General features: G+C 43.5%; 2 protein-coding genes across 7 annotated transcripts; one reads left to right on the top strand and one right to left on the bottom strand.

Moving 5' to 3' along the window:
* Window positions 1-8,500: 8,500 nt before the first annotated feature.
* PIH1D1 (PIH1 domain containing 1) lies at window positions 8,501-22,270 on the bottom strand. 3 transcript variants are annotated; one of them, XM_063301157.1, is made up of 10 exons: window positions 22,184-22,270; window positions 18,192-18,304; window positions 16,700-16,766; window positions 15,259-15,444; window positions 14,420-14,481; window positions 13,508-13,592; window positions 13,231-13,327; window positions 11,645-11,735; window positions 11,376-11,519; window positions 8,501-8,780 (listed from the first exon to the last, which is right to left on the bottom strand). In XM_063301157.1, the coding sequence occupies exons 2-10, from the start codon at window positions 18,276-18,278 to the stop codon at window positions 8,733-8,735; spliced, it is 867 nt and encodes a 288-aa protein (XP_063157227.1). In that variant the 5' UTR covers window positions 18,279-18,304; window positions 22,184-22,270; the 3' UTR covers window positions 8,501-8,732. The 3 variants fall into 3 exon arrangements, with proteins under 3 accessions (XP_063157227.1, XP_063157228.1, XP_063157226.1); XM_063301158.1 differs by having other exon boundaries at window positions 22,100-22,231; XM_063301156.1 differs by lacking the exon at window positions 22,184-22,270 and adding an exon at window positions 21,822-21,880.
* Window positions 22,271-26,548: 4,278 nt separating this feature from the next.
* On the top strand, window positions 26,549-67,497 carry ALDH16A1 (aldehyde dehydrogenase 16 family member A1). Of its 4 annotated transcripts, none has more exons than XM_063301146.1 (18): window positions 26,549-27,589; window positions 28,500-28,885; window positions 32,619-32,730; window positions 34,053-34,179; window positions 35,336-35,514; window positions 37,988-38,065; window positions 39,579-39,763; window positions 41,341-41,493; window positions 42,566-42,763; window positions 44,501-44,599; window positions 47,161-47,297; window positions 47,906-48,011; window positions 48,098-48,267; window positions 50,511-50,681; window positions 56,656-56,860; window positions 59,185-59,370; window positions 64,839-64,964; window positions 67,198-67,497. In XM_063301146.1, the coding sequence occupies exons 1-18, from the start codon at window positions 26,758-26,760 to the stop codon at window positions 67,372-67,374; spliced, it is 3,627 nt and encodes a 1,208-aa protein (XP_063157216.1). In that variant the 5' UTR covers window positions 26,549-26,757; the 3' UTR covers window positions 67,375-67,497. The 4 variants fall into 4 exon arrangements, with proteins under 4 accessions (XP_063157216.1, XP_063157218.1, XP_063157217.1 ...); XM_063301148.1 differs by having other exon boundaries at window positions 26,550-27,589; window positions 32,619-32,721; XM_063301147.1 differs by having other exon boundaries at window positions 26,552-27,589; window positions 50,514-50,681.
* The last annotated feature ends 3,455 nt before the right edge of the window (window positions 67,498-70,952 follow it).

Here is a 70,952-nt window from a genome sequence, read left to right as displayed (position 1 = left end):
GGTGGGGTTTGAATCTGTGCATTTAAAAATGCCAATAGCTGGCCTTGTGTTAAATGAGGCATATACGGGTTTCCTTGCACTGCTGAAGTTCTCTCACTGTATCTTAAAAGACGGATTACCAATCTCTTTGCAAATATATATATGAACTTAACAACAGACCTGCTGGATCAGGGCACGGCCCATTTTAGTCCAGCGTTTTCTTTCTTACAGTGGCCAACCAGATGCTTCTGAAGTGCCTGTAAGCTCGAGATAGAGACACACTCATCTCCCACAATCGCTCCAATCTGCATCTGGTCCTTGGAGGGATACTGCCATCATTCCAAAAGTCACATGGAATCTTCAAGCATGAAGACAAGTTATTCCACATGAGTAACTTGTCTTCCACAAATGTATTCAGTTCCCCTTTAAATCCACCCAAATCAGTGTGTATCACTCCGGCATGTGTGGGATGGATTCCACAGGCTAGTTATGTGCTGTGTGAATAGGTGCTTTCTTTTGTCTACTTTAAATCTTTCAATCAGCTTCACTGGATGATCCCTAGCCCTAGAGTTTTAAAGCAGTGCTTCTCAACCTTTGCCATGTTAAGATCTGTGGATTTCAACTCCCAGAATTCCCCAGCCAGCCTGAGTTGAAGGCCACACATCTTAACATGGCAAAGGTTGAGAAAGACTGTTTTAAAGGATGGAAAACAAGCTCCCTGTCCACTTTTTCCATGATTTTGTACACCTTGATCATGTCCTTCCTCAGTTTTTGTTTTTGCTAAACCAGAAGTCCCAAACTGTAGGAGGGGAACTAATATTGGGGGGTAGGCACAAATTTACAACAGGTTGGCAATTAGATTGTGTGGATTTCAGCATAGTAGGGGATGAGATGCAATAAATTGGGAAGTCACAAAAACATCATGGAAAAAACACAGCCAACTCACTTCAGTATTGCTGCCCAGAAAACTGTATGGAAAAGTCACCAGGAGCTGAACTCAACTTTAGCACGTCTTTATCTTTTAATATAGACTCCTCCAACTAGGTCATAATACCATTTGCTTGCTTGATCTGGTTTATGGTATAAACTCAGAATGAGAGCCAGTTTGGTGTAGTGGTTAAGGCATCAGGCTAGAAACCAGGAGACCATGAATTCTAGTCCTGCACAAAGCCAGTTGGGTGACCTTGGGCCAGTCACTTTCTCTCAGCCCTAGGAAGGAGGCAATGGCAACCCACTTCTGAAAAATCTTGCCAAGAAATCTGCATGCAGACACGATTGAACGGATAAAAAAAAAAAGCTCAGAAACTTTCGTTTTAAATCATGGTTTATGGCTGTGGGGTTTTTTAGCCCAGCTTTAATCAATTGTAATTTATTAAATAAATCAGTATTTTAAAAAGGGGCTTTTTTTTTGAAGTTGAGTGGCCTTAACAAATCTAATAAACAAATAACGCCTTAATCTGCAACCTGAATTTGTAAGCCTAAAATAGGTGTCTTCAGGGCAGTGTGTGCAAGTATGCATGTGTATGCATACATGTCTGTCTATCTATCAGTCAATCAATCAACTCTTAGCATCTGTTGGATCCAGTCCTTTCATCCAAATCAAGACAGCATTGTTCCAGGGCCACAAAGCTCCTCCCCTTTCATACAAGCATGCACCGTCATGATCCCTGTACCAAATGGGTGCAGCTTGCATTGCACTGGTGCATTGCTGCTTTTATCATTTGCCCCACACCCATTTCTGTGGCAGGTGCCAATCCATCCACCCTTTTAAGAAACTTACCTGATGGAAGCAGCAAGCATTCACATATACCAGAGGCTATTTTAAAAATTAGCTGATAGCCTCACTTCTGAAGCTAGCAATCTGATCCTGCGTGCATGTTTGCTGAGACACAATCCCACTTAATCTCCGAGTCAGGCATTAGGTCAGCAGCTCTGCCTCTGTGGAACCCGAGACTCCAGCACAGCCCCGGAGCTGAAAGCATCCGTTCAGGAGACCAAGAGGCAGGCCGAGGCAGCAGGAACGGATCCGAGTTTGTCCTAGCTTGGCTCATTTCTTTGTCTTTCCAGACTCGGGGGACAGACCAGCTGTCAGCTGAGTCACAGGTGGTCAGGAAGCTGGCAGAGGTGGAGGTGGAGTGTGACTTGGGAAGGGAAGGGGGACCCAACAGGATGCAGATGGCGCTCGGTAGGAAGGAAGGAAGGGCTAAGGGGCAGAGCAGCCTTGGGAGCAAGTGGAGAGGAAAAAGAATTTGCTTAGACTCAGGTGAGACAATTCCCTCCACCTTGGGCCTTCGAGCTGCATTGGACCACATTTCCCATGATCCCCAGCATGGCAATTCTCCAATCACGCTATTTCTTTTTTAATCCCACTTTGTTGCTTTGTAGTGGATACAAGAAAGGGAAGGAAGAATTAAATCAGGGCCTTTGCTCCTCGTTGTGTCCGTGTGAGCCTAAAGCCTGCCCTCAGGCATCACAATTTTCGATAACCCTTGTGATATATAGACTATAACTTCATTATTAACAGCAAGGAGAGTATTTATTTCTTGGTCAGCCCGAGCCTCAAATGAAACGATTCAGTTTATTCATGTTGGGGGTGGCCGTGGCCTGAATTCATTTCTAATGGTAAGGGGGTCAGGAGGCCACAACATTTGAGAGTCCTTACACTGAACCCGACATTCTAGTTTATAGCGCAGGGGGTGCTGAGCCAAAAACCAAATGAACTGTGCTGCTCACAGTGAAATGTGAACCATCCCTGGGAAACGGTGAAATGTGGACTTGTGGAAATGCCAAATCCCCAGCATATTTATTCCTCAGGCTCTGCATGACTGGCTCTGTCTAGCAACAGCTCTCCAGCCAACCATGTTGCCCATCACCTGCTACTTGAGCCTTTTCAGTGGCCATCCCTGGCACCGCTGGCAAGCAAAGGTTCCATTCCACCACTACACCCATATCCTCTCCCCTTAATTCTGGATTGGAGTCTTACGTTTCTTGGATTCTCCAAAGAGCAATGGTGCTTGAATGGACTCCCATTGCAGTCTTGTGTCCTAGAACACTGTTTCTCAACTTCAGCACCTTTAAGATGTGTGGACTTCAACTCCCAGAATTCCCCAACCAGCATGGCTGGCTGGGGAATTCTGGGAGTTGAAGTCCACACATCTTAAAGTTGCCGAGGTTGAGTAACACTGCTCTAGAAAATAATTATAATTTACCTTTGTAACCAACCAAACCTGATACTTGAATGAAGAATCCCCCATACTTCATGCTGCCCCCTGCCCTGCACTTAAGCATCTGACAACCCTGGGTAGTTTTGTGGGCCCATAAATGTTTGAAGGGGGCGCCGAACCAAGTCCCACGTCCAGCATCACCTTTACTGCACCCTCCTGCTTCAGAAACCAGCAAGGAGGGTAGAATGAGTGGGAAGTGGTGCAAACAGTGAGCTGTTTCTGAGCAAGGAAATACAACTGGTTGCACAAAGCACAGGCAACAATGCACTTGAATGAACTGACAACACCCTGCTGTCTTGCTGGGAGGGGTGATGCAGGGGTGCCTATGAGTTGAGAATATTTAAATGGAGTCTTTGAGCTGCACCACAGTAGAACTGCTGCAAACCCAAATCATCTTCAAATGTGCATGTCTGTGCATGGGTGTTTCTCTATGTGTTGAAATATTTAACTGTTGTTTGGAGCTTCTGGGCATAATATAGGAGCTACATCCTTGCAGAAATGGACAGAATTAAGGTTTAACTTGCCTGATCTAAGGTTTTAACCTGCCAAATTCCTGAACCATTAGCCTCCCTTGGGCAGGGGGTTGGACTAGAAGACCTCCAAGGTCCCTTCCAACCCTTTGATGCTACAATTGGGTTGGCATTGCCCCCCCCTCCATTAAAGCCCACAGTGGTAAGGACAGAAGCATGAGTAGCTGCATTCTCCTTTCTCACCATGACACGGAGGCAGCCTTTCCAACCTTGTGCCTTCCAGCATGTTGTATTTTGAGCCAGTGTGCTGGAAAGAAGATCAGAGCAAAAGGAGAACCAGCCTATCTGGGAATTGTGGCAGTGGAAGCTCGGCTCAGTCTGGAGACTCCGGGTTGGGGAAGGCCGTGCACAAGAGTCAAGGAACAGATGCCCTTTCTCTTCCTGGAGAGAGAGAAAGTGGTCTAAACCAACCAATCCGGTTTCCTGAACCAGAGAACCTCCACGCCAGCCGTTTGCTCTTTCTCAAGATCCCAGACACTTCACCAAGCAGTAATTAACAAGTATCTCAGCAGGGTAAAGAAAATGCCCCACAACGTGAGATGCAGTGTATGAATTAATAAGATGTAAATGTATTCATAGTGAAAGTAGTGTTGGCAGAAGAGAGCATGGGGGAGAAGGCAGGTCCCTTTTCATTTTTCCAGTGCTAGATCAACATTCCTCCTCTTCCCTCCTCCCACCCTGTTGGCTTTGATGAAAGGATCAGGGTGGGGAGAACAAAGCTATGACAGAAATCTATCCATATTTTTAGCTTGCCCAGGACAATTCTTAGGATGCATTCACACACAACATTGACCCTCCACTGGCTGGGTACACTCAGCGTGATAAACCTTCTCCAACTTGGTCTTCCAGATATGTGAACTATGGACACTCAGAAATCTTGGGCATCATAGCCATGCTGTAATTCTGGATGCCGGCATCCAAACATCTGGGGAAAGCTATAAACTATAAACCATGATTTACTAGCTACAGGGGTTACACTCACCCAATTTTCTGATCTCCTGCAATGGTCAGACAATGCTTCTTAAATCTAGGATTAAACAGAGCTGGGCCTTATTGGAATATTGGAAGCTTCCTTCTATTACGTCGTTATTTATCAGTTTAATCCAGTATTGCTTTGACAAGGTCAGATTTGCATCTAGTCTAGTTTCAGCAATGGCTTTCCAAGGACAAATCTTTTCTAACCTCTCCTTCCCAACCCCTTGGACTGGCCATGCCAAGAATTAAACGTGGGACCTTTTCCTAAGAAGATCTACTGTACAAGAGATCTGTGCTCTTGGGTCTAATTTGCACATGTACATTCACTTGATTGCACTATAGTCATTGCTCTGGTGTTGGGAGAATATATAGACACCGTCTTACTACAGGGACTCAGTCATGTTGTGTCACAGTTCTCAAATGACCAATCATCATCTAGGGGAGGAGCTGTCCCCAGCCTAAATGCAGAAGCATTCTATATCCTGGAATTCATTGTGAAGGCCAGAGGAAAGGGGTGCCTATGAGGGTTACCTCCAAATGTTTTCAGAGCCCTTCAGCTCCCATCAGCTCTACCTGCCATGGCCAATGACAAGAGCCTGTAGGAGATACTGTCCAAAACATCTGAAAGGTAATGCTAGATTGCCTTCCTATCCCATCATGCAAATAAGAATTAGAACTAGCCTTAATTCTCTTCTCCAGTTCTTTGCATTCCTCACACCTCCTTTATCCCCATTCAACTGGAGCCAAGTCTGCTTGAGATGGCCCTGGACCATACCAGTGTGTTTTGAAACCCTAATCTAAGCTTTCCACATAGACACTGCTATGTAGAGATTTCACGCTGAAACCCTTATGCTTAAATAGAGAGCCATTGCAATGAAAAAGCCCTCTACAGAGTTTAATCTTCTGGGCTTGCTCCTCTTCCTAGTAAAAAAGTGGGTAAGGTCCCCCATCTGACTCCCAGCCAAAACCATTGAAAGGAAAAGCAACCCGTAGTAAATTTCAAATCTATCCCATCTCCCTCCAGCAACACGGGACAGAAGAGAGAACAGGTTGTATTAAGGAAAATGAGAGACAGACGGTGTGAAGGGGAGCCGGCGGGGGTGGTAGTGGTGATGGACATGTGTTGATGGAACAGGCTGTACAGAAAGTGGGGAAGAGCATGGATAAAAATGGGAACAGGAGATTTGTGTGTGTGTGTGTGTGTGTAAGTTGGAAAGAAGAGATGGTAGCTGTAAAAGAAGAGGAAGTGAGACGGGGACTCCCAAAGTAATATGCAAACTTTACACATCAAAGGCCAAGGATTCAGGTCCCAGCACATCCAGTTAAAAAGATGCAGGCAACAGACAGCAGAGACAAGCGAAATGGTCCATCTTGATTCAGCTCAAAATTGATTTCCCACTTAGGATTGGCTTGACTTTTCTGTTTTTTTTAAAAGGAAACTAGCACAAACTTGTTATTTTCATGTTAGTCTCCGTTTGTGTATTGCTATTCCTATGGGCCATCTTGCCTAATAATATATTTACAAAAGAATTACCTGGTACCATGCACTCTTGCACATTACCACAAATATGTGCAGTTTTGTATGCATTTCCCCCAAGCACACACATGTTTTGCCTGTATCTTGCATGCAGGAAAAAGCCATAAAATTTGGAGAAGGGGAAATCCAAACAATCAACAGCATTTTAGCTTGTGTATTGGTTCAGAAGTGCCAAATGATGTCAGTTCACATTAACCCACCAATTAAATTCCTCCTCCATTCCTAGAAATCAGGACTGGCCAGCATGGAATGCTGTTTGGGTTAAATGCTGGAACAGATACAGCCAGATTTATGGTCAGAGAAAAGAATTTATCAAAAGTCTTCCATTAATGGATGCCTAAATTCAAACCTCACTCTAAGAGACGATTTGGGGGGTTAGCCACTGTTAGAACCGAAATCTAAAGAATTAGGGCCATTTGAGAAGTTCATCTGCAGCTTTTTGTTTAGAAAGATACACTAATGCAGCTCAGCCCCCTGGGCATCTCAGTTTGCTCTTTAAGGCGAACTTTTGTACCTTATACCCTGGCAACCTCCAATTTTTCTAAAACAGGTAACAAAGGAAGAAAGATGCCATCATTCCCAGCAAGATAGGACATCTATTTTCTTTCTTCCTCCTCTTTCCCCCAAAAGCCAGAACAGTGCAGTGCAGAAATCGGTGACAAAAATCTGCATGAACTGTCAGTGGGAAGAGTCGTAAAAGTCAAGATGGTGTCTATGATAGAAGAATCAAACCCTTTCTTCATCTTTGTATTTTGGCCCCACTCACAGATGTCCCTGTGCATTGCTTCAAATTCATTTGCTTTGAAATCTGCAAATTAGGCAAGGAATTCTTGAAGACAAGATTTCAACTACTGGATCAAGGCCTACATATATAGTTCATGGTTATCACACTTAAAAAAAAATCAAAGTTCCCTATGGTCAAAAGCTCACCTTAGCACACCACACACCACTTTCAGGTTTTGGTGAAAACCAGGACTTTTTTTTTTTTTTTGGTCAACTTGGCAGAAAAGTACTATCTTGCATAAGGGGTGGGAATGGGAGACTTCAATCATGAAGATTTCACAACTGGCTCAGAAATTATTGCACCCATGAAGTGTTGCAAAGTATTTTGGCAGCAATGTATAAAGTCAATTCTGAAAATATCACATCTGCGAACAAGACATTCACACGGGGGTGGAGGAGAAAACACACACCTTCACTTCTGCAAGGACAAGCGGTGGCAGCAGCCACAGAAGAAGGAAGTGTTGCAGGAGAAGGAAGTTGGCATCTTTGTCACAATCAGATCCTCAATTAGCTGATTGAGCCTTCAGGTGAAGAACGCCTTAGTTTCTCTCAGTTCAGAACAAGAAAGAGGACCAGAATTCTCAGCCAACAGGGGAATTGGGGGAATTATAATGCTGACACATCTGGACAATGCCAGAGTGATGAAGGCAAATCTAGAGCTTCAGCAATAGCTCTGCCTTGGAGTTTGGTCAAACAAGAGCGTAAGACTGCTGGCTGGACTTCCAAATATGGTGACAGAGTATCACTTGAGACAAGGGATTGGAGTGCATCACATCAGATTGCTTGTTAGAATACTTTCCCTGAATCCAGATAAAAAATGAAGCAGATGAGAGAGATTGTGGGGTGGCTGTGAAAGGAACGGAGGAGTGAGTCAGCTGTTATCTTAGAAATAACTCAGCCCAGTTAGGGAGAAATCTGGGAAAAGGCAACTCAGAATATTCAGAGAGACTCTGCCTTAGTTAATTCACTATAACTGAGGGTGGGAAACTCCTCTTACGGTTTCCAAGATTCCGTATTTAACCCCGACGAGCATTAAAGATTCCTTATGGAAACTGGTGTAGTTCTTGTTTGCTTGACCTTGTCGAGCTGAGTGGGCATGGCAGCACCCAAGGAAGAAAAGTTCTAGCTTTGGCCATTCTCTGCTTTGCTAATTTTCCAGCCACAACATGGCCTTTAGAAAGGAACCCATTCCGAAGACGGCATGATCGGAGCCGACCGCAACAGCCTTTCTTGCAGGAAACACCTCTCCCTCTGCAACTGAAGCAACCCAGAACAAACAAAAAGGAATTCAACATGGACCATTGGAAGGGCAGATGGGCCCAGCTGCAGTTGAGCTGATTGCAGGAGCGAGAGGGGAGGGTACAGGGATTGCGTGTTACAGGAGGAGGCAAAGTTAAATGGGAAAGAGCGGCAGCTGTTGTGGGTGGGAAGGAAGCTGAAACAAACTGTAGGAGGAAAAATGGAGACTAATCCTGAATCCCATCCAACAAGTTTTACTGTGTGTTTCTTAGGCACACAGAGATGTGTCTTAGAGATGACTGTTCCCAAAGTCCAGCGTCATTCTTTGGAGAAGGAGGTCATTCCTATTTCCCCAGACCGCCATTCTTCGCCCTGATGTTTCTCCCATGGGGCTGAGACATTACGTCCATAATGTACATCCCCAGCCTACGCTGTGATCACTCCTCCAGACTGTCTGTTCGGAGCTCAGGGCAACAGCAATGGGCGTTGGACAGGCATCATGACAGTAAGGATCTGGAAGAGGGAAGAGAAAGGGGAGGGTCATTTGGGGGTTTAAGCACTTCCTGTTCCTGCATCTGACTGGACAGGCAATTTATCAAGGGCCCAAGGAACCTGATAGGACCCAGCCCTACAAGGCCACAAACAAGGAGCAGACCCGCAGCTGGCACTTGCATGATTGCAGACGAGGAATGGGCAATCTCTGGGTGGCTGGGAATACATGCCTTTTTTTAATGGGGAGGGAGAATTGAGGGCCATAAAGGGTGGGGTGAGGATGCATTCCATCCATTATGTAAAGCCTGTTTTATGGCTTACACGAGAGGCTTCATGTCTTCCCACTTCACAATGATGGGAGGGGATTCTATGGGCCACCAAAAGGTGTTTCGGGGCTGCAGACAGCTTAGGCACTTCAGGTTGCCCACCCCTGCTAAGGTCAGACCACAGAATTTGGAATGCTTGGCTGCCCACTGAACACTTCTGTGGTTAGAACCAGGGAACTTCATCTGTTGAGGATACAGAAGAGGCTGAGAAGGCTTCAGAAATCAATGAAGGCCCAGCACTGCAGGCAGGGAGATGGAAGCATGGGACCAGAGAGCCCAAATCTTCTCAAAACAGAGAATGACAGCATAGCTGGGCAGAGGTGAAAATGTGGGCATCTGAAAGGAAAAGCTCCTTTGGAGTGAAGGTCTACTAAGGTGTTATTTCTGAGTAAACTTGCATACTTGAGGAGATACAGGAAAACTGATGGAGGATTACAGCTGCCAAGATGAAGCTTGCCAGCTGGAAGTAACCCAGCCCTGGGAACAATGTTAGATAAATGTATTGGACTCATACTGTTTTCTTGTGCCCTTTGGCAACCGGAACTTTTGCTGCTCACTTCGCTGATTCTGCAAATTTTAGTCTAAACCTCTGATTCCTAAGGGTTTCATAAACAGGGGTGTCTGTGGTGGCAACATTAACAAGTCAAGATGGTGGTTGCAGCTGTGGGATGGAAACCCTGCCCCTTTTACATGCACTGTGGCATCTGATGTGTAAAAATGGGGTGGGGCTTCAATTACACAGTTGCAGCAATTCTGACCTCCCCACACCCCTGGCAGATGCCCCTGTTGATAAAAGGAAGATGTTGGCTTATTTCTGTTCTCTACCTCTTGATTCTTCACCAGAGACAGGAGAGCTTGCAAGAAAGCTTGTGGTGTTCCAGTTCAAGCATCAGACTAAGAAACTGAAGGTTTCAGAATCAGACCTGCCCCCATAATAAGAATTTACATGCAGCAGCCTTCAGCTACAGAAGAGGTGGGCAACTTTTCAATCCCATGGGCTACCTGTGGTGCCATGTTGGGGTCAAATTGATGCTATACATCAGGATCTTGAGGTGGGGAAGGGTCGTCCTAACACTCTTTCTCTAAATCTCTCCTCTGCTGGTAATGGTGGCTTGTTCATCCCTGTTCATCTACAGGCTGATCAGCTGAGTAGTGGGGAAAAGTGGGTGTTGCCCCTGCAAGGTATCCCCATGAAGAGCAGAGACGGGAGGCAATGGTGACATGCATGTGATGTCATTATGCAAATGCTGCAGTTCAAGATGTCCATCGCAAGTATCTCAGTCATGGCATATGCATTATGATGTCATCATGTAGATATTGTCATTTTGGCACCATGGCAGTTTGTCATGGATGCCACTCAGCTCCTGGCAGATCAGCTGGCCACAAACAACACCTGAAGCAATTACAGATCCAAGTGACTCAATCAAGGGCAAAATATTGTGGGCTAAGAAGATGACTAAAAGGGTTCTGAGAGGATAAATCTATCTCAGATGAAGTTTGCATGTACACTCACCCATGATAGCTTAGACGTGATTTTCTTAATTAGCACAAGCAGAAATTGAACCATAAATGAATGACACAGATTGGATTCGCACATTAAGCAAACACGGGGCTGGCTAAGTTGTAGTTCAGTGTGTCTCACAAATAGAGCCACTACATTGGAACATTCCTGTAGCTAGGTAATCAGAAAGAAAGTTCTATAAACTGGCAAGCTCACTCACCTTCATCATCTAGACCAATGTTTCTCACTCTTGGCAACGTGAAGATATGTGGACTTCAACTCCCAGAATTCCCCAGCCAGTATGATGAGTTGAAGTCCACACTTCATCAAGTTGCCAAGGTTGAGAAACACTGATGTAGGCAACTTAGTGTCTATTTTATACACACCTCTCTATTAGCTCTTCCTTTTTCAGAGCTTGTTGAAGGTTCTCTCTCCTTTATTCATGGCGATGATCTCAATGGAAACAAAAATTTTTTTTCAAAATGCTCTCATGCCCTTGCATTTACTTCATTGCTATATGACCAGCACTCTAGCACTTGAAATGAAGGAGATTGGGATTGAGGCTGAGAAACCTCCAAAACTAGGCTCACCTTTCAGTGTGACCAATTTACCATCTATTTCAGAGGAGACAAGGTTATTACACAACTTTGAGATAGGAGGGGAAGTTTAGGAAGAAAAGTTGAACAGATCCAAACTCCTTTCCAGGATTGGAAATCTGGGGGTGGGGAGGTGCTGGTCTGAGAGCAGAGGGTGAAGTTCTCAAAGTCCTGTCCTTGCTTAGTTCCTCACCTTTGTTTCTTTCTGGAACTGAGCCCAGCTTTCCTCAGGGACGATGCTGTAGGGTATGAAGATGTCCAAGTGATAGAGCTCAGGATGTCCCCGTAACACAATTCGGTCCTCTCCAAGGTCCAGCTCAAGATGTCTCACTGAGATCTGCAGTAGTGGCAGTGGGGAGGGGGGGAGAAAAGCACACACAGAAGAATGCAACCAGTCTCAGCACCTGGGCTGGAGTTGGAACAGGTAGGTGCTTTCCCGTAAACCACATGCTATGGAGTTACCATTTCAGGGAGGCAGATTTTTGCCACTAGACGATCTGGGTGACTGGTGGATGGCTCTGCAACTATGGTGAATTCAGGAGCTGTAGCAGAGCTGAGAAATGAGCAAAAGGGACTTAAATTAGATAAGGAGAGCTGTGCCAAAGGCCGATCAAAGCTCATTGGCAAGTACAGAATTTTGTGCGGCAAAACTGCATGGGAAACAAGGGGAGGTGGAACAGGTTAGGTAATAGACAGCATGTCCGCACTCCACACCACAACATTTTACTGCTGGTCCCCTCATTCTGTGCTAAGGGCACTTCGGGGAAAAAGAAAATCCACACACACTACGATCCAACAGCTTAATCTGATCCCATCCTATTTTAGATCATATATGCCCATCCCATCTTTCAAAATATAAGCATCCCAACTGTCTTTCTCAAATAACCTGACCCTTATTCCCAATACAGGTAGTCCTCGTTTAATGACCACAATTTGGACCAGCAACTCAGTTGTTAAGCAAAGTGGTCACTAAGTGAAATTGCACTTCAGCTTTCCTTTGCTTTACAGACCTGTGAAGGTCATAAATGTGAAGGCTGGTTGCAAAGTTACTTTTTCATCACCATTGTAACTGTGAATGGTCACTAAATGAGGACCATCTGTATATATTCTTCTCACAACTCCAACGTACTTCCGTAAAACAGGTGGCATACTGATTTTTCCCTTTGGTTTGGCTACAGAAAGAGATACACAATGTCAGATAAAATCCACTTAGCTTGACAAGAGAGAGATAGAAGGGACTGCACATGAAGTACCTTGACTACTTTGAACTCCCAGTTATTGCATCTGAGGATCCTGTCATCCTCTGATATGGTTTAGGGTGGATCGTTTAGTGTTCCAACCAATTTTTGTATTGCTACAAAAAGGCTAACAAATGAAATCGCAAAATCTCCTTCTGGGACTTTCTTCTCCTTTTGCCAAAGCATCCTGGGGCCAGAATTCTCACCGAGCAGCTTTCTTAAACACCAAGCTAATTCTGACTATTTTCTTCCTAGTTCCTAACAGATCCTTTTGGACATGTTATGCAAAGGCCCAGCTCTCCAGAGAAGTCTGCAATGCTGGGAAAGATGGAAGGAAAGAAGAGAAGAGGAGGACCAGCAGCAAGGTGGAGGGACTCAGTTATAGCAGCACTGAAGGACCAGGCTAGGGACAGTTCATCCTGGAGAAAATCTATCCTTGGGGTCACTAAGAAGCAACACCGACTTGATGGCACACAGTGAATCCATTATTCATAATAGATCTATCCCATCCTTACAGGTATGTGGGCAAGCAGGCAAAGATTCTGCTGTGCCAGTTCCACCACTATCCAGAATTGGCAAAAGTGTGTCTGACCAGAGGGGACACACCTCAGGGTCAAAAGGACAGGAAAAAACTTATTCCAGGAGGTCAAATCCAGTCCTGAACTCATGGCTATGCTAGCTAGAGATCATGGAGATGACATCCAGAACAGCTAGAGAGCACCTTTGAGGGTGGGGGGGGAATGTGTGTGGATCTAACAGTGCAAGAAGGTGGTTTAGCTTAAAGGAGACCCCCCACCCAAAAAAGCGTACCTGGTGTGCATCTCCTGGATAATGGGCTTGGATTTAGTGCGAATATTCTGTTCCGATATGGAGCCCATAAACTTCCTGTTCTTCAGAATCCGCCACTCTAGGAAGGAACGCAAGTAACAGCATCTGCTGGTTGCAGAGACACAAAGCTACAGCCAGGCCCGAAGGGAAGGAAGATCACGGCAACGTTGCCGGAGTCCACTTAAGATTGCTTATTTTCAGGGAACCACTCCACCCACCCAACAAAGGCCCTGCTTGCTACAATTGTTATTTTCCGTACCTTGATTGGTGATGTCCACTTCGTATTTTTCTGACAATCCTTCCATGGCTATCATAAGGAAGAATTCTTTGAGGAATTGATTGCTCTTGATGTTGGCAGGGATGGGAGACAAAATGGAGAAAGCTTAGGCACTTTTTTCTCATGGCTGTGCAAAACAATGGCTTGAGAACTGCTTTCCCCAACAGAATCCCGTGCCTGTAGGGAGCATGCCCAGATGTGAGTGCTGTATGCACAAAACACTACCATTGAGATGAAAAGGCCAGATCACAGATGCGAAAAGCCTATGGCTCAGTGATCAAGTCCATGCTCTCCATGGAGGAAATCCTGGGTTCAATTTCTGGCCACCCATTTAAAAAGCTCTCTAACTATACAATTGAGAACATCAGAATATACCTGCTTCATTCAATAGCAAACAAGGCATATGTCTTATGCACCATACTGACTGGATGTAAAAAAATAACAATGGATAGAAAAGACTCAGGGGCCTGAATTGTATGTAATTCTCATGCATTCCAGTGGTGTGTCAAATTACCCCGCAGTGAAGTCCTAGATTATTTTTGATTTGGAGACTGGGAAGAAAAAGGAATAGTTCAATCAAGTATGATATAAAACAGTGTTCCTCAACCTTGACAACTTTAAGATGTGTAGACTTCAACTCCCAGAATTCCCCAGCCAACCTTGCTGGCTGGGGAATTCTGGGAGTTGAAGTCCACACATCTTAAAGTTATCAAGGTTGAGAAACACTGACATAAAAACTTCAAGGGTACAAAATCTCATCTTTGACTCCATCTGAAGTAATGGATTTAGCCTCCTACTGAGCTGAAAAAGGCAACCAGGTGAGCACGGGAAGGGAAGACTCCTCTCTGGAGTACCCAGATCCCCAGCTCCCATTAAAAAAAACAAAAGACTCACCTCCATCTTATTAAAAAAGTTGCTGTTGATGGTGACTTCGTAGGCTGTGCAACCAGTACCACCTGGAAGGAAGAAGGAAGCATTAGGCTGGTTCCTAATAAGGATGGCTCTTCCTTAGGTCTACAGTGCACATGAAATGGCTGTGTGTTAATAGTTGTTCTTGAAGGGGTACAATCACATGGCATTGTCTCAATGGGAAGGTCCCCACATTAATCCATTCCATGTGAAAAATGTAGAAAAAATGTATATCTGTGTATTTTCAACACTATTTCCACTTCAGTCAGGATGGCTAGGAACGTGTATAATATTTCATTTGTATTCTCTGGCAGATTTTCTGCAGAGTATAGGATGAACACTGAGCGATCCATACAACAACAAAAAGCAGGCAACAGTGTTGTCATTACCAATAGAGTTGGGCAATGAAATGTCTGCAAGCAAACAACCAAGCTCAGACAGCACCAAGGACTCGTGTCGTCACTCTCAGTGATTTCCAATAGCATCTCTGTGAAGTGCCTGAACTGGGAAGCCTGAGAGCAACTCAAGACAGAAGTAATTATGAATGTACTTGTGCTACATGTTAGTGCCATCCCCACTATGGTCAAAGATGGTTTCGTTGCTCCTCAGCCCAGCCAGCCCAGATGACCTGAGGAGCAATTGGTGATTCAATCAGATAGACCTGTGCTTCTCAACCTCAGCAAGTTTAAGATGTGGGGACTTCAGCTCCCAGAATTCCCATGGCTGGCTTGTTGAGGTTGAGAAACATGGAGATAGATAACTACTTCCTAGCTTGTGCAATTCATCTCAGCACCAATCAATTTCCTAATCAGTTGACCACTCACTCTTGTCCATTTCTACATGGGGCTCCCCCAGACTCATGGGGATCCGGAAGGTGGAGGCATTCTCTGACTCAATGAGGCAAGCCAGTTCTTCATTGGTTAGGTCTGGTGGTGAAGGGATGTGCGGGGATCTGCAGACATTGACAAAAATCTTCTCACCGGAACTTGTATGGGTTTTTAGGCAGAACCCTAGGCAGGAAAAAAGGGGGTCAGGTGAAGATGTCACATGTGCAGCAGAACCAGAAGATGACGGCAAAGTCTTTCCTGCAGTTTGGCAGCCCACATTTCTTCCTATCTTAGCATAGGGTTCAAACTTGCAGGAATGGGATGCAGGTGGAAATTGAGCCCATAACACCCCCGCCCCAACTAGTACTACTGAAATAAAGAAAAGCCCCTTTGTGTGCAAACCCAGAATGTTCAGGACAAGTAAAACTCTGTAAACCCCATAGAACTGTGAGAAAAATAAGTTTTCAGATGAATGATCCCATTTAAACCAAACTGAAACATAAAGGAATGTAGCAACAACCTCGGAAGCTCTCTCACACCAGCTTCTGCTAACTTTTATCAGGACATTCTCATAGCAACCCATGAGTCTCTGCATTCAAGAAGTTTGCTGTCTCCCTTCTTCCCACTAAGACAATGGCTTTCTTCAGAGTAGATAAGTAGAGCAGAAAGTAACTTGGGATCTATTGCTTAGGAATATGTATTTATGTACGCTTACATCATTTCCTTTTCTGTAATGTATAAATATCAGTGCATTTCTTTCGTCTGCAGGGGAGGCACCCACCATCTTGGTGAGGACCCCTCTGGTGTGCACTGTTTAATAAATACTGCAGTTCAGCCTTATTTGCTCTGGGTCCTGCGTTTGATTCCACAGAACCTTATAGATCTAGCTTAGCTGAGCAATTTTTATCCTATCCTTCCACCCTGCCTCTGTCTCACCCACAGCAGCATAGCAGCTGAAACTGATATCCATTTTTTCTAGCTTTCCAAGTTTCCCTGCAAAGCTTCTGCTCTTTTGTTGTATTTGAAACTCTTTTTCTCCTTTTGGTACTCAAGTTTTTCTTTTTCTTTCTTTTTATACAGTGCAGCAGAGGAATATCATATAAAGCTATTTTTGCAGTAGTGTTTATCTTTTTTAAAAAATACAACGTAGAATATAAATATTACTCTATTGCCCATAACCTTTTCCATGTCCCCTTTCAGGTCATAACATTCCCTATTATCTCACATCCCCCTTGGAAATAAAGGAGTGATGGAGAAAGAGAGAGAGAGAGAGAAGCAGAGTGTTGGGGAAATGACCAAACACGTGTGACAGGAAAGGTGAAGTTTCTCATTTCCATGTAGGTTTGAGAAATTCTCCCCAATATCATAAGACCTTTTTCACATTCCCTTGTTTCACTTAGCATGTCACCTTTTTCTGCAGTAATTAATTTTTTTTTACCTGGGAGGGGGCGGATGGGCTTGGATTCTGCTGGAGAAGGCACAGAGCTCTGGATATTCTGGGCTGCCTAGGGAGAAAATAGTTGGATGTATTTGTGAATCCTGTGTGTACCACCCTGTCAGCAACCAGACCCATTTATGAATTATTTCTCTTCCTTATGGCTGAAAGAAAACCTATTTCACCTCATTCTCTAGTTGCATGTCTGTCTGATCACTCCTGAAAGGCAGGTTGTGGGGGAAAGAAGACAAAAAGAGAACAAAGCCACTTTAATCTGGAATTTTGGAAAACATAGAACCATAACACTTTTGGTACATGCCATGTGTAGGAAAGCTGTCACTGTGCATCACAATAAACAAGCACAGCCATTGGATGGTGGATTAGCAAGAAGATATCACACAAGTGCTCTGATGGTGTTCCAGACCCTGCCCATCATCACCAGCTGTTTGTAAAACTGCATACGCATTCTGAATTGATAGCCACATCATCCAGGTGAGGGCTAAATAAATAAATAAAGTCAGTACGATAATTAAAATGTATGGCGATTACTACCGAGAAAAATACCCTTAATAATTAGGAATCACATTTAACAGTCAGTTTAGCCACTTAATAACAAGGCAGTGTGTTGTTCCTCTACTTAAAATGCTTTTGTGAAACCCAGCTGCCTCTTGAATAACAACACACATTTACAGGGTCACGAGGACTTTGGGGCTGTGTGTCCCGTACTGCTTATACATGCAATTTTAAATTCTATCAAATTGCAAAGGCTGATTGCACTGAAAGGAAGCCTTGAACAAGAAATGAAGGCATCCTTACGCAAATCATTTGACAAGAGCCACATAGCCCTAGATAACTACACCTGTTGAATTATGAGGCAGCCCTCCCCACCCCAACTTGGCTACCCCATCAAAAGAAGTGGGCAGTTGCAATATTTATGGCTCCCATGACCACTTTTGTAGCCCCCCAATCTCCTCTGACTCAGACTGTTGAAAAGTGATGGTACGGTCTTCCTTTGCAGTGGGAAAGAAATGAAGAATGTCATGCCGGCTATAAAATAGGCACATCATAGCTAAAAAGCAAAGGGCCTCCTAAACTCCCTTCAAAATGCCAGCCTCACCCACTCTGCTGCCTTCAGATCACCCAAAACATCAACTTTAAAAGTCACTGTTTTGATTTAATGTGATTTTTGATTTAATGTGATTTTGATTTAATGTGACCAGAGGGGAAAAATTACTGAATACATATGGAGTGAGTGTATTCAACTGGACAGATTTAATTTATGGGAATATTAATGAAATGTTTTATTAAGTCAAGAGGTTTTCTATTCTAGCATCGACTCCTCCTTTGGCTTGATCCTGCTGCCCTTCTGGATCACAGCCCTCAGCCTGAATTCCTGCTGCAAGCTCACTTTGTTCCCTGTCCCAGGAGTCCTGCTTCTGTTTCCAAAACAACTCAACAACTCAACAACACATGAGAGAAACTGTCCTCAACACACCTGAAGCAGAAGACGACGGAATTCCTCTTCATCTTCTTCTCCTTGTAGCTCCGCTGATAACAGGGACTTATCTGTTACTGATGCCATGTTGGAACTGGTGGGCCCTATAGAGGCTGCAAAATGAAAGCAAGGGTTAAGAACCAAACATTAGAAGAACAAGTGACAGAGACTGACCATAAACCAGACTTTCCTACCTTGGATCTGTCCAGATGTGTTGGACTATTATACCCATAGTAGTGGAAAATTAGGGGTGCTATTACCCAATATCAACTTATATCCCCATACCAAAAAAGGGAAACACTAAAGAATGTTCAAACTATCGAACAGTGGCACTCATTTCACATGCCAGTAAGGTAATGCTCAAGATCCTGCAAGGTAGACTTCAGCAGTTCATGGAGCGAGAATTGCCAGATGTACAAGCTGGGTTTAGAAAAGGCAGAGGAACTAGAGACCAAATTGCCAATATCCGCTGGATAATGGAAAAAGCCAGGGAGTTTCAGAAAAACATCTATTTCTGTTTTATTGACTATTCTAAAGCCTTTGACTGTGTGGACCATAACAAACTGTGGCAAGTTCTTAGTGGTATGGGGATACCAAGTCATCTTGTATGCCTCCTGAAGAATCTGTATAACGACCAAGTAGCAACAGTAAGAACAGACCACGGAACAACAGACTGGTTTAAGATTGGGAAAGGAGTACGGCAGGGCTGTATCCTCTCACCCTACCTATTCAACTTGTACGCAGAACACATCATGCGACAAGCTGGCCTTGAGGAATCCAAGGCTGGAGTTAAAATCTCTGGAAGAAACATTAACAATCTCAGATATGCAGATGATACCACTTTGATGGCTGAAAGCAAAGAGGAACTGAGGAGCCTTATGATGAAGGTGAAAGAAGAAAGTGCAAAAGCTGGTTTGCAGCTAAACCTCAAAAAAACCAAGATTATGGCAACCAGCTTGATTGATAACTGGCAAATAGAGGGAGAAAATGTAGAAGCAGTGAAAGACTTTGTATTCCTAGGTGCGAAGATTACTGCAGATGCTGACTGCAGTCAGGAAATCAGAAGACGCTTAATCCTTGGAAGAAGAGCAATGACAAATCTCGATAAAATAGTTAAGAGCAGAGACATCACACTGACAACAAAGGTCCGCATAGTTAAAGCAATGGTGTTCCCCGTAGTAACATATGGTTGCGAGAGCTGGACCATAAGGAAGGCTGAGCGAAGGAAGATCGATGCTTTTGAACTGTGGTGTTGGAGGAAAATTCTGAGAGTGCCTTGGACTGCAAGAAGATCAAACCAGTCCATCCTCCAGGAAATAAAGCCAGACTGCTCACTTGAGGGAATGATATTAAAGGCCAAACTGAAATACTTTGGCCACATAATGAGAAGACAGGACACCCTGGAGAAGATGCTGATGCTAGGGAGAGTGGAAGGCAAAAGGAAGAGGGGCCGACCAAGGGCAAGATGGATGGATGATATTCTAGAGGTGATGGACTCGTCCCTGAGGAAGCTGGGGGTGTTGACGACCGACAGGAAGCTCTGGCGTGGGCTGGTCCATGAAGTCACGAAGAGTCGGAAGCGACTAAACGAATAAACAACAACATTACCCAATATGCCACCCAGAGGGTGCCAGATTGGGAAAAACTGCATGGAAGCCTTGGGTCAGGAAGGAAACGGCCTAAAAGGCAGAGGCTGATTTTTGAACGAGAGCATTGATTAGTGCCCATGCACATTCCTCAAACCTTTGAAAGATGAATCAGATGAAAGTCTATTACAGCCTTTCTCAACCTTTTGACCCTGGAGGAACCCTTGAAATGTTTTTGCAGGCCTCAGGGAACCGCTGCACATTCAGGCTCAAATATAGACCAGAAGATACAAAATTATTATATTCAGCTCGTGTGTAGGCCTGTATCTGTGCATTAACAGTGTTCCTAAACTAAAAATAAAGAATGAAACTCTTTAATATGAAGTTGCCCGGATTTGAAATAATTTTTAAAATAAATTGTGACCTCCCAGGGAACCTCTAGTGACCTCTTGAGGAACCTAGTGTGCCATAGAACCCTGGTTAAGACACTCTGGTTTATTAGGATGGACTCCCAAAAGCTAATGCTCTTTCATCCTTCCCTTCTCATGAGCTGAGCACCTAGAACACACCCACCATATTTTCTCCATGGAATAGCAGTATAGTAACCAGGCAGTAACGCTGAAAGATCTGACATACATTATGGAGGATAATGAAGAGGTTTAGAATCCCTTCCTTAAAGAATGGAGTCGTTATATATTTTAATTTGTTAAGAGAGCACAAGGCCCTTTGTTACTTCTGCTACTGCAGACTAATACAGCCACCCCATAGCAAAGTTTCCAAAATAATGCTAAAACTGCAGTCGCCTTCCACATGATAAAACCAGAAAAGATCCAGCCACGTCAAACTGACAGACTCCTTCTACCACCCAAACCAAGTTCCAGCTCTTTCTTCTTGGATCCCATTGGCCTTGCTTTTTAACTCCATTATTTGTGGCATCAACATCCCCCTTCCCCCCAAGGAAATCAGAAAAATCAGTTTTCATTCTCCAGTTTTACAATATCCCTGCTGTGTAGACGAGAATAAGCAAACACAACTAGCCAATGATTACCTAGCAACCTAAATAAATAGAAGGAAAACTGTTCATTATAATCCAGCTACACTCCAAGCTTACTTCTATTTGAAATTTCTTCCTTTTGTTGCTACTACTTCTGTTACCACAAACTCCATTTTTACTCCTGCTTTTACCAAGCCCACCTTTAGCCCCAGATTTGTGCTGTGACTAAAGCAGCAAAATCCTACAATCCATGTTAGCAGCCCAAATCTGTCAGGTCCTCTACATCCCTCACTGAGTTTAGTGCAATCAATTTACTTCCCATGGAAATGAATACAAGCAGGTCTCAATTAGTGTGGTTAATAAATCCCACAAAATGGTCACACTATTTGAATAATATTTCTATGGAAAACGGGGTAATTTTTTTTAAAGGTAGATTCTCATTTATCCCCATATAATGTTAAAACAGGGATGAAAAAAAAAGATATTGCACTATATTCATAAGCCCCTAAGTGCTCTTTTAAGATACTTGCACTTTTTTTTACTATTCACAGTAGCCCTAAGTGCTATTGTTAACATTCTGGCTCACATTAATTGTGACCTGGTATCATTTTTTTTAAATATAATTTTTCTTGAGAAAAAAAATTTACATGATTAAAAAGACTATGGAAATGTAAAGAACTGGAAAGAAAGAAAAAGATATGAAAAGGTAAAAGAAAAAATGAGAAACAGTAAAGGTCAAGAAAAGGGAAGAGAAGAAAAAAAGAAAAGAAAAATATCTAAAGAAGCAACTTCTGATCTTCTTTACAGCAGTTATGAACAAAATTATTACCGTTTCTGCCCACCCAAATTATATATCATGGCTCCCTTCTTCCCATAAACAACCTTTTTAATCAGTAAATCCTGAGATCATCATTTTTGTCCATTTTCAGCAAAAAGTCCATAAAGGGTTTCCACTCTTTTATAAAAATGTGACCTGGTATCAATTTATAAATCACACTACTGAAAAGTCAAATTTCACACTACTCAAACTCAACACTAATCGAAACCTACCTGTACTTGACTGCAGTTTACACATTCTGCGTAACTTTTTGTTACATACATGACATGCACCTGCACTCCAAGTACATCATTGCCTTCCAGCCCACATCTAATGGAGAAGCAATTCATAGTTCCATAAATTCTCTTTAAAATGCCTGATTTTTGCTGTATTCTTCGTAGAAATAAGATAAGGGAAAAGAATCTCAATCAGCAACAGCAAATAAAACAAAATAAAATAAAATTCGTCTAGGCTCAGCTTTCTACTGCCACCCTTCCTTACTGAGCAGTACTTAATAGAAAATGTGCCGTACAGAGAATAGTTTCCTTTGTTTTTGAGGTTTCCGGGGTTATTAAACTGATGCACGCTCACTCACACTTCGGTATGGGGCTCCCTGCAACGAATTTCACCCTCTCGGTTCACTGAGAGCCGGGACGGAAATGCGCGCCATCACTCCCCGACAAATTCCCCATCTCTATGCTTCCCGTGTAGCAGAGAGATGCTTTATAGACTTAAAGACGAACATAGATGTAGCAATCTAGAGGAGTGAGTAGCACAGCAATGTCAAGATACAATGCTCCTTGCTTTGGAGGGGATTAATATTTCAATGCCTATGTTCAGCTGGGCATTGCTTTAGGGCTGGAATTTATCTCAATAGTCAATAGCCCTGGCCTCAAATTAAGTGACCAGTGCAGCATTTTAAAGTAATACTGATTTAGAAAACTAATTGCTGAATGTGATACAAAGCAGTGATTTTCAACTTTAAGATGTATGTATGGCTTCAACTCCTGGAACTCCCCAGCATGCTCAACACTGGTCGGCTGGGGATTTCTGGGACCTGAAGTCCACACATCTTAAAGTTGCCAAGGTTGAAAAACGCTGGTATAAAGGATTAGCTAGGAGGAGGATGGATGTTTTGAGATAAGGAACATACTTGGATTGTACACCCTGTTGCAGTTTTGTAAAGTACTGTTTTCTCTGCTCCGAATCTTTTGGTTGATTGGCTGATTATGTGCCATCAAGACATTGTTGACTGTTAGTGACCACATAGGTAGCTTTTCTCCATGATGAACTGTCCCTAACCTGGTCCTTCAGGCCTTCCAGTGGTGCTCTCGTTGCCACTGTAACCGAGTCCATCCACCTTGCTGCTAGTCGTCCTCTTCTTCTCTTTCCTTCCACCTTTCCCAGCATCGGAGCATTCTCCAGGGAGTTAGGTCTTTGCATAACGTGTCCAAAACAGGATAATTGAACCTGTCCAAGTGCTTAGCAGTGAACTCAATTCTCAATTGGGGTGTTGTTGCAAATTATTTCCATTGCTCCCTTCAGAGCACTTCTGAGATTGAGGTAATATTATGATGGTGATTATGGTTAATAACGTAACAGTAATTTGCAATCCCTGTTTTGGTGAGGATTGTAAGTAGCTGGACTACGTGTAATAGTTTTTCATCATTCAGAAATGTAACATTCAGTTTTTTATATACCAAAGAAAACTATGTTAGACTGAAATGCTAGATTTCTCCATTCCTTCAGATGTTTATCTCTCATTTCTATACCATTAGCAAGGGGGAAGGGGAGTGAGTGGTGTCAAAAGTGTCCTGGAAAATGAAATTCTAGGTTGAAAATATTTTTTGCGGGGTGGGGGGGTTGCTTTTATTGTGAGCATAGGTAAAGGTAAAGGTTTCCCTTGACATTAAGTCCAGTTGTGTCCGACTCTAGGGGGCGGTGCTCATCTCCGTTTCAAAGCCGAAGAGCCGGCGTTTGTCCGTAGACACTTCCATGGTCATGACTACACGGAACGCCATTACCTGTCCGCTGAAGCGGTACCTATTAATCTACTCACATTTGCATGTTTTCAAACTGCTAGGTTGACAGGAGCTGGGACTAACAACGGGAGCTCACCCCGTCATGCGGATTCGAACCACCGACCTTCCAATCAGCAAGCTCAGCGGTTTAACCCGTCCCTATTCTGAGCATAAAAGGTAAAGGTAAAGGTTTCCCTTGACGTAAAGTCCAGTCGTGTCCGACTCTAGGGGGCGGTGCTCATCTCCGTTTCAAAGCCTTGGAGCCGGCGTTGTCCATAGGACACTTCCGGGTCATGTGGCCAAGCCATCTGTCACCTGATAAAAGATTTTACATATATAGAACTTAAATACAAATATATTTCATATTCATATATTTTATATTTGGCATTAATATATTAGAAACATCTACACTTTTCTGATGGCTCTGAAACCATGCTATATTTCCTTGAAGAGTTGTGTTGGCCTTCTTATTCTTCCTTTCTAACAGGGCTTGATAGCTGTGCCCATAGAAACAAGATAAGGTATACATTCCAAAGATAGTTTCTCCAGAGGAAATGTAATGTTTAATAATGGTCAAGGAGCCCTAGCAAGGATTGAAGGAAGTCCCTTATATGGAATGATGTTAAGATAGAGTGAAGGAAGGAAATTCCTAATATGGAAGGAGGTTAAGGTGGAGTATGGGTAACTGAGTAAGGGGTGGTATTCTAAAGGAGGAGGAGTTGAATGGAACGCACATAATGTGCTGTAAGGAGGGGATCCTGCATGATCACCCACCTAACAGCTTGCTGTCATTGCTTTTGCTCTTGGGTGAAAAATAAAGAACTTAATTTCATGCAACTGCCTGTTTCTTTGATCCCGACTCTGAAACGAACCTGGTAAGGAAATAAAAAAATTCTAAAACACCAATTTGAGAAAAAAAATGTGTGGTGCTACGCTATGCTAAAGTCCTCACTGATTGTAGAATTACTTTTCTATACCTTTTCTATCTCTATAGTCAGTATCTGTTCCGCCCCCTAGCCTCATGGCTTGTCCCTTCTCTGCAACTATCTGATCTCTATGGCAGTTGGGAGGCCGGAAGTGCCTCTTTAAAGCGGCGGGGATGCTATTTAGTTGGGCGGCTGTTGGGCTTGACTCCTTTTCGCTGTCAGGACGGAGCAGTCAAGGCAGGGGTCTATGGCTAGCTCCTCAGCGACGGAAAGTAGCCGCGGGGCCCCTTCAGTGTACGATCTCTACAGCTCCATGGAGTATGGGCCGGTCCCGGAGGCGATTGAGTCAGCCGAGGTAAGGGGACGGGAGCCTGGAAGGGGGATCCCCTCCCACTCCTGAGCCCCCCCAGGCGGAGAGCGCAGAATCCGGTGGGTGAGAATAAGAGGAGGCGCGTGATCTGGGGGCTCCGAAGGAAGCTAGCTTGGATTCCCGCGCCAAACCACAATGCCGTTCTCACTCAGTGCGCGGGGTGAACGTACTCAACAAGCCGTCGTCAAACCATCGTGGTTTGCAGCGACTAGGAACCGAGTTTTGGAAACGGGGGGTTTCAGAGCGGGGCTGGGGAGACGCTGCTCTGTGCTCTGTGCTGATTCCGCCCCCCAAACACGGTCTCCAGGAGGCACTTTTTTGACCCCGCATTTTAGCTGTTCCTCTCTCCTCCCGAAGTTCGCTCAGTCCTTGACCTTCGCGCCTTTTAGGGCAGCAAACTTTACTGGCTGACCTCCCCGTCCTACCCGGGTAGGGCAGCCTTTACTGACAATCCGGGTTTAGGAAGTGTCACTCCCGCGGGTGCTGGTGGCGGTGCGTTATTTACGCTCTGCGAAAGGCGCAGCACTGCCGGTGGACGCTCGGGCGTGCTTCGCGCCTCCCTCGTAGGACCCGGCCGCGCTTCTGCCTCGGATCGCTCCACCTGGTTTTAACCCACAAAAGTAGCCTCTTCCTTAGCAGAGGAAATGTGTCCGTGTTGAGAAAAACACAGCAATCAAGAGTCTTAGCCCAAGCGTTGGGACCCGCAATAACTTCCGTGTTGTGTTCAGTATTAGGCTGTAAGGCAGAGTTCTCAACCTTGGCAACTTTCAGATGTGTGGACTTCAACTCCCAGAATTCCCCAGCCAGCAAGTCCACACATCTGAAAGTTGCCAAGGTTGAGAAACACTGCTGTAAGGTGTCCTTGGTTTTGTCTGTGCGTGCTTTTGCTGCATCGGAGTAACACGGCTACGTTTTTGGAAACTTCTGCGCGGCCAGGTTGGAACAGCGTGCTAAAACTAGCTTTAGCTTTAAAGTCAGGCTTGTGGCTCAGATGGTGCTTGCACATAGTCCCAGCCTGTGTTATTCTGTAACTCAGCGCCGTCCGAATCCGAAAAGTTGGGGTAGTTGAGCAAGTCGTGCTTCAGTAAACTAGGATGAGCGTTTCTTGCAAACGGCCCGTGTGAGCGTGAGGCTCTTCGGAGCAATTGGGCAGGGGGGCGAAAGAAACTGTCCTTGCGGGATCGCTGGACCGATGTCGTCCCCGCCTAGCCAGCTCTGAAGCTTCATACGTATTCGAACTCGGTCGACTTCTTAATTCCCAATTCGCCTAATAAGCGGATTTCATTTTGCTGGTGTTCAGAGAAATCCGGAATAGCTACTGCGCTTCAGTCCAGGGTTGTTAATGTCTTCATGGCCTCCCCTTAAAATAGAGCCGGATTAGATTCAGTTGGAGAGAGGGGGGCCTTCAGTCGCCGTGCAAAACCAGGAGTGGAAGGAAGAGCGGCCACGGGGACGAGGACCGCTTCGACTCTCGAGTTCCCTGGGGGGTAAGAGCTGTTCTTTCAGGGCGGGGGCACAAAGCAGACGTTCCCCCTCTACCGCGCCGGCGCAGCCAGAGTCCCGATTTAAATCAGGTTCATATGCATACCACGGGCGCGTCGGCCAATGGTTGCGCAGTAAGTCCCACCTCGGGTTACGTGCTACCGCGGAGGTACCCGCCCCTCTTACTCCGCCTCGCTCGGTCTTCTGGGTTAGGGAGGGGGGTATATCCCGGCGTGCACCGGGGTTAGATTCTTAATTAAACAGGGGTGGGGGTCTCTCCCCCCCCGCTTCCTTTCCTTTTCCTTTGATTTGGTCCTCTTGCTCCCTGGCGCCTACCCACCTACCACCCCGCTTCCTCTCCCGTCCCGGGATGTCCTCGCCTTCCCCCTCTTCCTTCCTGGGCCCAAGGACGACGGATCGCCCTAAAGTGCCTCGAACTCGGGCGGCCACTTGGAGCCACCGGGAGACCCTGGATTTCCTCGCCTTGTGGGGCGAGGAAGCCATCCAGGCGCAGCTCAACCGGTGCCACCGGAATGCCGACGTCTACCAGTGGATCTCCGAGCGCATGGCGGAGAAGGGCTATTTCCGCGACGAGGACCAGTGCCGGACGAAAGGCAAAGACCTCAAGAAGAGTTACAAGCAAGCCAAGCTGCAAGACGGCGTCGCCCGCCAGCGCTGCCGCTTCTTTCACGAGCTCGACGCCATCCTGGGCGGCGGGGGCACTGCCCGCGGCGGGGGCGGGGGCGGCGCTCCGTGGTGCCAGGTGGTGATCAAGGAGGAAAGCGATGCGGAGCTCGATGCGGAGCTCCCGGAGGACGAGTACGCCTGGACCCAGGTGTCCGTCACCGACGGCAGCGACCTGGACCCGCCGGGCGAGCCTTCCGGCGCCACCGCCTCTTCGTCGTCCTCTTCCCAAGCGGCCGCCGGGGGCTTGATCCGCCCCGAGCCATCGATCCTGCACCATCACACCGCGGGTGGCGGCGTGATCAAGGAGGAGAAGAGCCCCCCGCGGGAAGAGGCCGGCATCCCCGTGGGAGGAAGGAGACCAGATGGGACTTACCTTTACCCTGCTCAGGAAGACTGTCCAGGGGAGACCCCTGGCAGGGACCTCAGCAGATCCAGGATGGTGGAGGAGCCTCTGCTTCAGCAGGGGACCCCAGGGCACCTGGGCGCTCCCTGGAGAACCGGGGTAAACCGGAGAGGTGAGTGGAAAAGGGGGCGCTGTGATGGGGGCGTGCAGAGGGAGCACAGACATTAGAGGGTGAATGGATCTCCAAGTCCTCAACACTTTCAGCTCTGATCTCATTACTTAGAAATGAGGCTCCCTGAGTTGAGTGGGACTGATTCCCAGGGATATGAGCTTAGAATTGGAGACTACTGCCTCATCTTCCTGGACTGCCCAGATTTGCATCTCTCATTTCAACAAGTGCCAGATTTCCTGGCTAAATGTTTCAGATATTTAAGTGCCAGAGATAAGCAGGCAAACTGCTGTTTAAAAGCTTGATTGAACTGTTTCACATGACTTCTATCACGCTTAGATTAGAATGATAACAACACCTTCTCTTGGGTCCCACTTGTGATGTATAGTTGACTGGATGGTCAAATCATCAGATGCTTTATTCCCCTTAAGGCAGCCCTTCGACCGGATAGTGTATGAGATGCTTTGGATCTTTGTTGTCCATTGAATTTGAGTATTTCTTATTTAATATTTTATGATAACATGCAAAAGTAGAGCTAGGACCAACAAGAAAATATCATAGGGACAGGTTCTTAAATTCAGTATGCCAGCTGTTCCTTTCATCCAAAGATACTCTCACTGTATTGTTTTCTGCTTCATATCCAGACATTTAATATTTAATGAATAGTATGGGTTTTAGGGAATTTTTCCCCCCTCTTTTGGTGTTTCTCCTTCAGGGTTCCTTGTGTATGTTAGTATCTCCCCTCTTGATTCTTAGTAGTTGCACTTTGTTAGGTGAATGATGAAAGGACGTGCCACTTGGTTGGTGTGTGTATGCCAGAGGCTGGTTCTCATGTCTGGAGAGCTCCAATGACATAGCTTTGGTCCTCATCTCTGCCAAATGAGTAATACATTCTTCATCTCATTCCTCCCAGCTTTTTCCAGGCCACGGAGTCTGCTGAGCACGCGGGAGAAGTTGGCCCAGCTCCGGAATAAACGGAAGAGACCCTGGGATGACAAATTCGACGAGTTGGTGCGGGATATCCGGACACATTTCAGAGAGAGAGAAAAGCTATTCCAGGGGCTGTGGGAAGAGGAGAAAGCCCAACGGGAGAAGGACCGGCAACTTTGGGCAGCTGAGATGGATTGGGTTCGGCAGATGTGGACCAAGGGCCAGAAGGAGAAGGAGGCAGTGGAAGAAGACGAGGAGATGAATGAGCCTGGGCGTGTAAAGGAAGAGAAGTGGAACAGAGATGTCTGCAAAGACTTTGAAGAGGGATCTTGTAAAGAGACCAGGGTTCTAGAGCCTCCGCTATTAAAGGTTGCCTGTGCTTTAGAGCAGCCTTCCAGATCCCACCAGCCTAAGTCTCTCCCTCTGGAGGATTTTTTGGGGGGGGTGGGGGAACCATTGTTTGTTCAACTAGAATGAATGAATAAACTGTCATGGCTAAGTTAGTACAACACTAAACCAAAGCTAAACAAGACACATTTGGGTTTAATGTATTGGAACCCAGCTTGTAATTCTTATGAGCCTCAGACAACATAGCCCTTGGTCAGGGATGATGGGACTTGTAGATCAGAACATCTGGTGGGACCCAGGTTGGAATGTCTTCCAGCCTCCCTTCTTGGGGGTTCCAAAATTCAGCTTCTGTATCCTGGCATTCAACCCAAATTAGGGCTTTTGGGGGGCAATCTTGCTCCCTCTCACCTTCCCCCAGTAACTCTTACAATAGGATTTGCTTCTCTGCAAAAAATGTTTTAGCCTTAAAATCCCTGACAATTTTAAGCTAGCCTTCTACAATCCAGCATCTTCCAGAGGTGTTGGACTGCCCAGCCCAATCCATGCCTGTATGTGCTGGAGGAGAGTGAGGTTACAGTCCAAGATCTCTGAAGGACACCAAGGGCTTTGGACAAGACTGGATCGAAATACAAGCTAACCCAGAAGGCAGATATACACTTCTTTGAAGGAGCTGGAGATTTATTTTAACCAGCAAGCTATTCTCACCTCTTTGCATGTCTTTACTTGCAAGAGAGCATGCAAATCATATAAAGGCCCCTTTTTCTTCTGGGTATGAGGAGATAGGTGAAGCTGAAAAGTTCTCAGCAAGGGCATAGTGACCAGAGAATGACTTCAGTTGTATGTGTGTGCACATGCACCTCTGTCTCTCCAAAAACCTGGAGTTTTTTTGCCTGGGTAAACACAAGTTTTGAATTCAGGGATCACACCTCTGAATATATGACCTCTGTGGTCTCTAGATAAACGTGAACACATTGGCAGCCCTGTTCCTGCCTCATCAGTGAAGGTGCCAGATCAGCTGTAAGCATTCCAGTGACCATGTAGTGGTGAGGTGGTAGAACGGGGTGCACAATTTGGGGTTCTAAGGTCTTAGGTGTGTATCCCCAGGTTCCCTGCAAAATTGCCTCTAGTGGGAAGGGAGGAATTTGGCATTGCATTTATTTTAATTAAATTTAGCTTTTGACCTCAGCCCTCCTACATTTTGGTCCTGGTATGCTTTCAGGGCAGCTCCTGATCTGAAAAAAGTTGCACAGCCCTGCTATAGAAACACAGGAACTTGCCTTAGACCAGGCTAGGCTATTTGCCTGTTAGGATAATTGTCTGTTATAAGGGACAGCTGTCCTTTAAAATCTCAGGCCAAGATCTTTGTTATCCTCTGGTACCTTTTTAACAGAGGATGGCAGTGTACAATAAATGTGTTCACCTGCTGAGCTAAGAACCTAGTCTTGTAAAAGAACAAGATTTGTTTTGTTGTGAGATTGATTTCAGTGGGTCTCAATGTAAGATAAAGAAATCTTAGGATATCCAGCACTCACATAGCTGCAAATTGGGCCCACTAAGCTTCAGAGGTACATCTAAGGTTGCCCTGTTGTTTAGTGTGTGTGTGAGGTTTAGCTGATTGATCCACTAATGAATAGCTCTGCATAGATTTGCATATGAATGAAACAATATTTCCAGTGGAAAAGAAATGCATACCGTGTTTTAGATGTTTGGTGCTTGCAATTCTTTCTGTATGAAGAGCAGGAGGATGTGTGGCTCTCTTACAGTGCCTTCCCCCACATACAATTTGGAAGTGTTTGTGTTAAAACGGCTAAAATATTTTGCAGAAGACATCTGAGCCCTATTAATGAATGGCACTCCCTCGACCATTACAAGGTTTTAAATCTGACTGATGTAATTGACTGTGGCACTCATGGGCATCTCACAGGCTGCATTTGGCCCACTGCAGTCTTCTGCATGGCCTACGTGGGTCATTACAGCTAAATTCCTCTCAGTGGGTGCTCTTATTCGTATGTAAATCACATTTTCTCCCATCTATCAAGCAGTTGAATTGTGGGCTTGGGGAAGTACATGTGATGGAAAGATGGGCATCCTTTCCATTCAAATTTCTTTCACTGTTCCAGACAGGTTTTTGGCAGGCTGAGGGAATGTAGTCATAATGGGGAGGAGAGTTAACTCTCTCTTGCCTTACAAATCTGGAGAGGGGAGGAGAGAAAAAGAGTGTGAAGGTGTACGAGGGAGAGATAGCATGCTGATGGGAATATTAAGGCAAATTATCCTCTTTTGTTGATTTTGTGGATAGCCAGGTTGGTGTAGTGGTTAAGGCAGTGTTTCTCAACCTTGGCAGCTTGAAGATGTGTGGACTTCAACTCCCAGTATTGAAGGCTGGGGAATTCTGGGAGTTGAAGTCCACACATATTCACGTTGCCAAGATTGAGAAACACTGAGTTAAGGCATCAGGCTAGAAACCCGGAGACTGTGAGTTCTAGTAAGCAGGCAATGGCAAACCATGTCCAAAATCTTGCTAAAAAACTGCAGGGACTAATCCAGGTAGTCGCCAGGAGTCAAAAATTGACTCAAAGGAACAAATTATTTATATATTTTTATATATGATTTCTACTTTTATATATGATTTATATATATGATTTTGTAAGGCTCCTCAGGATTCTGTTGCTGCAAGTCAGAAACAGGGTTGTGTTCTACATCCTCTGCTGTGGATTTCAGTTTTGATCTGATGTGCAAGACACTTTAGAACACATGCTGTGGAAAAGCGAGGTACTCAGTCTGTTGGTATTTCAGATTAGAAGCTTTCAGATTAGGTATCAGAGTGAATCCTGAACCTGGAGATGTTAGCCATCTTCTCTATGCAAACAGAGTTAGAGGCTGGCTTTGTGGTGGTGACGATAACCAGCAGTGTAGCCAATTCCCTTTGACATGGAATGCTTACTAGCCCAAACCAGTACTTATTAGAAAACTATGGATGATGCATGATTTATGAAGCTACTATACCATAAATCAAACTGTAGGTCTGTCTAAAATCAGAGAGCTAGAAGGGTCCTGCCAGGCCAACTAATTCAGTTCTGTGCTTGTGCAAGAAATCCACTCCTCCTACGGTAAAGGACAACATCTCTCCAGGGTAAAGAGTATCTGGGTAGCACTGTCACCTTGATCTTTACAGGAAACAATTCTAGGGATCGATTCTTGTTTGTTTCAGAGGGAAATGAACTGTGCTCTGCTTGCACATCAGGTTGTTTTGTAAGTGACTGTGTTCCTATGTCAGGTGTCAGAGACATGATTTGGGGGCAGAGGTAAAAGCTCAGTCTGGAGAATCTTTGACACTCTTAATAGCCAATGTTGGAGTAATATGGGAACAGTTACCAAGCTGTGGAAAGTTGGAAGCTTATTAAGTATATTGGTGCATTAACATACACCTAGTTTAGTAATGCCAAAAGCTAAATGTTCTGTTCCTTCCTCTAGATCGGGAGCGGGTGGGTAGGAAAACAGTGGACCTCCAGATATTATGGTAATGGATCTCCTATCATCCCTGACTATTGGCCAGGCCTAATAAGAGTCCAGCATCTTTTTTGGAAGGCTGCAGGTCCTGTCCCTGCATCTTGGTGTTTCCTTCTGTGTTCTGGAAAAGCTTGCTAAGTATCCATTATTATTTGAAGAAGATTTTGGAATATACCAGAACAAGTCTTCCAATTTGTTTCTTCTTCGTTTCCTTACAACCTGAAATTTCCCTCTTTCTCTTCAGTCCTGGTTGGAATCTCACGGTCGTAAATTTGGACACTTTATAGATGGAAAGTGGCTGAAGCCAGATGGACAAGAGACGTGCACTGTCAGGAACCCTACCACAGGTAGGGATGGTGGGTTAACAAGACGGGGTGAATTTTGTAGAGGGCTGAATATATTCTGCATTTCTGTGACTTCACCAAGGAGGCTTAGAAGTCCTATCAGGCACCGAAGGAAGTTTGTAATTCTGTCCTAAAGTTAACTTGCAAACTTGTGAGTGAGGCCGTCCAGTAAAAAGGAGTCCTGCATTAGGAAGTGAAAAACAGAAATAGAATGACTCAGAAGTGGCAGATATCAGGTATTTGGGAGACATGCTTTGATGATTTTTCTTAAAAGGAGGTCCAGCAACCCTAAAGCAAAGTGGTGATTCCATTAAGTGACTCCCAAAGTAGAATTAAGGGACAGGATGCTCTGAATCAATGCTCAACCAATCAACTAATATTCTGTATCAGAACTTACCTCCAAACCTTTGCAGACACAAATCAATTCCAACTTTTCCCTTATATGTTTTCTTGGTATCAGCAGCCTAACTTTTGGGTTCTGAAGTTGCTGAAGTTGTGAAACTATAAAAGCTGTGCAAATTTAAACAAGCAGAGCCTGATCTGTATTCTGATCACTTCCTTATGGATGCTATTCAGACAGTAAACCTATTCCTTGTATAATCTGATTAATCAATTTCTTTAAAATGCATAGTTTTGCTTCTCTTGGCACAGAGTTAGGCCTTCCCTAACTTAGTGCTGTTAAGACTACAACTCCCAAAATTCCCAAGAAGAGTGGCTAGTGGCCATGTCTCAGTGGCTGGGAATACTGATAGTTTTAGTGCCAGCACATGTGGAGGCTCCGGGTGGATAAAGTTTGGCATATAGTGTGAATTAGTAGGGTTGGAAACCACAAAGGCAGCAAACTGGATGGTCTAGTGCCATGTTTCTCAACCTCAGGCTTTAAGATGTGCGGACTTCAACTCCCAGAATTCCCCAGCCAGCCATGCTGTCTGAGGTATTCTGGGAGTTGAAGTCCACACATCTTAAAAGTTGCCGTGTTTGAGAAACACTGGGCTAGCATTTTGTATGCTTCTGCTCCAAAAGCACACTTTCTCTGATGCTTGAAATGCCATGTTTGCTCTGACACTTGTAATGCCATAAAACTGCTAATCAGTTGAGGCTAAAGAGGATGCTGTAGTGTAAGCCATTCACATTGCCTTTCTTGCTTCCAAATCTTAAGACTATGGTGATTGCTTCTAATTTCTTCCCCCAAAATGTGGACTAGATTCCTTCGAACAACAACAGCAAACTCTTGTGCTTCCCAAAATGGCTAAAAATTTCTGTACCTTTCCATCACTTCATGGCAGACTTCGCAGGAGAAAGAAAAAAGCTCTTCCTTTCCCCCCCATCTTTAGGGGAACCACTGGCCACCACAATCCAAGGCACTGGAGAAGATGTGAACAAAGCTGTCACTGCTGCTAAAAAGGCCTTTGAAAGCTGGAGCCAACTCCCTGGCCATGTTCGAGCCCGGCACCTTTACAAGTAAGTGGCAGTCACAAGAGGGTAGTCTTGGTGACTTATATACAGTATGTTTCTTTAAGCACAGATTGGGGAACCAATGGCTGTGTATGTTTTTATGAACTACAAATCCCAGCAGCTCAAATCAGGGTGATCAGTAGTGAGAGATGCTAGGAACTGTAATTCAGTAACATCTGGACATTCTCCATCCCTGTCCTGCACTCCTGGCGATTGCAGAATTGTAACAGCTACACCAGGCCTACTGGTTTCGTTATATCTAGCTAGGACCATCCAGATTTTAACAATGTTTTTAAAATGTTTTTTTTAGGGGTCATTGGAAACCAGAGTGCTAAATGATCTTTAGTAGAATTCTCAAACTGCATTGCCTATAGTTTTTAAAAGAAGCTATGCCATGATATAGCACCTACAGTATAACTCAGTGTTTCTCAGACTTGGTGACTTTAAGGCGTGTGGACTTCAATTCCCAGAATTCCCTAGCCAGCATTACTGGCTGGGGAATTCTGGGAGTTGAAGTCCACACGTCTTAAAGTCGCCAAGTTTGAGAAACACTGTGTAGAGCATCCAGTCCAGCCCTTTGCTTAGTGCAAGGAATCAAGTTGTATCTCTCCAGAAAGTCTTGAGCCCAAGGGGAAAAAAATTATATCTAAGATTCCATCAGGATTAACACTGGGATTTGTTACAAATGGCAAATAACCAGAGTTGAAGTCCACACATCTTAAAGTTGGCGTAGCTGAGGCTCCATCCTCTACCTTGGCACAATCCAGATAATTGTATTTCATCTTCCAGAATTTTAAATAAGAGCCACTGGCTGGGGAATTCTGCGAGTTGGAGTCCATATGCCTGGATGGTACCTGGGTTGCTGAAGGCAGCATCTAGGTTAGTGTTTCTCAACCTTGACCACATTAAGATGTATGGACTTCGACTCCCAGAATGTCCTAGCCAGCAAGGCTGGCTGGGGAATTCTGGGAGTCGAAGTCCACACATCTTAAAGTGGCCGAGGTTGAGAAACACTAATCTAGAGAGTATTGTTTCTCTCTTAAGATACTATAGCGTACTTCTCTCAGCTGGACCTGGAAGCGTAATGTGGAACCATAGGAAGGGCATTTTGGCACTTGATTCAGTCTAGCTGTGCTTCATCTGAAGTCGTCTCTTCCCACAGCGTAGCTAGGACCATCCAGAAACATCAGCGGCTGCTCAGCCTTCTGGAGAGTCTAGACAGTGGAAGACTAATCCGAGAAACCCAAGAAGCAGATCTCCCTTTGGTTGTCCGGCATTTCTACCACCATGCAGGGTGGGCCCAGCTGATGGAGGTGGAGATGAAGGGCTGGAAACCACTTGGTAAGCTGGGGAGACTGGAATCTTAGCTTGGTGTGATGGAAGGTGAGGGTGACCTTGGAGAACAGAGGGAAGAGATGCTGCCTAGGGAACCATCAGACAAAAAGAAAGGAACTCCACAAGAGGGTAATGGTCTAAAGAAGAAACTTAGGAAAGGCCCGCGACAAATAGGGAGGGTGGGAGATTTGCACTTTCAGCCTTGCAAGATTCTGTTAATTTAGCCTTACAATAAAGTAGAATTAGCTCATCTGGTCGTGTTTCCTGTCTGTTTACCTGGGACGGCTGACGCCTGGAAAAGGCACCCAACGTCCTATTCCAAGCCATGTTTTCCTAGCATGAAATTTATCTACCCCCTTAAACATTGTGAACTAGAGGGGTGTGAAATGGTTGACACATTCTGTTTTGGGTTCCACATAGTTGTTCTGAGTTCACAGCAGGTCATTTTGACCTTCTGAAAGTGCTTGAAGCTTGAAATGGCCTGTTCACCTTTGAAATACCACCAAAATGGCCATAACAGTGAGAACTTAAAAGGGGGCAATTTGGAGCTTGAAATGACTTGAGTTGAGCCCTTATCCGGCACGATAATGCAACGGTGGCCAAAGAAAGGAGCTCCTTGTTTATAAAGACTGCAACGCTTCTGAAATTAAGGATTGGGTTGGGTATAGAATGTCTGTAGATAAGGAGGCGTTTTTTGCATTTTTCTCTATTCCTTTTGCTTTTTGGGGGTGGGGGGGAGCAAAGTTGGTGACACCAAACCGAGGCTGCTTAGATATTGCCACTGGGGTGGGGGGAAATGGGTGACCTTACCTGAGTCTCCAGCCTTTGTGCTGCCCTAGGCTTCCTAGCAGGATGAAGACCTCCAAAAATTGTGGTTGATTCTGACAGCTTCCTAAACATTTATTTGCCACACCAAATAGCTCAGCTGATCATTCATAATCAGTCATTTTATCTTGCATTTTTTCAGTAAAAAATACAGAATCATGTCCTTGAAATTCTTTTTTTTATAAGAATTTTATTAAGTTTAAAGCCAAGATAAAAACTACAAAGAAGCAAAAAAACCCACAAAAAAACTAAAAAAGTGAGAAACACAAGAAGAAAAATTTTAAAGATTGCATAAAGAAGTGACTTCTGACTTTCAACAAGAATATAAAGCACTTTCCACAATCAATCCCTTACTCTCTATCAAACCAAGATCACATTATTTCTATAAATCCTTCCATTAGTACACATGAAAATCACTAAGTACAATTGCTCCTTCCCCTTATATTAAAAAGAAATATATATACATACAGTACATACACACACACACACACACACACACACATCTAAACTAACTTCCCTCCCCCCAAAACAACATTTAGTTAATTATTTCCTTCCTAACACTATTCTATATATTTCTGTCTGCTATAATAAAAATCAAATGTTAAAAACTTATAAAACATATTTTTTGGGGGGGAAGGAAGTTTGTGTGTGTGTGTGTATATAGTGTGTGTGTGTGTGTATATATATTAAATGTCCTTGAAATTCTTCAGCAAATATCAGCAAGGAAAAAGAGGAGAAAATTGTTAAACGTTATAATTTGTTTGGTATGTCTATTCATTGTAACGGAATCACCTAGGAATTTTGGTAGCCCCTTCCATGTGATTGAAGACTAATGGGGGCATTCATGCTTGTACGCACGCACATGAATACTCTTCAGATGTTAATCCTTAACAGGCAATCTGTCTGTATGGTCCAGTAGTAAACCCCTTTATTTGTTTAATTATGTTTGCTTTTTGCATTTTTATTCATTATTTTTTGCCATGCTGACTACTGTAGGTGTAACATTTTGCAATAAAAGCCAAAAGCCAGGTTTATAGTAATAAAAAATAAAAAGAAATGCAAACGGGCACTAGCAATGGAGTTATCTACAAAGGCTGCAGCCCTGTTTTTGCTTTGCTTTTTGCTTGCTGCATTGATCTTTTTGCTTCTGATTGTGGATGATATGCTTTGGGTTCATTGGGTGGTGGTTTTTCTCAGGAATAGATGAAGGATGAATATTACATATCTTTTTATTGCATTTGATTGTTGCAACTTGCCTTGAGTCTCATGCCTGGTTACAGTATATAAATGTATGTAATAAATGTATGTAATAAATAAATTAAATAGTTGAAAACTTTGTAAATCCCAATAAGGAAGTCAGTTCCCTGAGTTCAGCAGGGATTGCATTCCAAAAACTCTGGGGTGCTATAATGTAGGTTCAACCATGAGTCACCAGCATATTAATGTACTTGTGGCTAGGAAGTGTATGGAGTTCCTCCTTAAGAGACAATACCTACAGGAAGTTATGATCTTGGACTGCAGCCTTGCTCAGCAGATCCCAAAGTGCAGAATAGAGGAAGTTTAGCCCATTTGGAGGCCCCTAAAGAAGATTGCTTTAGATTCTGAATGCAACCAGGGAAACCCTCAGTTTCTGATGAAACCCCTCTCTCTGTAGGTGTCGTGGCTATTCTTACTCCTCGAAGTTTTCCTTTGCTGACTCTGACATGGAAGTTGTGTTCAGCCCTGGCCATGGGTATGTAAAAATGGTTCCAACTGATCCAAGCAAATAATGAGATCCACCCAGACTGGGTCAATCTCAGCTTACTTCATCTCATGAGGTTGGTATGAGAGTAAAATTAAGAGGAAAAAGAGAAACTTGAGCCCTACCTTCAGTTCTTTGGAAGAAAGTTGGATTAGCAGTGTAGTTAAAATATATATCTGTTTTTAAAGGAAGTAACCTGGAATTGAGAGCCAGGGTTTGTGTAGGGGTTAAAGGCATCAGGCTAGAAACCAGGAGGCTGTGAGGTCTGGTCCTGCCTTAGGCACAAAGCCAGCTGGGTGGCCTTGGGCCAGTTCCTCTTTCTCAGACCTAGGAAGGAGGCAGTGGCAAAATATGTCTGAAAATATTGCCAAGAAAATTGCATGGACTTCTCACATTGAATATTGTCTTGAAGGCACAAACAACAACAAACGGGAGTTGTAATCTGGGTACTTTGAGTAGCATACAGTATGTTATGTAGATGAATAAAAAAATTATGTATTTATTTGTTGCTCATCTGTCCCCAGCTTAGCATACTTGGAAATACTTCGTCTTTATACATGGCTAATACCAGTCTTCTGAGCTAGTAGCTGCCTCCATAAGAACATTCCCTAAGCTCGTGGTATGTTAAGAGCCAAGGAACTTTCTTCCATCTGCCCTTTCAGCTTCATTGCCCACCCACCCAAAATCTAACTGAGATGGAAAAAAGGAGTCTGTTTCCATGTTCTCTGTGCCTCAACGTTTTCTCAAGATCTTTTTCAAATTGTCCTTATTTACAAATGCTTGATTGTCTTGATTCTGCTGACCCTTTGCCCAGTGCCGGATTTAGTCATAAGCTAAATAAGCTACAGCTTAGGGCTTCACAATCTACAGGGCCTTAAAAAAATTTACAATATTGGGGGGGGGGTGTCTTTTAGAATTATACATGGCTTTTATGTGTACTGTAGTTTTTAAAATCTTGTGTAGCAAATTTTTATGTGTAGTTTTAAAATGGCTTGATATGTAATTAAAAGGCATATATATGTTTTCCATTTTTTTGTGGCAACCCAAGGTCCTTTTTTGGTATGCACCTTTCTGAGAGTTTCCAGGGTAACTTTTTAACAAGAGGCCTCCAAGCTTTATATAGTTTAGAGAATTCTGGGAGTTGAAGTCCACACATCTTAAAGTTGCCAAGGTTGAAAAGCACTAGCTTAGGGCCTCACCAAGTCTAAATCCGGCACTGCCTCTACCAGGTCTTCTGTTTCTGTCATGAAAGATATGGAACTCCTTGACCCCCTCTGTCTACTTCAACTTTTCCCAGCCTAATGGCCTTCAGTTTTCCCAAGTGGCTGGGAATGATAAGAGTTGCAGCCCAACATATTTGAAGGCCACTGACTGGTGAAAGACCAGCATACAGCTGCATACCAGGTGGGGGAGAAGAGTATGGGAATAGAGATTTCTCTGTCTTTCCACCTGCCTTTTCTCCTCTTCTCCATCCCTAACTCTCTGCTGCTTGCTTTGCCAACAGGAAACACCACCATCTTAAAACCAGCCAGCTCTACGCGGGTGGCTGCTCTGTTCTTGGCCGAGGCCTGTGCCCAGGCAGGCCTCCCTCCAGGCGTCCTCAATGTCATCACCGGCAATCAGGGGTTAGGAGAGGCCTTGGCATTCCATCCAGACATTGCCAAAGTGGCTTTTGCGGGAACTGCTGAGGTAAAACCTCTCTCTCTCTGTTCAGGGACCTAGGAAGAGGCTCAGAAAGGGAAGTCAGCGTTTGCCAGCCTTGAAGGTAGCATGTGTGATGAGGCTGCAGCTCTGTCTGCATTTTGTAAACTGTTCCATGAAGAGCAGGATGAAGCTACTCTCTGTCTGGCAATGACCGTTCTGGGGCACGCAATATTTACATCCGATGCCAGACAGAGAAATATTCCCCCCACCCTTATTTTTTCAACCACCTCTCATTCAATTTAATGAAAGAGAATTTGCTTCAGACAGTCTTTGAAATGGGAAGAGAATTTTGGAGGAACTCACATGGGAGCATTATTACTATTATTCTTATATTTGTTGATGCTCTTACTACTATTATTTTGCTTTATAAGCCATCTGATTGTGAGGCGACTCAAGATAATAGACAGAAAATGTGGAAAACACATCATAAAAGCCAAATAGAAAAAAATAGTAAAAATGAAAGAACAATGTACCACGTCTAGGAAATTAAAAAATAAAATAAAATGTTGAGGCTGTAACGTGGGTTCACAAATTGTTCAGGCCCAGAGCCAGGTTTTAAAGCTTTCTCAGACAGAAGGATCATTTAAAAGCATTACCAGGAATGTAGTGTTTTGACACTTATTATGGTGCTTTCCCCAATTTGGACAGCCTCCAATTATACAGGCTTCAGCTCCCTGAATTCTCAGCAGTGGCCATGTTGGCTAAGGAAATCTGGGAGTTGAAGTTCATATATTTGAAGAGCAACAAGATAGAAGGTTTTATGTAGATGTATTTTTCACTGTATAAGCAGTCTGCGCTTTCCTGACTTTCCACGTTTCAGTTAAATCCACAAAAGAAGACATGAGGGAACTCTCCCGCTGAGCTTTTTGCAGCGATGGTGCTCCTGCCATTGCTCAAGAACAGTCCCGCCCTTGGGAAATTGTTGGTCCAATTAAATTCAAATAAATCATCCAACTGATTCCTCTGCTCACAAATTTGGTGGAAAATTTCAAAAGCCCCTTTTGTTCCATCAAGGTATCTGATGGGATGGGGAAACAAGGCCAGCAATCTGTTTCTGCGTGCCCAGCAGTGATAGGATAGCCTTCCTGACCAGATGCCTCATACTAGATGGTCAAGAACTCCCAAGTTTCCAGTTAGTTTGTTGGCATTATGGGAGCTGAAGTCCAACACAACTGGATGACATCTAGTTGGAGATGGCCACAACATGTGCTGTTTGTTCCAGATCTGCTTTCTGAGGAATCATTTAGCAGTGTTTCACTCTGGGGAGCAAGAACTTCAAACATCTTTGCGCATTAGATGCCTACTTTGCTCCAGCTTTCTTGTGTTTTCCCATCGGCCACTGTATTTCCCTATTCTTTTGATACAGTGTCGTGCAGGACCTTCAGTCTCCTACTTGCTCTAACATGAGTGGCATGTCCATTCTCCCTTGTTCCAAGCAGAACAAGAATTTGACATGGGGAATGGAGGTTTTTTTTAACACTTTGGGCTGGAGCAGAAGGGATGGTCAGTGGCCATTTTAAATATGCCTTGCTGCTCTGATGGGGAATGTGTTGCTGGTACAGGTGGGCCGTTGTCTGCGCCGAGCCACAGCAGGGAGTGGCAAGAAGCTCTGTCTCCAGCTTGGTGGGAAGTCGCCCTTCATTGTCTTTGACTCAGCCGACCTGGATAGTGCTGTTGATGCGCTGGTAGATGCCATCTGGCTGAATCGAGGACAGGTATGTTTTTACCAGAGGTGGTATTGGCCAAAGAAGAGACTTGGGGAATGGATGTCTCTTAACACTTACCTCTTTTTCAGGCTGCTACTTGCTAACCCAACCACTGCAAAAGAGGGAAATATTGAAAACCTCCATTCCCCATATCTCTTCTTTGGCAGCCTGTTAGAATTTAACTTTATGATACAGTAAACATTTGTCCAGAATTTTCTGAAAATTTTCTGTGCACACAGCTATATAAAACTTTGTGCATGCACATCAGCTCTCCCATTCAGTTGCACCTATTTAGCCAATTGCAACTGTGTTTATTCCATTTCTTCATGCTCACGCTGCTTAACAGTAACAAAAGTTCATCAGTTTAATATTACATCAGCTAATCCCTAAAAATAAGTTCTAGAAATATAATTAGATCAAGCAAGAACACAACAATTTAAAAAATAAATCAATAGCTCCTACTATTAAACCCAACTTCAACAACATCTTTCATGTTAGCAGAAACAGAACAAAGAAAGTTAACCTGGTTGCTTGGCCCGGGAATTGTAGAACCTGGGCACAGATACTTCAAAAGCCTCTCTCTGGCATTACCACCAAGCTTGCCTCTAATAATAACAGGAGATTAAAGTTTGGCCAAGCTCAAACAGATGGAAGTGGTCGTTCAACTAGCCTGCTTCCAAGACATATGGGATTTTTAGGTCATACCCAGCCCTTTGAATGGTATCTGGAAATAGACAATTATACAGAGATTCTACATTGTTTTAAGCCAGAGTTTGCTTAACTACAATTTATGGAATAAACCATAGTGTTAATCCAACACAGCGTACCAAAACTAAACAAGCTGTGTTATAGCGTGATATAATTTCTGAACCGGGCAAGAGAGTCAATCTGTGAGAATCGTACTTTTTTGTAATTGTTTGTCCACACACTCTAGACCATCTGAAGTTTAAATATTGTTTGAATTTATCTGGCACTAAGTTTTATTCTTATTCTGGCAGAATCTTGGCTGCAAAATCCTGGCTCTTCCTGTTCTACAGTGAATTAGTTAACCCCGAGTGTGGCTTTTCCTTCCCATTCACAGGTCCACAGTGCTGGGTCTCAGCTGTTCCTTCAGGAATCCATTGCCAAAGACTTTATTCAACGTCTGAAGCGCCGAATGGGGCAGCTCCGCTTAGGAGACTCTCTGGACAAAACCACAGACCTGGGACCATTGGCCAGCGAGAAAGAACGGAATGTACTTGAGAGCCTGGTGGCAGAAGCTCGTGCAGAAGGGGCTGAGGTAAATGGGAAGGCTCTGTGCCAGACCAAAGGCCTCTAATAATAATAACCTTTAATAATAATAAGTTGAAGCTAAGCAGGGCCAGGCTTACAGTAGTTAGTTCTTAGGTGGGAGACCACCTCAGGAAACCCAAGGGTTCTAGGTTAGAGCTGGAAGTCCCAGAAGAAGACAGTTCGGTCTTATGGCCAAAAAATAGCCCTGCATTAGTTGAACTTGGCTCCAAGGAAATGAGCTTTTCTTTTATGTGTAATAAATCAAAACTGTCCTAGGGGGAAAATTCATTAATGTGTCTTTGAGGGAATGGTGAACTTTCACACATATTTGATGGCAATGTCTTCAGCTAAAAAAATGGTCCATTACCGTAAATGGAATTAGATATGGAATTTGTTCCAGTGCCGAAGCCATGTTGCTAAGACGGATAAAGAGATAAACAGAAATAAACGTGATGTAAATAAATCATGAAACATCCGAACATGTATGTTCTGTGCTGTTTGTTAAAATCATGGCCTTGCGTTTCTTTGCCAGTTGTTGAAGAAAAATGTAAAACTTAAGATTTCAGCTTAAAAAGTATTAGTAGTGTTGCCTAGAAACTCAGGCACCCCAAGTTTGGCATGGAGCTGATAAAAACTTGGTCCCTGAATTTGGGAGAGAGACTAACTTTGCAAAGCGGCTTTTTGCCTACCTGAAAACACGAATCACAGAGCAATTCAGGCAGAAGCAAAAACATTTATTAAGGGGGAGGTCAAGTCCTTTTATAGGATACAGAGACAAATTATATACATTTGGTATATGTGATACATCATAAAGCAAGTAATCAAACTATAAAAGATATTGATTACTTATGCGAATTGAACCATAGAAAAGATCGATTCTAGATAACATTCCACAAGTGGCAGATTTATGGGTTCTGTCACTCCCTTTCCCAGCCGGGTTTGTATCATCTTAAAACTTGCAAGTGTATTCAAGGACTTTCAGAATACGGTCTCAATTGTTTAGTTGCTGAAAAGACTAGTTTTTGCACGTAAAAGAAAGAAACGGCTTTGGGTAAAAGGAAAACATGGTTTCTTGAACTTGAAAAGAAGGCATGGATGCCATGCTTAAATGCTAATATCACCTTTATTAAAAAGCTAATAAGGACACCTAAAATTCCAGGTAACAGTAGCAGGGAAGAAATACTTCGGCAGAGACTTCTAAAAAGAATTGGGCTTTATTCATTTGATTCAGGAGTTGACCAAGAATAGTGATCTCTCTATTGAGCCAGGCCATCTTCTCCGTCCTGGCATCCCTCAAGCTTGTTGGAGGATGTTTCTGTTCATCTGTGTTGGCCAGGAAAGCGCAGGGAAGGCCACTGGGTCTGGAGAGCTGTGGGTTAGAGAAACCTGATGTTGCTGAGATCCAGCTGGTTCTCATCCTCCACAGCCTGAATGCAGTGTTGACTTGGGGTCTGTTTTCAAGGTTCCTTCTGCTTGTGACTTTGGGTGCGTGCACTTTTTTAACCCCACTGGCATTTAAAACATTTAGTATGTTTATTTTTAATTTGTAGCCTTGCCATTTGCTGCCCCGAGTGCCTCAGAATGAGGAGGGAAAGGTGGCATATAAATCGTAGAGGCATAGCATGGGAAGGGGTCATTTAGGGTATCGAATCCAACTCCCTGCTCTGCATAGGAATCCAGATTAGAGCTTCTGTGACCGAGGACTATCAACATAGTTCAAAAGTAATTGATTATTTTCTTTTAGATCTTCCAGGCCTGGGCTTCCCTCCCATCAAGTAGACTGTTTTACCCTCCAACCTTAATCACCGGCGTGTATACTACCTCCCGCTGTGTCAGGGAAGAGGTAGGAGGAGATGAAAAACAACCTCTGCTATCTGATTTAATCACCAGAAATTAATGCTGGGAATAAGTGGAATAAGAAGGAAGCAGCACTGAGCCTGTGCAAGGCGCCATTCCCTGTTCAAGTGCCTGTGGTTTGGCCATGTACTAGATCTCGAAAGACCAACAGTATGGCTTTTAAACTAGTTTTAATCCATCCTTCCCTGACCTGGTATCTTCAGACACGTTAGACTACATTCTTTTAATTCCCACCGCACCTGACGCCACGTTGAATTGGAAATTCTGAGACGTTTGGAAGGCACCCAGTTAGAGGAGGCTGCCATTCTGAAACATAGCCTGTGATCATTTAAGCCTGGGCAATTTTCACAACCCCCTGCCTGCTCTCTCTTTTTTCCTGCCTCTCCCGTCTCACTCTCTTCCCTCTGTATGGGCTTTTGGATTGTAATTTCTGTAAGGCTCCATGCGTGCTGAAGGCCATCAGGTTGAAGAAAGCTGGATTAAGTGGTGGGGGTCAAAAGTGAGGCTTTGAAAATGCTTCAGGCCTCACACAAGAGCTGTCTCTCTCCTTTCCCTTAAAGCTGCTGCTCTTCTTTCAGATTTCTGTGCCAGCCTGAGAAAAGATATGGCTCTTTCAAGAGTCATATTAAGTTTAATGAGTAGATGTCTTAAAGTAGCAGTTTGCTGGTTTGCAGGTAGAAGTCTGAAAAAAGATCAGTGCTATGCTAGGTCTGAAGCTTGCTGATTATTACAGCTGTGCAAAGCATTACGAAGGAATACTTGGCAAAGTACAGGTAGTCCTCACTTAACAACTACAGTATTTGTTTAGTGATGGTTCAGACTTACAGCAGTGCTGGAGAAACCAACTTGTGACTGGTCCTCACACTTACGACCATCACAACGTCCCCACAGTCACATGATCACGATTTGGGCTCTTGGCAGCTGGTTTGCATTTATGACCGTCGTAGTGTCGCCATTTTCAACCTTCCTGGCTGGCTTCTGGCAAGCAAAATCAATGGGGAACCACATGATTTGCTTAACAAACCACATGGTTCACTTAATACCCACAGTGATTCGCTTAACGACTGCTGCAAAAAAGGTTGTAAAATTGGGTCAGATTCACTTAATGACTGCTTCACTTAGCAACCAGAATTCTGGTCCCAATTGTGGTCGTTAAGCGAGGACTACCTGTATATTAATGCCAACAAGATACCCCTCCTCAAAGTTTTAAAGCAGCCCCATACTCCAAAAGGTTCCATGTGCCTGTTCTCAAGACTTTCCCACATGCATATGCAGGTACAGCATTTTTGCTTTGCTGGTAACTGATCTCTGCATTCAACACAGACAGACAATTGGGGGAAAGCTCTGAAATGGTCACTCTGAGCCTTTCAGAGGATATGGCTGTTTTAAAGCATTAAGGGGGGGATGCTTTGCCTGGTCCAGTGCGCAAAGCATCCCTTCTGAACACTTTGCACAGTCCTAGAGTTCATAACAGTTGTTCTTCTCTTCCACCCGTTGTAATGAATGCCTATTCTAAAACACTATCAGACTCATGAGCAGGAATTCAAAGATACCTGATTTATTAAAGAATAGTATGCAGGATCACAAAGAAAGCTGAGAATGATAAAAGCGCGCCAAATGCAAACTAAAAACCCTCGGTGCAAATGAGATCCCTCCCCCTGTAGAATCTTCCCAAGTTCACAATCCCAGGTGCTCCTAACGGCTTCTGGTGGTCTGCGGGAAAAGTCCTTGAACAGAGAACATAACCCAAACACATTCCATTGTAATGAACACAGATACAGAGCTTGGTACAAGGCTTCACAGCAGCTCCCTCCCAAACAGAAATGCGCGTCAGCACCATGGCATGTGAAACATTACGATGTACAGTATACATTGAAACAGTGAACATGACACCCGTGGCATCTATCAAAGAAATAAAGCTATGCCTTGATGTACTAACAGGGGGCCCTCTTGTGACAGAGATAAGAGCCACCCAATCGTGATAAAAAGAGAGAAGGAGTCTGCAAACATTCCAGGACTTTTAATCAAGTTGGATGGAATAAAGGGGAAAAAAAACATGGTAATCCTTAAATGAGTGAAGCTGACAAATGTGTACCTAATATGCCATGTAAAGAAGGCAGTTAGGTGCGCTACCTAATGGGAAAGTAGCTTTATAATCATGGTGCAGTGGGTGGTGATGCCAAGTAGATATGACCTCGTTTCTTCATTTTTTAGCTATGGTAACTTTGCTTTAAGATGTATACTACATCTTTTTTCTGATTTCCCTGTGTGTTTCCATGCCACCAGTTTCTGGTCATTGTGGTCAAGGGATTCTGGAGGCTTCCAAGATAGATTTGTGGCCCTGGGGTTGCTCAACCCCAGCCTAAAGATTTGGAGGACATTTTAAATTAAGCAACAGTTAAGCCTAGCTTGCTCTCTTTATCAGGTAGCAGCTTCTGCTGTCCTCAGCCAACCTCCTCCTCCTTGGCAGATTCTGCTGTTGTAGGAAATCCATGGGGTGATGAATTCTCATTGTTTAAAATTTATTTAAAGCGTTTTCTTCTCCAGATCTTTGGACCTGTTCTCGTATCCCTGACTTTCCGGACAGCCAAGGAGGCGGTGGCTTTGGGGAACAGCAGTCCTCATGGACTGATTGCTAGTGTGTGGACAGAGGTTCTTCCGTTGGCTCTCGAAGTTGCCCACAGGTAGCACTTTTAGTGCAGTCTGCTCTTTGTTAAGGTGCCGTGATCTCTCCTCTGGATCCCTGCTTCATCTGGATTCCACCATTCATTTCCCAATCATAGAAATCGAACCCTGTAATACAGGAGTTTCACTATCCAATGAGGCCAGAAATAGTTCACCCCAGAGGTTCAGCTGTGATTATACAGAAATCTGCCAATCCCCCAGAAATAACCTTCCTTAGATCTGACCTCTTTCAGGATCACGTGACCGAACGCTGAGATGGTAGAATCAGACACAATCGTGCTTTTTTCTGAATGGGTCCTCCTCTTTCATTTCCTAAAAGTAGCACATCAAAAGGTTCCAACCCTGAATATTCCCTGTTGGGCTCGTTTTATTTATTTTTACTTGTACGGCATGTTTTATAAAAGGGGGATTTCAGCCACTCATGCACCCATGCTCTTGTAGTCTGAAGCAGTCCAGAGTGTCCTACTGTGTAGGTTCTTAACACCTTCGAGGAATTCAAGAATGTGTGTACAAGCGTCTCCCAAGAGTTCGAAAGAGCAGAAGTATCTAATTTTTCGTGTCACGCCACTCGATATGTCACACCCCCGTTTCTATTCTGTCTTCTTAGTTTGCAGGTTGGCACAGTCTGGATCAACAGCCACAATATGTTAGATGCCGCATCTGCCTTTGGGGGATACAAGGAAAGTGGCTACGGACGGAACGGGGGCAAAGAGGTTAGTGAGGAACAGAGGTACCTGGCTGGAGGGAGGGATCCAAGTGCGTCTCGTAAGAAAATTCATTCCGAATTCTTTCTGTCCAGGGACTTTATGAATATGTGAGACCAACCTGGGAGATTCAACCACACCCCAGTGCTGTGGACCTGAATTACAAAACCTCTGCCACCTCACGAGGGGGTGGTCTCCCACTGATTCCTGGGGATAAGAAAGCCCCGTGCTCTATAGTTTCTGAGCTGAAAGGAAACATTCCAAGGTAAGTACGAAAGTGCCTGATTTTCTGACTCTCAAAAAACTACTTTACACACTTTGTAGCAAGGATTTTTTAAAAAGAGAGAGAATTGGGCTTGGCGAAGTGACACCAGCTACCTCCAGTGTTCTCCTGAAATTCCTAGCAAGAGCTCTCAATTCCTCTAGTTTAGGATGATTGGCTTCCTAGAGAAATTAACCAAAGGGTAGGGGGTTTTGGGGGGGGAGGGAATGCTTGATTTATAAAATCATCTGCAGAAAAGGGCAGTCTCTGTCAGAATCAAGCAAAAGTTCATGAGTCTAAGATTCCTTTAACAAAATGGTACACTTTGAGAAGTTTTCTCTGGAAAAACTGTGGAAAAAATAGTACTTTTTTAAAATAAAAAGTAAGGCTCAAAAGTTCTCTCTTGGCAGGAGGGATGTGTTTGGCTCTAGCATGTGGCTGTGTATCACCTCACCTGATGGCTGCTGAAGCCCTCCTGATAGGGGCAAGCCTCGGCCATATGCAGAGGACAAAGATTCTCTCATCCTAATTGGTTGGTGTTTTCTCGTTAAGGACGATTCCTTGCATAGGTAACACGAAGGTATCATCCCCAACGAAGGCTCAAATAGGGAATGTTCTTCAAGGAGCAGAGTATGAAAAGACGCCCTAATTTCTGCCAGTCCAGGTACCAGTACATGCTGAGGGCCCCTCCAAAAGTCTTCTGCCATAGCTGGAGGTGGACCTCTCTCCTCACTTCCATTTAAATTTACCCAATGCTGGCTGGTCCCAAGAGGTTGGACTTGCTGGCACCACTTTTGCTTTCAATTTCCCCACGATACTGGGTCTCCCACATACGTGCACTGTGGGTTGATTGACACGGTGGCCACCCCAACAGGTCCAGCCACTGGGGGGTTGAGCCCCTTGCATCAGCATCACTGCTTCCTGGGCTTGTGGAGGAGAGATGTTGAAAGCAGCACTCTGTCTACGTGGCTGGCTTGATCAGCCCAGCCATACTCTCAGCTGTTCCGCAGGGCAGTGCCTCCTGTCAAAAGCCTCGCATTGCGGGGAAATGTTAAAAGGGTGGCTAGACTAGTGAGTATATGCACTGGTTTGGTGTTTGCATATTATTCTATCTCTATCTCTATCTCTTGCCTTTCTAGAAGGCAAGACTATGATGTACACCACCTTAGTTGTATAAAACTAAGGTGGTGTACATCATGGTCTTGCTTTCTATTTTCCCCACAGCAACAGCCCTGGGAGCTGGGTTGGGCTGAGAGAGAGTGACTGGTCCAAAGTCACCCAGCTGGCTTTCATGCCTAAGGCAGGCCTAGAACTCAGTCTCCTGGCTTCTAGTCCAGCATCTTAACCACTAAACCAAACTGTCTCTCAGTAATGGAAATGTCAGGCCACCTCTACCTCTAGGCTCCACCTTCATTGGGAAAAGATAACCCACAGGACATCATCCAGAGTTGCTGAAGCTTTACAACCAGTGCAGGATTTAGTCCTGGAGTATGTATCCTAACTCACTTTTCAGCAAGAACAGAAGTAGAAATTTAAAATGAGGCTTAAAAAGAAAGGAAAGGATCTTTACAGTTGGATTTTTTTTTAAGGTGGATCCATTGCCTAGTTCTGGGGTACAGCTCCTTAATGAGTTTTTGGATAGTGGTTAAGATCAGGGTTCACCAGCTTTTAAATCTCAATATCTATTCTGCTGCATTGCCCAACACCTATTCCTTCTTCCAAAGTTCAACATAGGCAGTTCCCCTATCTTTAGGTAAACTCTAAAAACAATGATTGGGCCCAGGTCAATGAGTAAGCTTTATGAGGGAGCAGGGATTTGAACCTTGGAGTGCGCAGGAATGTGAACCATTACTGTGATCATTAAAGAAGGCTGGTTCTGTCATGCCCGACAACAATGCAGTGCATTTCAGCACAGGGAGACAGCCTTTCCCCCTTCATTAAATAACCAGAATTCATTGCCGCCTGTTGTATCTTGACTGGGAGGAAATAGGGGATATCTGTAGTTTTTAAACATAAGGAACTAGACTTAATACAAGTCCTGTGTCTAATGTCCAGACATTTTCCCTTGCCGGACCAGTTTCCAGTCTATTCTAGAGCTCTCATCCTCATGAAACCTCAACATATCTGTAAAATCACAGTCCCAGAGTTCTTTGCCTTTCTGGCCTTTTCAGCTCTGTTTAGAAATGGATTCAAAAGAGCAAGAGGCAAAGGTTGGGTTGTCTTCCTTTCTTATTTCTTTGTGCAAGCAGCGTGGACCGAACCTACAAGCTCTACTATGGTGGTGCTCAGAAGAGGCCAGATTCCATGAGTTCCCAAGCTGTCCTTGATTATGTTGGCAAAGCTGTGGCCTGTGTGGCTGATGGGAACGTGAAAGACATCCATAATGCAGTGCAGGCCGCTCACAAAGCAGCGCCTGGGTGAGTCTGGGCATGGGGGGGATCCAGCCCTTTCATTTAGCCTACCGTCTGAACCAGGGACTTGGGGCTATTCTTCTCTAATTCAGATTGTGAGCTACAAAGAGGGAGCTCTCTGTGGTTTATATTTAAATAGCTCCACAGAGTTGGAAGAGATCTTGTAGAGCAGTGTTTTTCAACCTTGCAACTTTAAGATGTGTGGACTTCAACGCCCAGAATTCTGGGCGTTGAAGTCCAGACATTTTAAAGTTGCTAAGGTTGAGAAACACTGGTATAGGCATTTCAAGTGGCCCCATGGCTAGCTGGGGAATTCTGGGAGTTGAAGTCCACACATCTTAAAGTTGCCAAGGTTGAGAAACACTGTGTAGAGCATCCTGTCCAGCCCTCTGCTTAATGCAAGGAATCAAGTTGTATCTCTCCAGGAAGTCTTGAGCCCAGGGGGGAAAAAATTATATCTAATTTTATATCTAACCCCAGGATTAACAAATGGCAAATAATATCTCTGAATCAGACAACATTGAATTAGAATCTCTGCCAGATGTTTTTTTTAAAGTCAATGACTAACAGCCAATGAATGGAATGCTTTGTACAAGTCAGAGGAATGTTTAAACCCATGTAACTGACATCAGAATATTGACTCTGGCTGATTGACTTCCATTATGTTCTGTATATATATGAATTAATTTGGTTTTATAGGAGCTCGGTCAGTTGAGAAAACAGTTAAGTTGACACTACCCAAACGTATGTATAAGGGTAAAGCTGCATAAAGTATTTTTGCTATTTTTCTTAAGACCCATCAGCAGAGGACATTAGATGCAAGCTAATCTTCTAATGCATTGCCTTTCCTATGTCTTGCAGACTGATATTTAAGCCCAAGTTTGTGATTAGCTCTGATTTTCTCAATCCAAGTACAATTGCATCATCTGAATCTTGACGGAGTGAAAGAGGAGGGTGGATGGGAATGGTATTTTTATTATTTGGCAGAAATGTTACTTTATTTTTGGCTGTCTTCACCCCATCTTGTGCAGTACGCAAGAGAGACTTTCACTTGTGTTTTTTTGTCTAAATGGCTTCCAATGCCTGCTTCCATGTATATCCACCTTTTAATGTACACCCTTGAAGATGCACTTTTGCCTTTTAGTGAACCAAAACGTTGGTTCACCCAGCCCAGCTTTCCCCAACTGTCAGAGGGGGATGAGACCCATAATTCAAGCACATCTGGAAGACATCCAGATTAGAGAAGGCTGACTGAGTTTCAAGCAAAGATCTTTTCCAGCTCTGTTGCCAGGATTCACTGAGTCGTTTTGGGTTTTTATATAAGGGTGCTGATGGACAGAATCTGGGATTCCAGTGCAATTAATGCAGATCAGTGTTCCTCAACCTTGGCAACTTTAAGATGTGTGAATGAGCCAGAGGATTCCAGAGTTCCCTTGATTTTTTTCTTGCAAGTTGGGGGGGTGGGGTGAGGGGGATAAAATCTGGATTAGGATCTTGTCATTAGCATGGATTTGATGAGCCCTGTCTTCCCCCGCCTCCCACTTTTCCTGGTGCTGTTTGGCATTAAAGTTATTATTAGAAGAATGTATCAGAGGGTGGGGATGTCTAACAAGAAAATACACATGGGAGATGAAGAATTATTCCATTCCATATCTCTCAATCTTCATAATTTATCTTTCTCCTCTTATCTCTCCCTGCTATTAATAAAGAAGGAAATAAGACTTGTTTTAATGTGTTCAATTCCCCTTCCTTTCTGCCTCTGAGTAGCCTTATTATAGCCTTCCTATTCTCATAGGGGTTTTTTTTTAAGCTATATATAGGCACACACATTTATTAATTGCGTTTTTGCATTCAGGTAATTTTTGTCCATTAAAATATTTCTGATTTAAAAGAGACCTAGCCATCCTATGAGCCTTACCGCCTAAATCAGTGTTTTTCAACCTTGGCCATTTTAAGATGTGTGGACTTCAACTCCCAGAATTCCCCAGCCAACATGGCTGGCTGGGGGATTCTGGGAGTTGAAATCCATATATCTTAAAACAGCCAAGGTTGAGAAACACTGGCCTAAATAAAAGAGCCACAGTGGCAAGGAGGAGAGGAGGGAAAAATGGAATGATTTCAAAACCAGAATAGTGCTGAGCTGTAAGTGGGCTGAATCCAATTTGATCTGTGTGGATTTTCCGTTGCTGATGCTGTTATGTTAATAGCAATCGGTAAACCTTTCTGTTATGGCTGATGGAGGAGGCAGTTCCCAGGTCCTCGCAAGATGGCAGAGAGGTAACGCAAAGCTCCCTGCAGCTTGCCTTTCAATGGCTGATGAAAGGATTCAGGCTGGTTTGATTTTTTTATATTACATTTAGTACTTTTATTTGCAACCATAGGTTTTAGCAAAATTTTGTATAAAATGACAACAATCCGTGTCAGGTCACTTCATTCCTCCTTGCAACGAACAGCACTGTCAACATCTGCATTTGTATCTTCCTTGCGGCCATCGCAGACAATGCAACTTGTTTTGTTACATGTTCATCTACGTTGGTCAGGAGGAAATAGATTTTTTTCTTCTTTGCTGGACCGATTCAGTTGGGTGAACAAAAGCATCACATCTTCTACGAAGAAGGAGGGGGACCCTTCTACTGTTCCTTAGTCTCTTGCCTGACTACCTTACCAGTACAGGTAGTCCTCACTTAACAACTGTTTGTTTAGCGACTGTCTGGAGTTATGACGGTGTTGAAAAAACTGACTTACAACCATTCCTTGTGCTTTTGACCACTGCAGCATCCCCACGATCACAAGATCGCAATTTGGGTGCTAGGGAATTGTCATGCATTTACAATGGTTGGGGCATCCCACAGTCACATGATCACCATTTTTTATCTTCCCAGCCGACTTCCAGCAAGCAAAATCAAAGATGTGACTTCCAACTTTTACAACAAGGATATACAAAAATTTTCCATAATCAATCTCTTACTCTATATTAAACCAAAACCATATTATTTCTATAAAGTATTCTACTTTAGCACATTATAAAAATCACTAAGTACAGTTACTCCCTCCCCTTATATTAAAATAAAGAAAAAAAATTCATATAAACTTCCTAAACATCTGTCTCTCCTCCAAAAGATAAAACATATTTAATTATTCCCTTCCTACTACTATTCTATACATTTCTGTCTACTATAATAAAAATCAAACTAAAAAGCACATAAATTGTCTGCCATTATACTTAATAGTACAACAGTTTTAATAATCTTAACCTTAATAAACCCAAAACCATCCAAATATTTTTTTCTTTATTTTAATATAAGGGATAGGAGTAACTCTGCTTAGTGATTTTTATTATGTGTTAAAGTGGAATGACTTATAGAAATAATGTGGTGTTTTGGTTTAATATAGAGTAAGAGATTGTTTTGGAAATTCTGTGTATCCTTACTGTTAATAGTCAGAAGTCACATCTTTCTGTAAATTTAAAAAAAAAATCTCTTTTGTTTCTGCACTTTAAAAAAAAAATTCTTTGTAGTCTTTTGTTTTTTTGTAGTTCTTATTTTTTTTTCTTGAAACCTAATAAAATTTACTGTAAAAAAAATCTTCCATGTCTCACACAGTAGATTATGGTGCCCCCTAGGAACTTAACCAGCAAAAGTCAAAGATATGGAAGTTTCAGAGCGTATTTACACAAGCGAAAGTGAGATAAGCAGACAGTTCCCAAGGGAAAGTAGAAACAGCTGAAAATTCTAATCAGCCAATTCAACGTGCTTCAAATTTAGTACAAAAATAATAACAGGAAGACAATTGTTTACTCTCAATCCTCTTTAATATTTGGAAGGAAAACAAAGTCCAAAACTTAAAAAAAAATAATAATAATCTCACAGCTGTTTAAAAAATTATCTTAGAGATGTTCATTCCGCCATGTCCCTAGAAGTTTCTAGAGCAGTGTTTCTCAACCTTGGCAACTTGAAGACATGAGGACTTCAGCTCCCAGAATTCTCCAGCCAGCATGGGAGTTGAAGTCCACACATCTTCAAGTTGCCAAGGTTGAGAAACACTGAATTAGAGCCTTTTTTGGATTAATAGCAGGAGGCTTGAAACTATTCCCCCCTCCCTGAGACCCTGGTGCAGCTGGGACAGCTGTTTCCTCATTTCTGATAGGAAACTTGTGATCTTGATTGGGTAAGTTTGGGACAGGAGAGGCTTTGACCTATTAGTTGTATCTGACCCGTAGCCCCTTTCCACTCTTAAAAAGGCCCTACAGCTGTCATGTGCTTCCAGTCCAAAAAACGTGTTTGCTCTCCTGTAAAATGTTCAATGCAGCTCCCAGATGCCCTTGGAAAATTGCTGCATATGGGAAACGTTAATGTGTCAGAAGTAAGTAGGCAGAACATTGATATTAACTGAATTAACTATAGCTTTGATCCTGACTAACTACCTATCTATTGCATTTATCTATCTAACAGCCATCAACTTAACCAGCAAAAGTATCTATTGCTTTGTTTCTTCTAAAAAACAACGGCCAGGATTCAAGAACCCTTTAAACTGTCTTCCTATCCTTGAAAACGATGACAGAGGACAGAGGACACATTTTGCCTCCTTCTAGAAAGTGTTGGTTTAATCCCCTGCCCCTTCCGCAGTGTGGCAAAAGTTTATCTGTCCTTCTGAAGGTGTGGACCATGGCTGCAGAGCAGAGAGAACAGTGGGAAAAAGCAACTTCCTGAGACCTCTATTTTCATTCTTGCCACACAAGAATCCACTTTAGTTTTAAATCTGGGGGGATTTCTGCAAGCATACGTTGACTTCTATAAAGGTTGAGATGAGGGGAGAACAGCCCAACTTTTCCAAGAAAAAACATCAACATCTTCCCAATGATCTAAGTGTTTTAAAGCTCAGCTGTTGACATAATCTCAGCTTCAGCTGGCAGAGGAATTTATGAGCCTCTGACTGGTGATGAAAACCTGTTGGGTTTAAGCATCAAGGATCTTCTGCATCATTGCCCTCCTTTGTGTCATGCTGATGATTATTTGGCTATCAGCAATGATCAGATGAATCCTTCTTCTACATATTTCTCTACTGTTTATTTGCAGCTGTTGTTTCTAGGGACTAACCTTCCTTTTTTCTTCTTGGATAATGTCTTATTTTCTGAAGGGTGAAATTCTCTAAAACTTCATTTTTCGTGTCTTCATGCACAAACCCATACACACATACTGTCCCCTCTCTCCCTCCTATGCTACAGATTTGGGCTGTCTTAAAAGTGTCACTATAGACACATGTACTGTATATTTCTGAACTACATTTTTTTTTAATGAAGATACTACCGAGACCTCAAGTTAATCTCTTATGTCATTTGATTTATGCATTGGAATGCAGCTTTCAGTAACCCTGTGTCCTCAAAAGACTTATTTTATCTCAGACTGCCCCCCACCCAAATTTCTTGCCTGTAACTGTTTCATTGTGCAGTCCTTGGTGCTCTCTGAGTTTGCTGGCTGGGGAATTCTGGGAGTTGAAGTCCACACAGCTTAAAGTTGCCAAGGTTGAGAAACACTGGTCTACATTAGCCTTCCCTACCAGACGCGATAGGAATTATAGTCTATCCCTGGCTAATACTGAAACAAATGGAGTTTGCATTTAGAAAAGGTTTTATTTAATTCATGTGTCCAAGAATGGTTCCTAGGGAAACAAATTGGCCAGCTTTATTGGTTGATCGAAGTTTTCCCTTGCCTTTTTCTGCTGTTTGGGGCATCCGCTTAGCTGCTGTGGAAGTTGGCATATTGGCTAAATATCTTTTTTCTTGATTTTATTTTATTCATTGATTGATTAAAGAGATTTATACGGCCACCCAGCTCGCTCACGGTGACTCCAGGCGGCTTACAAAAATGATGCAGTAAGGTTGCTTATACATTCTCAAGGAGATAGCTGACGTCTTCTGGGTTATTCCATGAACAAAGTTACTGGTTTTCTTACCTTACTTTTCGGCTTGGTCTCATATCAGATGGGCGAAGCAAACAGCACATGCTCGGGCACAGATCTTGTACTACCTGGCTGAGAATCTGGAACTCCGTCGAGCTGAGATTGCATCACAGCTGGAATCATTAACGGGCACAGAAAAAGAGAAAGCTCTGCTGGAGGTGGATCTTAGTGTGCAGCGACTCTTTTACTGGGCCGCCTACTCTGATAAATATGGTGGAACGGTGCAGGTGAGAATAGCAGGGCCTCATCCTGGGGTATACATGGTGCAACTTTGAACTCTGTGGCTGCTGGTGGATGGAGGGTGGCTGAACGCCAGGAAGAGTTTGAGATGAGACCATGCTCAGTGCCCAAGTAGTACCTTTGTGTTCAGAAGGTTTAGGTTCAATCCCTACTTTAAAGAGGGACAAAAAAGTATTTCTGTCAAGACTCTAGAACAGTGTTTCTCAACCTTGGCTACTTTAAGAGGGGTGGACTTCAACTCCCAGAATTCCCCAGCCAGCATGGCTGGCTGGGGAATTCTGGGAGTTGAAGTCCACCCCTCTTAAAGTTGCCAAGGTTGAGAAACACTGCTCTAGAATAACTTTCTCCAACTTTCATGCCCTTCAGATATGTGGAGTTCAACCCACAGAAGTCTCAGCAATGGCTATGCTGGCTAAGGATTTCTGGGACTTGGTCCCTATAACTGAAGAATGCCAAGGCAAAGGCTGTTGTGAGGGTTAATGCCAGTCAGAGTTGACCATATTGTGGTAGATGGGCAAACCAGTCGACCTACAAGTAGTGCTACCCAAGTTATGATTTAGCCCTTCCAGAACGATTTTGGGAAATCTAATCAAAGTTGATAGGAAGTGTCATCTTTTATTTCTATGACTCTACAGTATTCCCCTCTTTAGGCAGGTGTTCTTAAACGCTCAGTACTGAAAAGTAGTGGTACCACACTGAGGCACACCTCTTGCAGCATCCCCTGTATCTGCATGTGAATGTCGGCAAAGAGGAGACCTTGCTGGGTGCAAACTGCAAATACAGAGGCCTTCCACAAGCTAAAATGCCACAAGGGCAGCACTCAGGTCATGTGGAGGCCTCCGTGCATATCAGTGCAAAGGGTAAGACTCCTCTCTGCAGGTATTGGCCCTGTATGTACCAGTGACTGAGAAGGATGTAATGGTCTGTGGGAATGAGCTTGCGTAGGCTGACCATATTTCCTTGAGACAAAAACAGGACATTGGGATGGCAAAACAGGATGGGGTTAAACTTATGTAATACTCCATATTCACGAAAAAGACGATAAAAAAGCTATCGACAGTAAGTTGGGAAGGTGCAGGAGGGGGAGGTGCGGCAATGGTTGGGTCCGGAGAGGCTGGTGCAGGGGTGGCGTTGGGCGGAGAGGTTGCAGGAGGGCTGAGGGCGGTGGCGAGCTGGGGCAGGAGGACAGGAACGAGGCAGCAGGAGGCTGGAGAAGTGCAGGAAGGCTGAGGGTGGCGGCGAGCTGGGACAGGTGGACAGGAATGGAGGAGTCTAGTGAATGGTTGTCCCCAACAACCTGTTCCTCTCCAGCGCGCCCTTTATTTTATTTTCTTCCTGCCGTTTTAGCCCGAGAGCCAATCGGCTTCTTTTCTGCTTGGTGCGCTTTTCTGACCGTCTTCCACTGCAGTGATTGGCGGCAGCGACTCTTCCTCTTGCTCACCGCTGATCAGCTGTTCCTGCAGTTCCCGCTCTAGGTTTCCCACTAGATTGAGAACTACTGCCAAGTTAGCCTCCTTTTCAATTTCAATTTCAATTTCTTCCTGCTTTTCCCAAGAACGCTCCAACGTTTTTAAAAAAACGGGACAAAATTGACATTTTTGTTAAAATGATGGGGCAGTTGGGAAATGTTAAAAAACGGGACTGTCCTGTTCAAAACGGGATGTATGGTCAGCCTAAGCTTGGGAGACAGGAGGAAGAGCTGCAGACTAAGCAATGGTCAGATAAGAGGCAGCTGAGCCCACAGAAGGAATGGGGGCGTGGCAAGCATCTCAGAAGGGACCCTCCCTAGTTTCTTGGACTGTAAAGGCAAGGGGGAAGAGATGTACTTTCAGACTTGCAAGATTCTGTTCCTGTAACCTTAAAATAAAGTTAGAGCTAGTACTACTGGGTGTGCTTCTTGTCTGGACTGCCTCGCAAGGCTGACATTGGGGCTGCATGGTGTCTGGCCCTCTCTGGTTTAGGGCGGTGTTTCTCAACCTTAGCAACTTTAAGATGTCTGGACTTCAATTCCCACAGTTCCCCAGCCAGCCATGCTGGCTGGGGAATTCTGGGAGTAGAAGTCCAGACATCTTAAAGTTGCTAAGGTTGAGAAACACTGCTTTAGGGAAACCCTTCTAAGAATGCTCGAAAAGGAAGGTGTATATGGAAATGAAAATCATAGAACATTGGCATTTCAGCAGATTGATGTAGGAAGGAAATGGAGGCCTGCAATAGGAAGGTTTCAAGTGAGGATTTAATTAATGGGAGAGTTCTTATTCTCTTTCACAGTTTATAAACCTTGGACTTCTGCTTGTGCCTTTTTCTGCTGCAGGAAACCACTCTGTATGGTGCCTCTGTTCTCTTTCGAGAACCTCTTGGTGTCGTGGGAATTGCCTGTCCAGACGAGCAGCCCCTCCTCAGTTTTGTCAGCTTGTTTGCTCCAGCGGTTACTCGTGGCAACTGCGTGGTGATTATTCCCAGTGAGCGATACCCTTTGCTCGCCCTGGACTTGTATCAGGTACTTCTGCTGTTCCTTCTGACCTATCTTGCAGGTCATAGGAAAGGCAGGTGTGAATGAACACCCACATGACATGCACCTGCCCCCATGTGTGAACCTCGACCACTCCGGTCACCCATTCCTCTTCTAGGCAATTTTTTCTGCTCCACATGGAATGTTTATTTATTTATTTAGCAATAGATGTGTTTCTGCCTGCTTTGCAAGACTCTGGGGAGCTCACATTAGCAGAGCCTCATAAAAAAACATCATAACATTGAAGTCATAAAAATGCAGGAGAGCAGTCCAGTAGGCTGAGTGTATAAATCAAATGGAAATGTGTGTTGGGGGAGGCAGGATTAATCCATTACTAATTAGGAAATACTAACCAAGAACTGTAGTAGTTAGAGCATGAGACAGTTTCTTCTGGTTCAGCTGTATTTTTGCTTCACCTTTGTTCATTCTCCTCTTGTGGAAACGGCTCCCACCTCTTTGATGACCCATTAGAACCCATAATTTATTTCCATCATTTATTTTCTCCAGGGGAATAAGGACACCAAATCTTTTGGAGACATTGTTGGAAGAAACCTTTCCCTCTTCTTGTTTTCTCTGAGCTGGGGAAGGAGGGGCTAAAAATGGGGCCCAAAGGGTTGCAGTTATTATTATCATCATTGTGGTTGTTGTTATTTTAGTTTGCTTTAGAAATGTCTACATTTTTTCCCTTTTGAGTCTGGAATGAAGAGGCACAACGTGGCTTCTGTGGTACCACAAGAATCCAAAATTTCTCACTTGGGAAGAGCCGAAGTCTGTCTTCAGCAAGTTGCATAACTGAAGACAATTGTACACATGTCCTTATTCTGCCGTGTTGTTAATAGATATAGAGATATATGTGCAATTCATTTTACAGTTAATAAAAGCAAGGAGTTAAGGTGGTTTCATAAAATGGAAGGAGTTAAGGTGATAGGGGTAGTGGGTCAGATATCGTAGCTATTTGAGTCACACATGATTTGTTAACAACATACAGATTTCTCCTCCCTTTAAGGCAGGGCTCTCAAACTGTGGGTCTATTTTCTGCCCTCTTGGCATATATTACTTCAACACTTCCAACAACACACTGAGGCCTAAATGTATCTGCCCAAGAGTTCTTGAAGAACTCATGTAAAATTGCTGACTTCCTAGCAAAAATAGGTAATTTGTCACTTAAATCAGGCTCAGTGCCAGTTCCACAAAGTAAAATCCAGCCCCACTGAATTTTGGGAGATTTTGAGAGTATCAACAAGCATGTGAATGGAGGCAAGATGGTGTACTTGGATTCTCAAAAAGCCTTTGACAAGGTTCTTCATCAAAGACTTTTGAGTAATCATAGTGCCTGTGGGATGAGACAGTCTGTTCCTTTATGGCTTGCTAACTACTCAAAGAACAGAAAGCAAAGAGTAGGAATAAACAGGCCATTTTCTCAGAGGAGGAAAGACTGGAGGCCCTCAAGGATCTGTGCTGGGGACCACTGCTTTTTAAATTCTTGATAAAGGATCTTGATTTAGGATTAAGCAGTGAGCTAGCGAAGTTTGTGGATGATTCTAAACTGTGCAGAGTGGTAAAAAACAACAACAGATGTAACTGAAAAGTTCCAGAAGGATTTTTAAAAACTTGGTGAATGGTTAACCAAATACCAAATGCAGTTCAATTGAAACAAGTGTAAAGTGATGCACATTAGGGCAAAATCCATTAACTTTACATACACCTTGATGACATCTTAGTTGTCTGTAACTAAGTAAGAAAAAGATCCTGAGGTCATAGTGGATAGCACAATGAAGATGTCCACTCAATGTTCAGCAACTGTGAAGATGGTCAGTTCTATACTAGAAATCATTAGAAAAGGGACTGAAAATAAACTACATTGTAATGCCCTGATGCAAATTTGTGGTGTATCTGCACTTCTGGTCTCCATACTTGGAAAAAAATAAATAAAGCTGAAAAAGTAGACAAGAGAGCAACCAGAATATTTGAACACCTACCCTACGAGAAAAGGCTAGCCTAGTGTTTCTCAACCTTGGCAACTTTAAGATGTGTGGACCTCAACTCCTACAATTCCCCAGCCAGCTAGGGAATGGCTGGCTGGGGAATTCTGGAGTTGAAGTCCGCACATCTTAAAGTTGCCAAGGTTGAGAAACACTGGGTTAGACTGTTTGGAATTTTTGCTTGGATAAAGGCAACTGAGGGAGGACATGATTGAGGTCTATAAAATAATGCATGGAGAGAATAACAGAGAGTAGTTTTGCTCCCTCTCCCTTTCTGAACATACTAGGATTAGAAGTTATCCACTAAAGTTGATTGGAAGGAGATTTCAAACCAACAAAAAGAAGCGCTGATTCACACAACACATAATTAACCTGCAAAGTTCATTTCCATAAGACAAGATGATGGCCACTGACTTGGAAAGAGGCTGGACAGATTCGTGGAAGACCAGTCTGTCAAGGGCTGTTGGCCTGGAACATTCAGTGGGGCCTCTGGTCTGAGGGCAGCATGCCTCCAAATACCAGTTGCAATGAGTGGTCCTCTCCTATGTTTTAGATTGCAGTTCCCTGTCATTAGTCATGCTGGTTAGGAATGATGAGAGCTGCAGTCCCATCAGAAGATGATGCTTGATTCTTCATTGGAAAGTATTGTCACCAAAGAACAGGATTCATGCTGGAAATAGAATAAATGGTTCTATTGTTCCATTGCATCAAAATTAGATGGATATTTACAAGTGAAACATGCTCTTTCTTAGAGCTCTCATAGTCCATCTTGTCTGTTTGTTTGTTTAAAACAAACTGCTTCCCGTGAAATCTCTCAAAGAGGGTTCCAGTCAAATGTAAACACAATGATAAAGCAACAATAAATTAAAACAATCAATATAAAATGTGTACATTAAAATTGAAAGGAGGAAGAAGAAAATTTTGACCATCTGTTTCTACTATTCACACAGGGAAGGCCTGGGTGAAACTATAGTCGTCAATAGGCATATAAATTGTGTAAATCCATAAAATCATCATGCTTCTGCTTCCATTTTTCCTAGATTTTGGATATGGTATGTTAGATACCAACCATCATCAGAAAAGACCAATATACGTGTGTGTGTGTGTGTGTGTGTGTGTGTGTGTGTGAGAGAGAGAGAAAGAGAGAAAGACCTACTTTAGGATCCTATAAAAGTTCTTGTCTGATTCATTTTGTTTTGCTGGCCAAAGTAACAAGCAGATTGCTCTTGGCTGACTTTGGATATGTATTTCCCAAAATTGGTCTTCTCTAGAATTGCAAAATAAGGTTTGGAGCCAAGGAGTTTCAGAACTCTTGCCCTAGTTGAGTCAATAACAGTCCTTGGACTAACTCCGTGACTGGTCAAAAGAGTGCGAGAGAAGCATTCCTTGCAACTGGATTGTTTAGGAGCCCCTGGGAATGGAGGCAGTGAAAGAGAAGGAGTGGAACCTTAACCACAGGGGTTCCTATGTGCTTTTCATGCCATGCTCCATGCAGAGATAGTGAGGGTTAGAGTGTGGCGTAGCTGGAGGACACCAGCTGAGGGATTACATTTACAGGAAATCTCCCCAACAGTGGACTTGATATTTTTGCTCCTGTAAGTCCAGTTGTTTGCTTTCTGGATCCATATTCAAACTTCTTCTAACATTCAAGTGGATCTTTATAAACATGACAGTCATAACCAGAATTGTGTATTTTATTATTTACTTCCCCATCTCATCATTTGATGTCTTCTTGCAGTTTGGAGGACTTGACGCATCTTTTCATTTCTCAGAGTTCATCATAGATTGGGTGGCTTTCTGGGTTATAACAGTGAGAAAAATATTAAGGGTTCCAAATTCCACATAGTAAGTTTAAACTTCTGCTAATGGCAGGATGTGCTACATTTACTGGGATAATGTACAGAGATCTAAAGATGGGGCAGAGAAAGTAGGCAGTAAAGGACATAACATTACTTTCCAAGCCCTTATTGCCAATCCAAAGTTAGCAAAGCAATAGCAGTGCTTTGTATTCTATTAAGACACCTTCTGTTGTCAGAACAGCATTGATGGAAAAAATACTGATGGCATTAGATTCTCTCTCTCTCTCTGTAGGATGAAAATGGAGTGCTTCAAATAGGAGAATAGGAGAAGTGACCCTTTGGGACTAAATTGTTTAATCCTTGTAACAGGAATCATCCTGTCCCCTCATCCCAACCTGCTCAAAATTTCAACAGCTAGGAATGGGCAACTTCATTGCTAGGTTTCATATGAGGACATTTAAATTTTGCCTTTGATTGTCAAAATCTTACAAGATCTTTGCTATTTAAGGGGGGTGGGGGAAGAGTTGCAAGTGCAGTTTTTTATGGGCAGCGAAGAGACTGACACCAACCATTTCCATGTGCAAATCTCTGCCTCATAAGAAGGCTTAAAATATCACCATTTAGATTGCAGTCCTATATATGGTTACCTAAGAATAAGCTGCTTTGAATAAAATATGTCTGACATCTGAGAAAACAAGCATCAGATTGCAATATTGATTTTCATGTCTTAAACCAAAGATGGACAGTTGTCAGGACTGCAGAATCTACATTTTCATTTGTTAAAAGACTCACCAACCTGAACCAAGTGCAACAATTCTGGCTCAAGAAGGCCAGAATTTATTAAAATTGAACTACAGATTCATTAGGCCTGCTGGCTTTTCATAAGGCACTAAAGACCCTGGTTCTGTGTCCAGTCCTGGTTTTATTAGTGCTGTTGACTGTTGTTTTCTTCGCTGCTATGTATTTTAATTTTTGTCTTTATGATGTAATTGCTTTTATTTCTGTTTGATATTGTTCACTGCCCAGGGTCACTTGTTGAGTGAGATGGGCAGCTTTACAAATTGATTAAATAAATAAATACATTTCTGAGCTCCTGCTTAACAATAGAACTTGTTACCAGTACAAGAACCAAACTCACTGGTACTTTACACAATGAATCCGGTTCTGGTTTTCTCCCAAGGGTCGTTCTTCAAACACTTAGTTTAAGGTGATGGGGTAGGAGGAACTGTGTTTCTGTGTTTAATCTTTGTTAGATCACTGGAAGCCCAAAGCCCCCATAAATCATCCAGACATTATGACAGTATTGGATTGTTCCAATAGAAGAGGGTATCTGTAGCTCAGGGTTGAACTGTGAAGTCCTTGGCACTCTCTGAGCTTGGTTGTTTGCTTGGAGATGTTTCATAGTTGTCATTATGGTTTCAGTTTTTTGCACTAAGGGTTCTGTGCATCTTTTTTCTTCAGTACCATAAAACAGACACAACGTGAATCATCTCTAAGGCAAGAGTGTTACACATTCAAAGGCAGGTGTTATCCTGCATGGAGAAGATGTTGAATAGATAGATATATAGATATATAGACATATAGATATCTATATTCCTATCAAATTGAATAAGACTGCATCTTGGTTTAGGTGGTTAGTAGCATCCACTTCCCCATATTTCTCTATTGTTAACAGGTATTGGACACCTCTGACATCCCTGCTGGAGTGGTGAATATCATCTCTGGCAGCCGGGATCATTTGAGTCAAAGTTTAGCTGAGCACCAAGATATCCAAGCCATGTGGTACTTCGGCTCTAAAGCGGTGAGTGTTCCTTGCAGGCTAAGGGAGAGGGTGGGAACTCAGTGGAGGAGTTCAGTGGGTTCAGAAAGAGGCACCTAGTCCAGAGGTGGGGATGTGGGAAGGAACGTTTCAGAGAGATTCTGCCTTGAATGGGTTACTATAAGTCTGCCTGGGAACTTAGCTTCAGAGTTTTCGAGGTTATGTTTTGCCCCTGCCTAACATGGCAGATGTCTTTCTGAAATCCATGTGGTTCTCCCTTCTTGAGTTTGCCAGCTGCATGAGGTTGACACCCCATAGCCTTCTGTAGGGGTACAAAAGCTATTTGAAACTTTTATGAAAAATGCCCAAGCATATTAAGTTTTCTTAGATTGTTGTTGTTGTTATATAATCTTGACTCTATTGCTATCATGGTTGCTCCTTTCTTAAACTCTTCTTTCTCAGTCTTCATGTTTTTCTTTGGGAAGGAAAGTTAAAGGCTGGAACAGCTTTCTGATGGAATAATCAGCATAACTAGAAGCACTTTCTGCCTCCAAGTCATGGCCTATGGAGCAAGAAGAGATGGTTTCTCCTGCTCTTAAAGCTGTAATATTGTGGTTCCCCATCTATCAGTGCCTTTCAGCTTTAGAGGCTGATACCTCAATGGTTGTATTTTGTTCTGAGAAAACTCAGAAGGTGACTGTGGATCTCTTCCAGAGAAATTAGTCATGAGAAGCAAATGGCCCCAAAGGCAACCCGGTCTACCAGGTCCTGGGCCCCAGGAAAACCCACCACAGCACTATGCCCACCTTTAAATGCTTCTGAGCTTAACAGCTGATTTATTGAACAAGCCAGAGTCAATCTTGCCAACAAGCAAAGTAAGCATGGTTTGTTCAGCCAATTACTAGTTCTTTTTCCCTCCATTTCTTCGACCAGTTCTCAGGTGGTATCCCAAGTATACTAGACCTGTTAAGAACAATGGGGTATTTATATGGTGTTTTTTTCCCACACATTGGTCAATGTGGCCTGGGTGCCATGGACTTTTTTGAACATGAGCATTTTGGCGGTCTGCCTGTTGATAGTTGGTGTGGGTCTGCTTCTGAGTTTGACGCATTTTTTTTTCTGGTTTTGTAGGGGTTATCGTGGGATATGTCTGTCATTTGAGTGTTGCTTCTGTGGGTGTATATTTTGGCAGCCTTGTGGGGATTGTTGTTTGCTGGGTTTTGTGGGGGACAGTTGCAGAATGTTATGCAGGGCATGTGTGTCTTTTTTGAGTGTCACTAACTTCCCTTGTGTGAGATGAGTTTTTGTGGGGACATGAATGTGGTTTGGCATTTGGAGACCTGATCTTTACCTCTGCCTTCTGGTCAGGAAGGCGATGGACACAGCAAAAAGATATTTAGGGGCTTAAACAAAGAGCAAGAAAGGACAGATTAAGGAGTGATGCCTTTTTTAGCTATTTTTGCTTTGTTCTATAAGAGACTTGCATAGTGATGACAGCAAACCACAAGTAAACCAACATTCTAGGCTTAGACAGAATGACAAGCATAATTTATAAGCAGCTTCAATTTTAGATTCCTTGCCAGAATTAAACCATGGTTTAATGTCTTGAATGAATTAAAATCCTTGGTAGTGCTGCTTCATGGGCCCTGTGAGAAATAGAAGCGGCAGTCCAAGCCAAGAAGGTATTTTGACAAGGTTCCTCTTAAACCTGGAAGTGGCCAAGATGCTGTTCTGTCCTTGTATTAGACAATCACAGAAGAAAACTGGGGGTTCCAGAGGCACACTTTTCAGTGTTGTATGCCAGATCTTATATTTTAAAATGGAGTCTGTTTTAAACTGCGAGCACTTAAAAAGAGCGTCTGATATGAGTCAAATCCTCTGCATCAGGCAGGACCTTCCAAGGAAGAGGTATAAACATTCCAGGACAAAGAGGCTGAAGAGGAGAAAAATCTTCTCCAAAGAGACAAAGATTTTGAAAGTCTCAGCCCTAAATCAGTGTGGCACTATTCACTTTATCACGTTGTTGTTGTATTCCTCTAGATAGTGTTAATGTCCAAACCAACTTCAGCAGATACTTATATTTTGTTTGGTCTTTTGGTCTTGCAGTTTGGATCGAGACCTTTTTGTAATCTATCTTTCCATCTTGTAGGAGGTTGTCCAAGTGGGCATGTCTAATTTGAGGGCCACCACCATGTCACTTTTTGTGTCCATCTGTTGTCAGGTGAACATGCAGTGGCATTGTGATGATGATGATGATGATTCTCCTCCCAAACAGGGTTCTGCACTTGTGGAATGGGCTTCTGCTGGGAATCTGAAGAGGACGTGGGTGAATTATGGAGCAGAGACACGTTGTTGGAGTGACCCACAACAGGGGGAAGGAGAAGAATTTCTCTACCAGGCCACCCAATGTAAAAGCGTCTGGATGCCCATGGGTGACATATTTGCCAACTGAGCTTCTGGAAGGCAATCAGGAGGTGGGGCAGGATAAAAAAAAACCCTGTAATTGATAATAAAGACCATTTGGCCCTTTTTTAAAAAACTGCAATAAAGCTATTTTCTCATTTATAAAATGAAATTGGGGTGGTGATTCTTTCTCTCCATCACAGGTATTATTCACAAAGCTCCATTCCTGCTGAGGCAACACAACCCCGTTCCCCTGTGCCCCCCCCCCCGGGGATGACATGGGAAACGGCCACTATCAGGTGCTATGAGGCCACGTTTAATTCTTTTGCAAGGGGGAGGGCCACCCTAAGTAAGATGTTGTAGGAAAACAGCCATGTTAGCCAAAGATCACAAGGCATCTGGTAGCACTTTTTCAGACCAACGAATTTTATTAGAAGGCCTAAGCTGTTGAGAGCGGCAGATCACCGCATCGGATGTACAGAGTGGCTAAACTGACGTAGGATTTATATCAGGATGAGGCAGGGGAAGGGAGGGGAAGATGGTGGTTTTGCAGGTGATGGTGATGCAAAGTGGCTGGTTGGATTTTTGTGGTGGTGGGTGGTCCTCTTGGATTTATTAGGTAATTTTGCAGGTTTTCTTTGCTTTTTAAAATTCACAGTGATCTCATTTTATGGCTTACAGTACAGTTTTCACATATTCCTCACCGGGCACCAACTGTTGGCAGCGATGCTCAGAGGAGGCTGTAAGGACTGTGAAAACAGCTAATGGGCCAGAAGCTCCAATGTTGCCTCAGATTGCTTAGTCCAGGAATAGATTGTCTGATTTACCCAGTGAAAAGGAGGTCAGATTTAGGATTACCAAATGAGATATTTCAGGAGCTGGATTAATTTGTCAGATGTGGGTCTCTTACCCAAGCATATGCTAGTTGCAACTGAACTAGTTGTGTCTTAAGAGAGCCAAGTTGGAGGAGTCTGACGCGTATTGCCTTTTCCTTGTAGCAGAGATTGCCACTTTCTAATCAGCTCAATGCAATCATCTTTGTAAACTGGTCTTTTTCATCTCTCAGCTTAGGGAAGGGAGAGAGACACATTGACAGAGTGATAATATGACACAGTGGTAATTTATATTGAGTGCAGAAAGCTCAAGAGTGACATCTCTGTTTGTTTACTTGCTCATCAAACGTTGAGGTCATCAAACTCCAGAACAATTCTGGGCCACTTCACAATTAAAATAAGATAGAAAAAAATATCAAATAAGAACATCAGCTCCAACAGAAGAGAATACCTATAGCTCAGGGTTAAACTGAGGAGTCTTTGGTGTTCTCTGAGCTTGGTTGTTTGCAGACATTTCATTACCCAGCTAGGTAGCATAATCAGTTGGAGTAAGTATGGGCTTTGTTCCCTGTTTATATATAGTAGCTTACCTTGCCAGTTTGGTGGGGGTGTGGTTTTCTCCTTGGTAGTTCCTTGATTAGGATATTGTTTTCTGCTTGATTGTTTGTCTGGAAGTCTGGCCGAAGACTACAGAAGACTAGCAGAGCACATTACACCAACTAGCAGTCAGAAGACACAATGAAAACTCCTTACTGTAATGGTTGCCTGTTCTAAAACACTATCAGACTCATAAGCAGGAATTCAAAGATATCTGATTTATTAAAGAATAGTGTGCAGGATCACAAAGAAAGCTGAGAATGATAAAAGCGCGCCAAATGCAAACTAAAAACCCTCGGTGCAAATGAGATCCCTCCCCCCATAGAATCCTCCCAGGCTCACAATCCCAGGTGCTCCTAACGGCTTCTGATGGTCTGCGGGAAAAGGCCTTGAACAGAGAACATAACCCAAACACATTCCATTGTACTGATTTCACATACAGAGCTTGGCACAAGGTTTCACAGCAGCTCCCTCCCAAACAGAAATGCGCGTCAGCACCATGGCATGTGAAACATTACGATGTACAGTGCACATTGAAACAGTGAACATGACACTTACTCTCACAACACATGGACACTCAACTACAGCTGAGACCCTAATCAAGGAACTACTAAGGAGAAAACCACACCCCCAGAAAAACTAACAAGGCAAGCTACTGTATATAAACAGGGAACAAAACCCACACTTACTCGCACTGATGATGCTACCTAGTTGGGTAATGAAATGCCTGCAAACAAACAACCAAGCTCAGAGATCACCAAGGATTCCAAAGAACATCAGCTGTTTGGAGGGAGCAAATCAAAGAGTTCACTTCATCCCCTAGTTTAAAGGTGTCTCATGTAGATATTAAACAAAAGGGGTGAGAATGTCAAACCCTGTGGCACCCCACAAATGAGGGACTTTGGACTTGACCTTTCAGCCCCCCAACAATACTGATTGGACCCAGCTGGAGAGAAGGGAGAACCACTGTAACACTGTTATGCTCACCCTCCCTGCTGGTCGAAAAGGATACCATGATCAGTGGTATCAAAAGCCACTGAGATATCATGGAGAACAGACAGTTGCATCACTCCCATCCCAGCTCCACCACAGCACATCAACAAGCACAATCAGCATTGTTCCAGTACTATGTCCTGGCTTGAATCCTGACTGCAAAGGTCTACATCAAGGGTTCCTCATCTTTTTGTGTCCTGGACTCCTTTGAGAGTCTAGTGAAACTATGGAAACCTTCTCTGAAAAATGTATTTAAATGCATAAAATAAAATACATAGATATAGATTGTATTACAAAGGAGACTAATTATGCTCAAATACCGTTATCAAAATATTAAAATAACAAATATGTAATATAGTATTATATGTGTTTCTTTATTAATCCATTAGGTCCATTAACAGGACAAGGATGGATATGTCAGAGGTTAATGAAAAAAGTCGTAATTTTTTTCCCATCCAAGTCTACAGACTCCTGAAATCTATCTACTCATAGTTTAGACAATCCATGTCTTCCAAGGCCCTCTGTAACTGCAACCTGACCACTTTCTCCACAACCTTCCCCTAAAAGGGGAGGTTGGAGATTGGATGAAAAATGTTGAGAATGGTTGGATCCAACAGTGGCCTCTTGAAAAGGGGATGCACCACTGCTTCTTTCAAGATCAGTGGAACTATGTTAAGTTGCTATATGCCACTGCAAAGGCCCAACCGCATGTCCCTTCTCAGGCAGCCTTCCCCAGCCAGGGGGAACAAGGATCCAATATTTTTTTTAAAAAGGCAGTTATCAGTCCCAAAGGTCCTGTCCAGTTCTTCAGAAGTAACCAGGATCAAACTTCTCAGCTAGCTAAGCAACGCTGAGCCCTCATCACCTCCCCCAGCCCTGGCAAGAGTCCAACTCTGAGCAAATCTGAGCAACTTTATTCACTGGATGCTTAGAACATTCTTTGCAGTGGGAGATACAGTGGATGGTCCTTGGGCCCACCCCACCCCAACAAGGAATGGTTCACCCAAAAAAGAACTGCTATGGCTATGTTTCACTGCGCTTATCACCACAGTGTAATCCCTAATATGGGCCCTTACATGCGCTCAGTTGTATTCACTCTCTGTCTTCCTCCAGAAGCATGCTAACCGTTTCTTCTGACATTTCATCTCCCAGAGTTCCTCAGAAAACCAAGGAGCCCTCCAGGATCGACATACAGTGAGAAGCT

This window comes from Candoia aspera, chromosome 4 (assembly GCF_035149785.1).
Source record: "Candoia aspera isolate rCanAsp1 chromosome 4, rCanAsp1.hap2, whole genome shotgun sequence".
Classification (NCBI taxonomy): domain Eukaryota; kingdom Metazoa; phylum Chordata; class Lepidosauria; order Squamata; family Boidae; genus Candoia; species Candoia aspera.
The sequence above is the reverse complement of the archived record's forward strand: the minus strand, read 5'-3'. Positions and strand labels throughout refer to the sequence as shown.

Bases quoted from the DNA above. Each gene is read 5' to 3' on its own strand.
- PIH1D1 (XM_063301156.1), bottom strand. From the start codon at position 21,846: ATGTGTAAACTGCAGTCAAGTACAG. The intron at 11,736-13,230 runs GTACGCTTTTTT...CTCATTTCTCAG, and splicing joins ATCCAGGAGATGCACACCAG to CTCTGCTACAGCTCCTGAAT. The intron at 11,520-11,644 runs GTAACTCCATAG...CCACTACTGCAG, and splicing joins AAATCTGCCTCCCTGAAATG to ATCTCAGTGAGACATCTTGA.
- ALDH16A1 (XM_063301146.1), top strand. From the start codon at position 26,758: ATGTCCTCGCCTTCCCCCTCTTCCTTCCTGGGCCCAAGGACGACGGAT. The intron at 42,764-44,500 runs GTAAATGGGAAG...ATTTTCTTTTAG, and splicing joins CTCGTGCAGAAGGGGCTGAG to ATCTTCCAGGCCTGGGCTTC. The intron at 50,682-56,655 runs GTGAGTCTGGGC...GTCTCATATCAG, and splicing joins GCTCACAAAGCAGCGCCTGG to ATGGGCGAAGCAAACAGCAC.